The sequence below is a fragment of the Triturus cristatus genome, chromosome 9 (assembly GCF_964204655.1).
Source record: "Triturus cristatus chromosome 9, aTriCri1.1, whole genome shotgun sequence".
In the NCBI taxonomy this organism is placed as follows: Eukaryota; Metazoa; Chordata; class Amphibia; order Caudata; family Salamandridae; genus Triturus; species Triturus cristatus.
The window spans coordinates 985,295,618-985,367,706 of record NC_140592.1 but is presented as its reverse complement, the minus strand read 5'-3'; positions in this window follow the sequence as shown (position 1 = coordinate 985,367,706).

Sequence of the window (72,089 nt, the reverse complement as noted above, 5' to 3'; positions counted from 1 at the left end):
CAGTGATGCGAAGTCTTGCGCTGAAGACAAACCAAGCAGAAGTCCTGATGCATAGTCTGGAGAGGTGATGCATCACACGGCAGCTCCGATGTAGAGTTTTTTGGCCGGCGATGCATTGTTCGGTTGCTCCGATGTGTCGATTGTGGTGGGACCACAGTTGAGCTGTCATAGCATCTTCAGGTCCACTTCCAAGGGTCCTGAACTGTGGTGGCACCATTTTGAAAGGTAGTACTCACAGCAGGCAGAGTCCAGTTGCTGAGTTCAAGGTGGTTGTAGCCTTCTTTCCCTGAGGCTCTGGTCAGGAAGCCAGGCAACCAGCCCTTGGAGTCACTCTGGTTGTCCTGGGTTCAAGAAGCAGGTCCAGTCCTTCACTCAGGCAGTAGGCAGAATGGCATCAGGGCAGCAGAGTGGTAGTCCTTCTTGCAGAACAGCGTAGCATTCCTCCTTCCGAGTTTCCCCACAGGTTCAGATGTGTACTGAAGAGCTGGGTTTAATATTTATATCTGGTGCCCACTCTGAAGTAGAGGAAGCTTCTAGAGGTTTCCACCCCGAGAGGTGTCAGGCATTTCTTCCTCCTTGTCTGGCCCAGCCTGTCTGGGGTCACAATTGACCAGTGTCCAACCCTTTATGAGAGTACTCCGGCAGAGCCTTTGTGATATGAAAATGTGATAAGTGACAGCTCCTCCCCTTTATGAAATCAGAGCGGCCCATCCTGCCAACACCTATTTTCACTTTGTCTCACTGCCTGTGAGCAATACACAAAGACAAACTGATAGCCACACTTAGTCATGTGACGCAGGAACAGCCTGCAGGCACCAAATGGTTAGGACAAGAAATGCCACATTTCTAAAAGTGGCATTTTAAAAATTGTGATTAAAAATTTGACTTTGTCATTAAGGAGGGCTTTTAACTACAATTTGTCAGACACCAAACTTGACCTGTCTACCTGCTCTCTATTGAAAGTTATCACTTGTTAGTTGTAATGAGGTAGCCCAATGTTATCCCATGGGAGAGGTAGGCCTTGCAGTAGTGATAAATGCATTTCTGAGTTTTTCACTACCAGGACATGTAAAACTTAAAAGTATATGTCCAATTTTTTTAAATACACAGAATCCTGCCACCTGGGCTGTTTGGGCCTACTCTAGGAATGACATATGTATTAAATGGAAGGTTTGGGCTGGGCAAAAGGTTTACTTTAGCAAACACAAGATAATGGAAGGAAGTGATAAAACTTGCTTCCCATTGTAACAGTCCAGCCCAAACTGCCAGGTCCTCCCTGGACTGGAAACAAGCATCCTTGGACCGGTTTCGGGGATTCACCCCTCATCAGCCAGGCTTGCTGTGCCACTGGATTTAAGCTAGCCTAGCTGATGAGGTGTGATACCCTGATACCCTGATATTAGTCTCAGGATGCTTGTTTGCGGTCCAGGGAGGACCTGACGTGAGGAGCAGGGCCAAGACTGATTTGCATATGACTGGTTCCAAACTGGAGTGGTATAGTGAGCAAAATAATGATGGATTAAACCCACATCTCTTGACTGAGGGTAAGTGGTTGAAAAGTTTCAGTACTCCGTCCATCATCTTGTTGTGTTTGCTGTGTTCATCCTAAGTGGTTAAGGGTATGACCAGATGTGGGTTCCTTGCTCGCTGTTCCACTGTATTCAATCTAACCTGGCTGATGGGGGGTGATACCCTAAACCAGTCCCAGGAGGCTTGTTTGTAGTCCAGGGACAACCTGGCCTGGCGGTTTGGGCTGGACTGTTCCCATAAAGAGCAGGTTCAAGGCTGATTTGCATATGACCGGCTCCAAACTGGGGTGGCATAGTGAGTAAAAGAATGATGGATTAAACCCAGATATCTTGACTGGAGGTGAGGGGTTGAAAGGTTGTTAGTACTCTGTCCATCATCTTGTTGTGTTTGCAAAGGTTTATTTTGCTAGGTCGAAATGGCAGTTTTTACTGCACACACAGGCTGCAATGACAGGCCTGAGAAATGTGTAAAGGGCTACTTAAGTGGGTGGCACAATCAGTGCTGTGGGTCCACTAGTAGCATTTAATTTACATGCCCTGGGTACATACAATACTATTTTACTAGGGACTTAGAAGTAAATAAAATGTGCCAATTGGGTGTCAGCCAATGTTACAGGAGAGAGCAGAAGCACTTTAGCACTGATTAGCAGTAAAGCTCACAGAGGCCTAAAGTCAGCAAAACAGGAGGTTAGAAGGCAAAATGTTGGAGGAAACCCAAACCAAGGATGTCAGGTCCAACACAATGCAAATGTAATTTGTGCTGAGTCACTGATGAGATAATACTAAGCAGAGCATGCACATAAGAAAAAAATCCTCTTGAGTTACCAGTATGATAACTATTCATAATACTACCAGAACAATCTGTTGCAAATTAGACCCTCACATGCAAAATGCATGAGTTACTGAGGGAGCATGGCTTCTGAGTACTCATGAGAAACCATTAAGCAAGGTACGTACACAAGATATTTGCACCAACTAACAGGCATGAAAGAAATGTACAAGTAGAACTCAGTGATTATATGCTCCCCTGGAAATTTTATAAACTCCTACACTGTTTGTGATATAACCCAAACACAACATTCCATATATGCATTCACTACACTACAAAAAAATGCATCATCGATATCTGCTATCAAGACGTCTACATCTCAGACACAAAGGAAGAACAGGACAGTTTCACATATGAATCACAAAGAAGAAGAATACCTTGGCAAAACGACACACACATATCTAACTGCAATCAGATCAACAGAATCAGTAACATAGCAAATATATCACACTCAGGCTGTCCCCCAACCCCTCAAATATAGGCATCTTAACTCACAAATAAACGATTCAGCATTTTGTATAGTCTTCTCAACAAACCACCCTGGCACCAAAACCATACACCCTGTGCTCTTTGAATAAGACACTATCCCCAACCTAGATATGGACCGGAACACAACATAGCAAACAAATCAGCAGAAGCAGGCTCAGACTTCTGGTCATGATGAGTTGCAGCTTTTACAGTGATCTATTTCCCCTATGCTGTTTCCTGTGGTACGTGGAGGGACAATGTGAATGATAATTTCACAAAGCAATGAATGAAGAGGGCTGATCTATTCCCCTCTTTGTATCTATATATGAATACATCTCAATTCTGAAATACACGAGGATTGTAAATAGCTAAAGCTGTCTCAAGGCAAGACCTAGAATTCATAAAAAATGTTACTCTCACAGATACATGGAAAAACTCTTTGGACCTGATTCAGAAAGGTAAACTTACACCTTTGTCTAAGTTTATGATTGTTTGCTATTTACAAAGTTATGTTACTTGTAGTATCTTTACGACTGCGAAGCCTCTGCACATAAAAAGATAGGATTCTGCTATATTTTTTTGTGAGGAGACTTCACAGTTGTAACCGTGTTGCTAGTAAAATACACAATCGTAAATAGATGCAAAAGAATAAGTTTACCTTTGTGAATCAGGCCCCTTATGTGAAATGTTTCTTTGATTGTTTTTAAATTTAAAGGGATTTGTGCTGCAAATAAACATCTCTTATGTTTTGTTCTTTCACACAACATTTACCTGCCTCAAGGATATATATATTTATTTTTTAAACCTCAAGATATTTTTAATGGACGTATTTGAAATGTGGCAAACGTCTCTCAAATTTTTCTGAAACCGAACACCGGTCCAATCCATCTTACCTTTCTGCTGTTCTCCAGAGGTTCTAAGAATAACACAGACAGTTTTCCCAAATTTTTAAAAGCTCAAAATCACAAAAAAATCAAGAAAACCTAATGTTGCCTTAACTGATTATTTCAGAAGTACTCATAGGTTTTTTTTTAGGATCAACTCTTTTTATTAACACAGCCCATATATGACAGTATACAGAATGCCGCCTACGACCCAACTGGGCAGGCCGCATTCACTCAATGTTCTGGATTGCTGTCTTTGCCATTAGGATACATTGCAAAACAAGCCTGAGTTTGGATATGTTAAAGAAAACAAAACAAGAAAGTAAAAGAAAAGAACATACTCTACCCTCTGCCCCCACCCCCTTCCTTCCAACCTACTGCTATAGGGGAAGTCATATGTGGTCAACTGGCCCGCATCCTGTGGCCCCATCCATTCTGCCTGCAATAGCACCAATCAGCACTCGGCAGGGTGCTGGGGGGAGTCCCCGGGAACATTTGTAGGATGCGAAGATAGGGTGGGCAGGACAATTCCCTAAATTCCCTAGAGCAGAGGTCTTCAAACTTTTTTGCTCTGAGCCTCCCCCCCAAGCAAAATGTTTTCAGGTCAGGCCCCCCTCCAAAACTTTATGTATAGATTATTGGAGTGGGAGGGAAATGGCTGCGTGCAGGGGGCAGGGCCCCCCACAAACAATCAATCACATAGCTAAATAAACCATATTTACATATACTTGTGCCTCAGTAGGTACTGGTACTCTTAATAGAATTGAAACATATTACCGACATATTGCTCGTATTCTACATGATTATATTAGCATTTATTTAGCTATATTACAGTATATTCTTCCTGAAATTATACGCATTAACAGTTATGTAAGTTAGGTTAGCATCTCTGCCACCAATTTAGCTCTTGAAGCCGCCATTTTGTATTATAATCGAAACTGATATTTGATCATTTACGAGAAATGGTCCTTCGTAAGTTCCGTTGCTCAATTGCTGAATCTTGCTCATTAACGCATGCCTTTTCTGTTACATAGAGGCCTTCTCCCACCTGTCTAGAAGGAAGGATAAGCCAGACGACCTTGGACAGTAGATAGCTTGTGCCAGGCTGCAGAATCGAAACCTATATTCTATACCCACATTGTATTACGACAGCTACCAGTGTTTTTCCATAGTAGGCGGGTCTTTGTGGGCACTGCAACATACATAATGTAACTTTATGCTTGTTAGAGTCAGTCCCTCATCAGCCATCATAAGAGGCTGGTCAGACTGGACTCCACTGCAGTGTACTTTGTGAATAAACTAGTTTGCTTGTATTCTCTACTGCGTCATTGACTCTTCATTCAGTGGAAGGCTAGAGGAGGTCAAGAGTGACCCGGGTGTCCCTATTTATTTTATTTTATTTGAAAAGTTTTATATAGCGCTGGCTAGACCTGGAGGTATCAGAGTGTTTTACATGAGATAGGACATTGTTTCAGAACATTGTTACATAGTTACATCAGTTACAGTTTACAGTTACAGTTGCAGTTGCCAGTATATGCTTAGGAGAAAAAAACGTGAGCTTACACAATAATATAAGATAATTAGTGCATAGCATATCCAAGACACACGTGATATGGGGAATGGAAGGTAGTGGGGAAAGGTAAACAGGGGAGAGGAAAGCAGACAGAGTCAGGTAGATCTGAGGGGGGAAAGTACTCCAGGGGCAACAAAGCAGTCAAAGCAGTTGAGGGGAGAGACAGATAAAACCGTGAAAAACCATGACAAATAATGTCCGATTTCCGGCTGGGTAGGTGACAGCCGAGGGGGTGACCCAGAGCCAGACTCCGCTATAGCTGCATTGGACAGCTCCACTGGGCAGCGGCCAAGGGTACTCGGGTTCCGCGGTAAGTACAAACAGTTACAGTTTCAGCCCGTGGGGCATCGTAATAGTTCCATAGAAGGCATCAGTCCCGGTGTTACTGGGAGGCGCCGTCTTTCTCGTCCTCCATCTCGGGGTGAGTGCAGGCGAGGTATGGATGGGGAAATTGCGGCCACCATTTTAGAGCCAGGCAGGTACATGCGGCATTTCTGGACCAAATGCCATGAATGGCGGGTACAGTGCAACTGTCAGCAAACAAATGGTGCCCCTGGTGTTCCATTCGGAGTAAGCCTGTGGATCATCTCACCAATGTGGGAGTTGTAACTCATCGTGGTAAAGGACCACTGTGGCGGCCATCTTGGGGTCAGACAAGAGATTCTGCCTCTGGTGTTCCATTCGGCCAGTCCCCTTTTTCCTTTATCCTTTGTACTCTCAGGGGCCCCTAGGGTATTCCCGCCGCTTCTTCAGGCCCTCTCAAGGTCAGGCAGTTCGGGTAGGCAGGCCTGAGATTGCAGAGTCCTCCATCTTTCTAGCAATCAAACCCTTTTGCTGGGGGATAGGCTGAAGAGGAATTATGCAGAGGAACCTTCCCGTGGTCAGACCCTACAGCCTCCTACAGTGGCGCTAAAAGCTCTTCCCGGGCGTCATGTTAAAGTCAGGCAAGACCTGGCCGGGCCATTGATATCTCAGCCTCACTATGTCCCAGGACGAAGAGCTGCTTATGAGGGGAACCCCTGCTATGTCGCGACTGGCTAATTATGGTGATCCCGGTGACTCGCTCACCTCCTGCTCTCGTCAACAATGTCGGGCTGCTCAAAGTATAGCAGTCTCCGTGGAGAGGGGCCAAGGGATGGCAGCGTGTCTTCTATCCACCTCTCGCATGCACTCCCACTCCAAAGCTGCACAGGTGGATGGTATTTTGCGGGACAGCCACCCTCACGAGGCGCTGCGCAGCGCCACAAACTCACCGGCTTACTGAAGGCGGGTGGTCTCAGGAAGTCTCAGCTGCCAGTGCCACTCACTAGGATGGGTCAGGGTAAGGGGCCCAAGAGGCGGAGTGCACAGCGCCTCGCTGTATGGCTCCTCAGCTGCACGGCCACTGAATTTGCGTGAGGATACTCCAGCAAAACAGCGGCCACTCCCTCTCATCATCTGTTTAATGGCCCCAGGGCATCCGAACACATCTCCGCTCATACCCTATGATGTAGAGAAGCTCCGCATCCCCACTCCCAGCTGCGGGCAAACTCCCGCTGATGCACCACTCCAAGTCAAGCCAGCCAGCTCCTCGCATCCAAAATGGCGGGCGCTGTTTGAAGTTACCTTATCAAAGTCCCCGTATGGCGACTCTCAGCAGTATGCGCCACCGCAGCCCCAGGCACCGTCAGCAAAGTTGTGGCAGGCCGCGGCAGGGCTCTCCATGCCACTGTGAGCCCCGGGGACTCAGGGGGCCTTCCTGAGGAATATGGCAGTCTACCGCTCGTCGCCCTCCCTTCGGCCCTAGTTGGGTCACTACCTTCACTCTAACAAAAAAATGGCACTCCCAGGTACCATTAAGAAAAAAACATTCAAATACTCAAAGAGAATATTTGCCACCTCATGCAATTAATGCTGGCCACACTGAGTTATTAATATATCCACTATATGTGTTCATGAAAATAATTATAAATTTCCTTAGTACACAATTACAGACACATGAAATACTCGATTCACTGAACATAATAAAATATTAGTTATGTCCCCACTGAAACAGAACCACAAGGAAAAGAAAACAAAATCTTTTGATGGCGGCATCTTTAAAAAGCAAACTAACAATGTGGGGACATTGAAACTAACAGCATGGGGTCATTAAAAGGCCAGTAGACTACTAAAGATGAATACTTGTAGTTGTTCATTGTGATAAACACACATGTACTGGAGTATGCCGCATGGAAATCTATCCGTATTCTCCCAAACATTCATTCATTTATTCTCCTGTAGCCCTCCTAGGGTACATCGAACATACCTACCCGACCGTCTCATATTTCTGATTTCCATAACCTCTTGTAATTTTGTATTTGCCTTTTCCGCCATAGCATGTTCAATTCCTCTTACTAGTCTACCTCACGCCTCATCTTTTTCCACATAAATCTCTGTCCACCCCCTGTCTTCATTCCCTCCACCCCTCAACTTCTTAATGCCCCAACTAATTCTAATAATATAGAATTGTGAGCACTCTTTCCCTTAAATAATCACTCCACTACAAACTCCAAAAAATCAATAACAAACATTACAATTCATGATGCCAATAGCTTTAACTTTTACAAATGAGAGACCTATTGCATTGCAAACACTTGTTCAATTAAGCTTTTAGTGCATTATTTTATACCCACTTATATGACTGCGGAAACACAAAACACTTACCTTTTTCTTTTTAAGCAACCTCCTTGACCCTGCCAGCACATTTACTGACCCCGCCCTCACTGTTCTCCAGAATAAATTAAGACTGCCTGGAAATGGGGCAAATAAATATCACCGCACCTCCAGGCCATCTTCATTTACATGCACTTGCAGAGGCATTTGTGCTCCCCTGGGAACCCATCCTCCCCCCTCTAGGGAGGGTCAAACTCCAGTTTGAAGACCTCTGCCCTAGAGGGTATCAAAATAAAGGGAGCCCACAAATCTGAGTAAGAGGAACCCCCAGGAGTGACCGCCAAGGACAGCTTCTCCATTCTCAATAGGAACCACAATTTATGTAATCATGCTGTATGGTCCAGTGCCTGTCAGTGCCCCATAGTGAGAGAATTACCTGGAGGGCTGCGTTTAGTGCTAGGGCCCTCTGTGCCTCCCAAAGAGAACGTAAAGGAAACGTTAATGCTTTGGGGAGCCCTAGTATAGCGTATGCTGGGAATCTTGGGATGGTTGTTTTAAAAGCAAGATCACTATTGTCCAGGACTTGCTCCCAGCACCTAGTGAGTTTTGGGCAGTGCAAAAAAAGTTGAAGTAGGGTACCAGCCCCCCACAGCCCCTCCAGCAGTCACCCAAGCTGTCCAGATTCCACTTCTGGATGTGACTAGGAGTGTAATACCAATAGGAGGCTATTTTGTAGACCGTTTCAGTGTTTATCATTGTGTGCTGCATGGTGAACTCCATAAAATATATCCTTCCACTCCTTGTCCAAGAGGATCTACCATGTTCAGTCTCCCACCGCCTCTAGCCCGGGGTGGGGGACTGTCCTGCCTAGATAAACATAAGTCTCTGAGATCAGGCATTTATTGACTGCTTTAAGAAAGAACCATTTTTCGAATGGAGTCATTGGGCGACCCGCCCCAGGATGTGTTGCAGAACGTAATACCCAGTGGCGGAGCTGCAAAAACAAAAACAGGTCCGCCTCCATCAGGGAGTAGCCAAGCTTGAGTTGATCAAAGGAAATGAGACCATCCAGATCAAATAAGCAGCCGAGGCATTTACAGCCCACTTCTACCGTGTGAAAGCGGCCCTGCTATTTCCCGGAAGGGAATTTTGGGTTAGCAGAAAGACATGTCATAGGGGAAGTAAAAGTTGTTAGGCCTGCTTTGACTGCTACTATGTCCCAGACCTTTAGAGCCGAGTATGTCACAGGCGAAGAGTAGAGACCCCAAGCCCTATCTTGACGAGGAAGCCACATCTCCCTCCATATCTGAGAGCCAGTTACCGTCTGTTCCATGAGGACCCAATGTTTCTCGGAAAGGGGCCTGTTCCATTCAATGAGGTAGAGGAGCTGGGCGGTTTGGTAATAGCGCAACAGCAAGGGCATCGCCAGTCCCCCCTCCTTCTTTCTCGATACAAGAGGTGTTTCTGAAGTACAGGTTTCTTGCTCCCCATATAAAAATTATTGATAACAAGAGAGAGATCAAGGCACGTCGACAGGTGGTGTCAGCGGCAGTGTTTGGAAAATATAAAGGTCCCGAGGGAGGATGGACGTTTTTACCACTGGACACCAGCCTAACCATCACAGTAAATAATCAGTGTCATATCGCTAGGTCTTTGACAATCTGGGCGGCTAGGAATGCGTAATTTACAGCCACCGTCCTAAGGAGCGTTCGGGCCAGGGAGAGGCCAAGATCGGGAAGGTCCTCGGTCCCCCATGAGTAAATCGCGCTGAAAACGCTCTCCATTTCCTGGGAGGCTGTAAGATTCAAGATCTGGAACTTCTGTAAATTGACCCGAAAGACTGAAACTGAGCCAAAAAGCCAGAGGTCTGCATCAGTGGCCGTGAGCGAAGTCAAGGGTTCTGTGACCGAAAAGATGATGTCAGCGTATAGTCTGACAAAGTGGCGTTCAGTGCCAAACAGGAACCCAGTGGCTGCTGGGTTGTCTTGCAACCTCTGCGCTAAGGGATCCATGTAAAGGGAAAAAAGGAGCGGGGAGAATGGGCAGCCCTGGTGGGTGCCCCGATAGATGGGGAAGTTCCGGGCCTAGACTCCAGTAACCCCTACCGATGCTCACGGAGTACTGTAAATACATCCAAACCCACCTCCCGAACCTCTAGCCGATGTCAAACCGCTTCAAGGTTTCAAAAAGATAGGGCCAGTGCACCTCGTCAAAACACCTTCTCTGCAAGAGTGCTTCTTTGCACGACTGGTGCACCTTATTTATAAGATGGCAGTTGTGTTTGGTATTGTCTCCACATTGATAAAAAAAGGAATAAAACCCGATTGGTCTGGATCAATAAGCACAGGCATGAGGGAGTTGAGACAGTGTGCCAGGATGCCTGCGAAGAGTTTTGCGTCAATGTTCAGCAGCGAGATGGGTGCATAAGACCCACATTGGGTCGGGTGCTTGCCAGGATCGGGGATCACCGAGATGGAGACCTCTAACATAGACTCTGTCAGAGTGCCCAAGTCAGAGAAGGAATTAAATAGTCACATAAGTAAAGGCACTAGCTCAGAGCAAAATGTTTTGCAGAACGCGGCACTGAAGCCATCCAGGCCAGGGGATTTCAGGGGTTTCAGTCTAGCAATAGCTGCAATCACCTCCTCTACGTGAATAGGCCTGTCTAATGCGTCAGACTCAGTGAAGGTAAGGGACGTGAGGATGGCACTATTAAAGTAATCCAGGCAGTCAGCGGACAGGCTGTGAGCCATAGAGTACAGTGAGGAATAATATTCCTGGAAGGTCATTGAAATAATAATAATAATAATAATGATAACGTAATTCATAAAGCGCCTGAATACACCGAACGGTGCGTCTCCCTGCTGGACTCTGAGGATTAGAAGGAATAGAGCAGAGAACTAAGGAGATACTAAAGAGAGAGACCTAACTTCGCCTATGTTAAAATACCTTCGGGATCACTGAACTCACCATCACTATCTGTAGTAATAGCCCTTACCGAGCCCAAAAATTGCTTACTATGAAGACAGTGTATTACATGTGGCCCCCTCGATTGTTGGTCAGATAGAAGCAATGCCTAAGGCGCAGCCTAGCATATTCCGTTCAATCTAGGTCTAGATGCCGTAGTTGCAAACACTAGTTCTCTAGCTCCCTCCACACCCTGTGGGCACCTAATCACCTCTGGATGGCCTCTAGTTCAGAGACTCTCCTTTCAAGGAGTTTTATCGCATCACCTATGATTCTCGGCTGCTGCTTGAGCAATAAACTCCCTATGAATGGCCAGATTCTAAGACTCCCAAACCGAATGTAGAGGCGTCGCTCCGGTATCATTAAGGGCCAGATATTCCATAAGCACCCCACAGATTGTGTCCACCATGGTGGGGGCCTAAAGCCTAGTATCCCTAAGTCACCAAACCGGTGGTTGAGAGGCCGGGGGACGCATCCAGAGCATCAGTGTGATAGGCATGTGGTCCAAGAGGGAGCGGGGTTCGATAGTAGTGTCGGCCACCCATCTCCAGCACATCATGGGAAGCCAAAAAGTGATCAATACAAGCATACGTCTCGTGCTCTTCAGACATTTTTTTATTGTTCCTGTCCCCAGGGTGATACCAGCACCATAGATCTCTCAAACCACAGTCAGCAAGCTAGCGAAGGCCCTCGGGTGAGAAAGCTCCGGTTTGGCCGGATCTCTGACCAGAGCGGTCCTGACCAGTATCCATCACCAAGTTCAGATCTCCCCCCCACCCCAGACGCATCCAGAAACTGAAGGACATTGGCCAAGGAATCAATCAGGAACCCTTCCTGACGCTCATTTTGCACATAGATAGAGGCAAGAGTGAAACGGTAAGTGCCCACACACACACCAAGGCCCAAGAGGCGTCCCTTTAGTGGAACCTGTAGAGCAATATTGCTACTGCAATCTCTTGTATTGCATCCAATGGAAATCTTTAGATAGCAAATAAGTCACCTACAGTAGGCAAATGTCCCCCTCTGCATTTTCAAGGAGTGAAAGGATGGTTGTACGTTTTGTGGGATTTTTTAAGCCTCAATCATTGAGGCTTAGCAATTTAAGCTCTATAAGGGATACGTAGAGAAAATGTTCTATGATCATGCCACCCCTCTAGACAAGTTAGGGGCCATGGATCAATGTGCAAGCATTTAGAGATGGGCAGGGACCCCCAAATCAGGTACCTCCCGCAGATCTAAGTGTACAGAGGAAGGAAGGAACCCCATTAAGCCAAACATCCTCAGCAATAACAAAATAGCCAAAGAGTGTAGGAAAGCAGCCCATCAAACATGGAAAAACAGAGATGGGGATGGCACCTTAGGGACATCCATCAGCAATATCCAACTAAACCCCGCCGTCCGCCCCCACCCTCTACAGCCCACCCACTGCATTCAGGCCTAACTATGTCTTTCTAGAGTCAAGACTCAGCATTATCCACTCCATCGCCGGATAGGGAGTGAAGGACAGCCACATACTCCGGGGCAACGTTGTCTGAGTTGGGGTGAAGACCCTCTGGGTCAGACTTATGACGTGCCATTCGCTGGTCGAAATCAATGATTAGAACCTTACAGGCCTCTGCAAACGATCGAAGTTGGTGAGTCTTGCTCTCCACATGAATGATCAGGTGGAAGGGATGGCCCCAAGAATAGGGAGTGCTGCTATTCCTTTGATGAGCTGTGACTATGCAAAAGTCCCTCCTTCTTTGTAGAGTGATCGTTGCTAAGCCCTGAAACAACTGGGGGGTTTGCCCCAGAAACTGCAATGGTTGGGCATCCAGAGCTTTATGTAGGATAGCTTCTTTTGTTTTGAAGTTGTGGATACAGACTAGGATGTTGGCTGGAGGTTGCTTCGCTGCTCTGTGTGGCCCTATCCGGTGGCAACTATCAAATTTAATTTCTTCTTCCGAAGGGGTACCTAGAACCGAATGGAACAACGCTTGAGCATATTGCTTCCGATGCAGTCAGGACACCCCGTATGTGAATGTTGTTCCTCCTGCACCTGTTTTCAAGGTCATCTGCATGTGCCTGTAGGTCGATCTGCTGCCTGTGAAGGCGAATTACTTGCTGCTGGAGACTCTCTATCTCCTCGTCCCTGGCAGTGGCACCATTCTGCAGGGCAGCCATCCTTTCCCCCACCTCATCTAAGCCTCTGCGCACTTCTTTCAGAATCAAGGAGAGGTCCTTCTTCACTGCCTGTAAGTCCTCGCACAGAGGAGCAAATAGGGACTCCAAAAATTAATGGGTAATGGGAACCTCAGAGGCTTCCCCACCACCCCCGGGACAGGGATCTGGTGCCCCGACTTCTCACCAGTGGGCTTTCCAGGAGCTTTAAGGAGCATGTCCAGGGGACGTCGCTCAAAGCCAGGGGGAAGGCCAAGCCAGATGTCGCAGGAACACCACAGGGTCCCAGACACAAGCCCCCAGGAGGAGGTCAATGCAGGTGCCAACGCTAGCAATCCAATGCCACCCAGGGATCCCTCAGGTTATCCAGGTCTCTGCCACAGGTGCAGGGGCCCAGTTCTGCTGGCAGTATGTCGAAACTCCAGGCAGCGCGGAGACACTCACCTCTGCAAGCCCCTCTGCGAATTTCAAATGGTTGCCAATCGCCGATATCTCTCCATAACTCGGGTAGAGTGCAAGACTATCTGGCCGCTGCCTTCCTTCAGGCCCCAAATCGCTACCGGAGGGCCGACGAGCTCCACCACACCGCACCACTCACTACTCCACCGGGCAGTGCAGAAGCCCCTGGCCCCACCATGACAGGAGGCCCGACAGCCCCCTTCTCAGGCCTGCAAGTCCTTGTTGCAACAGGTCCAGCTCCCGGTGGGAAAGCCACCAGTTTGACAGCATTACAGGGATATCAGATCCAAGTTGGTTCAAGCAGGCCCCACCAGCGGGCTATGTTTGTTGCAGTTTGTGCCTACTATGTGAAGTTCACCGCCTCTTTTCGACAGCCAGGCAAGGGGTGGGCATCTAAGTATAGTCACAGGCACCACAGATTCCCACAAGAGAGAAGGGCCCCTGAGCCACCATCAGAAGGCGGAGGGTCCGGGTGTGAATCCCACTTGGAGCAGGAGGGGGGAACAGGAATCCAGTCAGGGGGAAGGCCTCCTTCACAGCAGTGCTGGACCCCGGCCCTGGGCCCCTGCGTCACAACCCTCTATGGGTACATTCCTCTACGCAAGGCCCGAAGGCTCATGGACCCAGCTTCCGGCCACTGGATGGAGCTCTGTGCAGCCGATCCCAAGGTCCTTCTGTTCGCCCCTGTCTGTGGTCGCATTCACCTCCAGCGTCTGGCTCGTAGTACAGGTGGTGGCCCAGGTCTTCAGTCAGGCCCCCACTGTGACTCGCGGGCCTCTTATCCTGTCGGGCAAGCCGTCATCAGGATCTGGACTCCCCATACTCAGGGGCCCAGGCAGCCCCATCTCTCACCGAGGCTGCAGTGCAAGGCAGTGCGTGCAGGCAACAGCCCGCCAATCTCGTTCTCTGTGAGGACGTCCGGCCCATCTAACCGGCCTCCACCAGGGCCCACAGGTATCCCATGGCACCTGGGCAACCCGTCCATAGTCCCGGGCTGCTCCCAAGGCTACGAGTGCGGGTGGATGAGACCCATACAGTGACAGGGAAACACGTCCGTTCAAGCTGCCATCTTGGCCACGCCCCTCCTACGTTATTTTAAAAAAAACAGTTTCAGAAGTTTGCAGTGCATCGACTTTATCCACCCTTCAGCTCTTTGTCTAATAACTAAACCCAATGTAAAAACATATTTCATTTCCCAGTCATGCTAGATTGTTTCCTGTATGCATCTGATGATTTCAGCACCTTGTGAAAACCTTTGCTGCCACCCAATCGTTGAAATACTAACCTGCCTCCTCGATCTGGAGACAGAGGACGCATGCTTATAAACAGGCATGATTGCCAATATTCATGATGCAAAATTAGATTTACAAGTCCAGACCTCTGCAAGGTCGATTCAGGGTTTCCTTGGTTCTCAGTTACTGTGTTCTCCAACTCAGTCTGCCACTGAATTATGATAAGTGACTCTGAACCTGACGCATTTGAGTGACAGCCAACAAAGCAGGTGTGATTTACTGTGGAGTGTCGCTGATGAAATTATCAGGCTTTCGAGCAGATGGCCTGTCAGTATCAAATGAAGGGTTCCTCTGAGCTGGTACGTGGCATAATATCCATCACCGAAAATTCAATGAGGTGATAATAAATAGCTGGATAAAGGACACAGTATATTCAAAGAGAGTTTTGAGAAGTGTGCATTTCACCCCTGACAAGAGAAGGATCGTTGGCAATTAGTACTTTGGGCATTTTAGTAATCCCTTAGGTGAGTGTAAACAGTTATGGGCCTAAATAGGCAGCGTACCATTAAACGATATTGTAAGAATGTTGTGTTTTTTGCATCTTGCTTGCATTACTATTCCAAGTAATTGCTTAGTATTTAGTTATGCCAGCAGTGACGATGAGTGGTATTCTACTTGCTCCCTGCAAAAAAAATCATCAGGTTACTGAAATGTGTATTGGAAACAAGGGTGTGCTGTGTATAAAGTTTTTGCAAGGTTTATCCTTTGGGTATCGGTGACAGCTCATGAGTTTTCATCATAACAAACGTTGCTGCAAGAGTTGATTTGATGTATTAAGATTCTCAATCAAATTCAATTTAAGAAGTTTTTGCTTTCCAGTAAAAATCAAATATTATGTACTTGTTTTATTGGAATGAATACAGAAGGCACACATTTGTTGACATGTGCATGATTAGCATGTTAATTATCATAATGCTAACACAAATGACTAGGGTGAACGTTAGAGGCTTTTATGAAGCTCTTTAAAGAAAAAGAACCTGGCTATTCACTAAGAGCTATTGTAAATGTTATGCTGTTTTTTAAGGATTAAGATGAACTTTAAGCTGAATTACTATTGCAGGTGAGCTGTAGTGTTGTGCCTTGATTCTAGATTGTTGGGGAGGTGCGCTGGAAAGTTGGGATTCCTTGCTGGTCTGCTAGTTGTGTTGTATTGAGCTTGAATAAATTGATATGAAGAAACCTACCTGGAGCCCCAGGCACATTCTTTCATTGGCAACGAGCTGGGTCTTTGTACCTGCAAATCATTGATGTTCCCTGGATCTCTTTGGTTGTGGCGACTGGTGGTACCATCAATAGCATAAGCTCCGAGCCTGTGGATCTACATAATCAGTTTCTGGGCAACTAAAATCCACTGTGTGGGGATTCGGTGCTCTGTGTGCTTCATCATGTCAACGAAGTGTGGTGGCACCTTTAGGTATCCTGTAACTGCATCACATATGTGTACGTAAACCAGGAGCATTGTTTAGTGGTTCAGTTTCCTGAATTTCCACAGTGATGTCACCGCATCTTTACAGGCGCCATTTGGAAGTAGCTGTGTTGCCTATGTAGCCGCCATCTTAGGCACATTGGTAAAAGGTTATGTTTCCTGATTTTCAATGGTGATGTCACCACATCTTTGAGTCCACCATCTTGAATGCTCAGTGATCTGCACTTCTTGTGCACACACAATCTTAGGCTTTCAGTCTCACACATGCATCTATTTAAGAACACTCTGTTTTGTAATGCGGTGATTTACATACCTGTGCACAAGTCTACACTCTGCAAGTGCCTAGTGTTCACGATGACTTGCACACTTGTTTACTAATTCTGCAAGAGTTTAAACTTTGAAAGTCCATAGTGTTCACAGTTACTTGAACTTGTATTACTGATTCTGTGAGTCTCTGTTGTACACAGTCATTCAAACACCTTTTGTCATTCTGGTACAGTGACAGTTTTAGGGATTGGTAACTTTCACCTATAAAGCAGGGAGATTACAGATACTAACCTAACATTTAGTAATCGGGTGGTTCTGAAGCGTTAGCATGCTACAAAACATAATACCACCTGTTGACTTTTTAGTTACCCCTGGACATCCTTAAATTGAACGGGAACAATGGAAAGAAGGATTTGAGGTGTATATGGAGGCAATGGAAGGTGAGATCTTTACGCAGAAGAAAAAGTATGCTTTATTGCATCATTCATTAGGTCCTGAAGAGAATAATATTTTGAAACATCTACCAATGTCAGGTGTTATGGGTAAAGGAGATGTCATGGATGAATTTGCCTCTGCTATTAAAATGCTAGATTCCCGACTTGTAAAAAAAAGAAAATAGTGCCATTATGGAGCTCCATGAAGTACGTTGTGTGCCTATATTGATGCATGGGGAGCTGAAAAAAGAAGTGGAAAGCTTGTGTGAGCATGGGGTAATGGAACCCATCGAGAGTGGTTGTCCCTGGTGGTATTGGCCAAGAAACACAATGGGTCTTTGAGCATGTGCATTGATTTGAGGAATCTTAATGGGAGAATTTGAGTTGACACGCACCCATTACTAAACATTTCTGAAATGCTTACCTTTCTGGAGGATGCTAAGGTTTTTCCCACCTTCTACATTACTTTGGCATACCATCAAATAGTTTTTCATCGTGAATCACATAATTTGACATATTTTGTCACTCCTGAAGGGGTGTATAGGTTAGGTCTAGACTAGGCCTGGGTGGTAAATTCCGTTCCGTTCGCGGAATTTGCGGAATTTGGGTAATTTCGCGTTCCGCGGAGAACGCGAAATTCCTCATAAATCTACGTTCCGCGTCTTCGCGAAATTTTTTGCTTGTTCGCGTTCTCAATATGCGTGTTCGCGAGATATTTCACCCCGAGCACGCAAACAGCGATCGCGAACAGGAAAAAAGTATCGCGAACAAGCAATTCCGCGTGTTCGCGGAATTTCTGCGTGTTCGCGGAGATTTTTTACCGTTTCGCGGAGATTTGCGTAACGCGATTACACAAATTCCGCCCACCCCTAGTCTAGACACATGCCTTTTGGATTGGCATCAGCATTTTCTGCATTTCAATGTGTTGTTGAGGAACTATCCAAAGATATTCTGAATGTTAATTGTTTTCAAGATGGCATTCTGGTGTTTGGAAAAGATGTGGATCCTCATGATAGGTCTTTGGTCAGTGTTTTATCCATTTTGAAAGCAGAGGGGTAATACTGAAAGTGAGCAAGTGTAAAATTGTGTGGACAATGTGAATTATTTGGGAAATATATGTTGTCTGCTAAGGGAGTTGAACCCAAGGAAAGTTTGGTGGAAACTATTGCAGGGTTTCATACACCTGTGGATAAAGATTAGTTACGATCGATTTTTGGGATGTTGGAGTTTTATTCTCGGTTTATTCCAAAGTTTGCAGAGAATACTCCTAATTTACATTATTTACTTGTGAAGAATGTAAAATGTGTGTGGTCTAAGGGAGTTAAGGAGGAGTTTGGACTTATCAAGAAGGAGAATGCCAATTCTATTCCACTTAAACCGTTTGATACACATGATCCTTGTGTGGTGGTTACTGATGCCAGCCAGTATGGTTATGGGGTAGTTTTGCTCCAGACAGGTGGTGGAAAAGGTGGGTGCATTTTCTTCTCCTGTCCTAAGAGGTGCTGAGGGTACCTATTCCATTATAGAGTTTAAGGATTTAGAATGCTGGTGGTGGTGGGGGGGGGGGGTAGGTCATTTTTAGGACTATTTGTAGGGTATGGAGTTCACCATTCATATGGATCACAAGCCATTGATCAGTTTATTTACTACTAAGAGGGCTGGAAAAGCCATGCCTAGAATTTCTAAATGGCAGTATAGATTGCAGGAATTTCAATATTGACTGGAGTATATTCCTGGTGCAAAGAATATTTTGGTGTATTACCTGTCCAGGTTACAGTCGGCTAGATCACAACTGAAGCAGAAGGTGCAGGATGAGAACTATTACATTATTGGTCTCACTTGTGACTCATAGGAGAGTGAAGTCACAGAAGTGGAATGGAAATCTGCTGTGTGAAGTGATGCATTAATACAAGAGGTTATGAGGCTTGTTAGCAAAGGATGGTCTACTGGTGGCAAGAATCTTTAGCTGGATGCTTATAAACATATATTTGATGTGCTGAATATGGGTGATGGCATTCTGAAAATCTAATTTTGTGGTGGTGCCTTGTGACTTATGTGAATACATTTGAAATTGGGACATGAAGTGCACATTGGTATGAGAGCAATGCAAGGTAGATTAAGGGACATGTTTGGTGGCTATATTTGCATAAGGAAGTTGAACATTATGTGAGGGACGGTGTGGCTTGCACTATGAGTGGCAAATCTCAAGTCGCAGTTTCTGGTCCTGTGAAAGTTGTTCCAGTCTCAGAGATACCTTGGATCAAGTTGGTATTGGATGTTATTAGCCTCATAACTGTAGTGAGAGAGAGTTTCAGGTATGGCATAGTGGTGGTGGATTACTATTCAAGGTGTCCGAAAGATGATTTTGTGAGAAATGCTGGTACAACTGAGGTAATTAAATTTCTTTAAAATTTATTTTTGCAGAAGGTTGCTCCAAATGAATTGGTTACTGAAAATGTAGTACAATTTTCCTCCCAAGATTTTGGTAAATTTGTGGCACATTGGGCTATCAAACATGAGACCACAAATTGTACCATCCATGTAGCAATAGTTTGATTGAGAGATGAATCTGCGGGATAAAGGATAAAGATACTGTCCATTGCTAACGGTTTGGATTAGAGGAAGGAATTGAATAATTTATTGTGGTTCATTGCATGACTTCCAGTGCTGTCACAGATTTGTCTCTGTTTTATCTCCTGAAAGGACGTGTACCTTCCACCAAATTGGTGTGATCATGGCTGGGTGAGAAAGGTGGCTTGGAGGATAAACTGTCAGCAGTCAAACGTAAATGGTAAGTGGCATGAAGGAAATATGCAAGTATAGATGAGAGCTGTGATATTTGTCAATTGAAAGCTAAAGTGGGTGATTGGGTCAAGATCAAAATACCAGGTTTTATTCCTAAGGGACATGCTGAGTTTTCTGTTCCCATGAGAGTGGTGTAAATCAAAGACTGTGTGATAAAGTTAGAAGATCGAAAATGGTGGAACAAAGTGAAACTGTCAGTACAAAGCCAAGTCCTGGTACTAAAGAGCCATGGTATGTTTCACAGAGAACACAACAGAGAACACATGGAGAGTAAATGTTCGACATCCCCAGCTGATAGGAAACCTCCTAAGAGGCTAAGGGATTTTGCTTGAGAGTGAGCCACTCTTCATGTCTTCTCTATGTAATGTGCTTGGAGTTGTTGTCACTTTTAGTATCTGTTTTTATCATGTGAGTGTCTATGTTATGTGTTGAAGTTTATGTTTGGGGGTTCATGTGAGGCAGAAGATGTGTTGGTTATTGGTTCTCGATTGCTGGTCGATGTCCGCTGGGAAGGTTGGAATGTTGTGTTTTAAAAATGAGTCAGCAGTTGATGATTACTTTGCTGCTCTACTGGTCGTGTTGTTTTGCGCTTGAATACATTTAAATGAATAAAACTACCTGGATTCCATGGTACATCGTTTCATGTTTATTAATGTACTATATGTTACTGCACATATTTTAAGATTTGCTTTATAGCAAAACTGTCTGCCAGACCATTTGTTTCTAGTCTTTAAAAGAAATACACATTCAATGGCTTCAGAGGAGCAACCATCTCTTTCATCATGCTATCATCTGTAAAGTGTATCAGTCTGCCTCCTGTGGAGTGGTTCTATTGCAATGCATGCCGGACAAATTGTTATCGCATTCAATCCTTTATCACACACAAGCATATTTTTCATTGTTGTAGGCATCCATTTAATGCATTTTCCAGGACTGAAGTGCATGCCTTACGCTATATTATCTGCCTAGTTGGATTTGCTTTGCATATTGGGATGGATTGATCCCAAGATTACCTACCAAAGTTTTGCAAGATCAGATTCCTCCACCTTGCTTTAGAAAAGAGGACTTCGGACCTCCTCTTTCACCCTTTCAATTGTACCCATCACCCTTGATTCCCCCTCCCTTCAAAATAGACATTTCCTTTCCTGCATCACATCCTTCAATCTTCTTCATCCTGAACTTTCTGCTTTCTTTGCTTCAACATGTTACACATGACTTATGTAGTGACACTAATCACAGCATCTTACAATGAATCCTTGTACATAAACTTTCATCTGAATTAGATTCCCTTCATTCTTGCATTCCTCTACATTAAGACAGCTAGACTGTCACACCATTCCAGCCACCCGATGTGTCTGTGTTCAGCACATATCATTTTCACCTGCTCATTCTATTTCAATTTTGGAGCCTAAATTGGAGTTTTCATCTCTCATTGTTTCTTCCACGAATAGAGGCTACATTACTGGAAGGCATGTGAAGTGAATTGGTGATTTCAGTTTAGCAGCATAAAATCTCATAAAGAAACACCTTGGTAAGATTTTATCTTTTTGCTTTTAACATGTATCTCTGCCTCATGTATGTAGTTCCACAACACACCCTGATCTTATTGCAGATTTACTAATATTTGAAGCGAAACACAGCACAGCAACCAAAGTTATCACACTGCGTTGCATGAGAGGGAGCGAGCAGGACAGCATCATATCTACTGAGATATGGTGCTGCTGCTCTCTTCCCAAACACTAATGCACAGGTTGACTGCCTTCCACCACGCACACACCTTTGTATCACAGTACAAAATACTATGCCTAATCAAAGTTTAAAATCTTTACCAAGTTCAATAAGTGCCCTCATACAGTGGTGAAAAGGTTTGGAAAAAAAACGCTACTTCTACTTCCTGTTTGCCTCAAGGAAGTATATGTTTTGGTGCAAACTTCTGTGAAAACCATTGCAGCAAAGTAGTGCAAAATAATTTTTGCACTGGAAATCAAATAAAAAGATCAACACTTTGATAGTTTTGTGCCTCATTTGGTGACTTTGAACCACGCAACGTGTTGATAAATCTGGTCTCCTGTCATTTGTTACTTCATTATACTGGAGCTCTTCACATAGCTTAATTGGAACAAATATTATTAGATGGTGTTGAATCGACACAGCATATTAAGTAAGACAAAGTATAATTGCAAAAGACAATGTGATAAACGATGTTAGAAATTGCGTTGTTTCCTGTGGTTTACCAGGGTATGAGCCCGAGACAGGCAGCAACCACAATCCTACTCAGGGTAAGAATCACGCAAACCTAAATTAACCTGTACTCACCCTCTGGTAGCTTGGCGCAGAGCAGTCAGGATTAATATTGAAGGCAATGCATAAAGTATTTGTGCAACACTTCAAACAGTAAAACAGTGAAAACACCCCACACAGAGATTCCACATTAGGTTAAAAAAATAATCTAATTTAATAAACAAAAAAAAAACCAAAATGACAAATATCCAATAAATAGAACTTGAGATGTAAGTTTTTTAAAGAATAAACTGTATAATTGTGCTTCGCTTCAATAAGCGCTTCCTTGGGATATCTCGTCGTGCCGGATCGGGACAAAGTCAAAAGTTCAGACAGAACGCGATAGGGCATAGGCTGAATACCTTAATCCGGGATGAGTTGATGTTGAAGATGCAGGCTGCAGCAGAAGCAATGCATTGGTGACGATCCATGTAGTGGAGGTGATAGCGCTGGTCCTGATTCACGCAGCAGCGATGATGCGTCGGCTCCAATGAGCGATGATTTGCGATGTGGAGATTCAGCATTATCGGTGTGCAGTGGCAATTCTGAAGGTGATGCATTGGGGTCAACCAATGAACCAGAGGCAAAGAGCTGGTTCTGGTCACTCAAAAGGATAAAATTATCTGGTTCTGATCCATGCTACAGGAGCGATGCACTGGTTCCAATCACGCAACAGGGGGTATCCACACAATGGCACTGATGCTCCGTTTTGACAGAGGATGTGTGGGTTTTGCTGGAAAAAGCACTTTAGACTACATTTCCAAGGGTCCAGGACTGGGGTGACACCAACGTGGTAGGGCAGACTCACAGATAGCAGAGTCCAGGTGCAGAAGCAGGTAAGTTAAAACTCTTTTATATCTCTGAAACTTCAAACCAGGAGGCGAGCCAGCTAGACAATGGAGTCACTATGGGTTCAAGTGATGCTGGTCCAGTTCTTCTCACCCAGGCAGGAGAACAGCAGGCATCAAGGTAGCACGGCAAGGCAAGAGTCCAGCAAAGAAACAGTCCAGCAGAGAGGCAGTTCTTTCTTTAGCACAGCAGTCCTCCTTCCTGGCAGAGTCTTTACAGGTCTAGAAGTGTACCGTAGTGGTAGTGCCAGAGGTCCAATACTTATACTCATTTCTGCCTTTGAAGTGGGGGAGACTTTAAAGACAGGTCATTGTAGTGCACCTAGGTTCTCCCTTCCTGCCCTGGCTCCAGACATATTACAGGGGTATATGCAGGCCTTTGTTTGGGGACAGAACACAGCCTATTCAGGTGTAAGTGAGGCTGGATCCAGTTCCTCCCTCTCATCCTGCCAGGATGGCCCATCAAATCACACTTAAGCTCTCATTGTGTGTGGTTGTCTAGGAGGAATACACAAAGCTCAGCTGTCACCCTTCCCAGATGTGTATCAGAAACAGGCACCAAATGGCTAAAGTAAGAAAATGCCAACTTTCTAAAAGTTGTATTTTCAGAATTTCAATTTAAAATTCGTCTTCACCATTAGTTGTGATTTTAAATTGTGTTGCCAGAGACACCAAACTTGAAAAGCCCATCTCTTCACAATTGGGAATTACACTTATAAAATGTAATAAGGTAACCCTAAAGTTATCCTGTGAGAGAGATAGGCATTGCAGTAATGAAAAACAATTTTGAGTGTTTTTTACCAGCAGTACATGTAAAATGTTAAAGTTCCCACTTTTTAAATACATTGCACCCTGCCATCAGGGTTGTCCAGGGCCTACTTTAGGGGTGACTTATATTTATAAAATGGGAAGGTTTGGGCCTGGAGGTATATTTTGCCAGGTCGATATACCAGTGTACATTTCACTCACAAGCTCTGCAATGGCAGGCCTGAGACACTGATAGATGGTTATTTAAGTGAGTGGCACCATTAGTGCTGCAGGCCAATAAGTATAATTTAATTTATAGGCCCTGGGCACATGTAGTGCATTTTAATAGACACTAATAAGTAAAATAAATATGCCAATTGGGGATGAACCAATATTACCATGCTTAGAGGAGAGAGCACAAGCACTTTAGATGTGGTTACCAGCGGTAAAGTGCACAGACTCCTAAAGGCTGGAAAAACAAGTTCAGAAAAGTGGAGGAGGTAGGCAAAAAGTTGGGGGAAGACCATCCAAAGGCTGTCAGGTCTAACAAATGAAATCTGAATACTCTGGATATACTCCACTAATTAGTTTCTTGCAACTCTACATACATGGTTTTAAGGTGTTCAAGCAAATGCAGAATCCGCTTTTTGAAGGCAAAAAATATAGAGGCATATTTGTCAAGGAGTTGGGCACCCTTGCTCCACGCAATGCCCTGAGTGACTTGATAAATGTAGAGTAACGTAACGCAGTGCCAAATTGCTGCGTTGCATTACTCTGCCTCAAAAAGGCGTTACATGGGAGGCGCTTGGGTGTTCCCAGCCATTCACCCATGGACTTTAGTACATTTCCAGATTTACCATTACTGGAAGACCTGGGAATGTGTCAAAATGCTATGCCTTTTTGAGGCATAGCGAGGAGAAATATCATTATTTCTCCTAATTTTTTACTCTGTGCTGTGTGTTGCATTCTGCCGCACACATAGGAAGAGAAAACTGCCTCTGAGGATTATTTTTATGCAGGAAGATGTCCCATCCTACAGAAAAACAATCCTGCCTGCAATGCAGGCATCCTTGCACCAAGGTGCGTGTTTTGGCATTAGGCAGCACAGCGGCGAGGAATGGAAAGGAATGTGAGATATAATGTTAAATATGGCACATTCCGCGCCCTTGACCTCTCACGCAGTGCAGAAAGGTGGCTTGCTGGATTGCTCTGCATGACTTCTTGATAAATATGTCCCTTAGTTTTTTGCTGAGGTTCTACTTTGGAGGGCCAAAAATGATTTGTGACTCCCTCAACATCAATAATGTAAGGCTGCATTATGGACAATCTGTGACTGATTTCACCAATTCTCCATCGAAGAAGGTCTTGTCTCCTGCAGCTGTTCTGTGCACCGTCTGCAAACCAGCTTGTAACATTTGACAAACAATATGAATTTAAATACATTTTGCCTTTCAAATTTACATTGTTGCAGAGGTGGGTGAAATAATAACTAAAACACAGGATCCCAGGAGTAACAACATTTAAAGCAAAAGAAGCAACAGAAAACAATAATCAATAATGTGTCAGATTCTATTACAGGAGATCCCAGCTAACAAAAACTATTCTTTTCCCCATGGGAATCATGTTACAAGGACCTGATATGTGTTTGCTTTTTTTATTGTCAACATAAATGTTATGCATTCTTGAGGACTGTGCCTTGGCATCACTATTCCTGTTGTAATAGACATGCAGAAATCAAAACACAATAACCCGGAGGCAGCAGACATATAATATTTTGTTTTTATTCAGCATTTTTGCCATTTCTCATTTCCTTTCTTTTTCGTGCCTCCAATACCCCTTTAAAGTTGAATCAATTCTGATGGAATCTTGTATACAGTCCCCGGGGGTGCAACAAGCCCTTGGGGTATTGTTGTATATCAGGAGGGGCAGCAGATGTTTGTGTGCTCTTTCATTAATACAGATAGCACCAGCACACATTTTGTACTCGGCTATCTCAAGGGGGCATTCCCTCATTTGCATGGAGGTGTGGCAGCATGCAAAGGAGAGACACACTTTGCCTCTATGCCTGCACCCTATTATGGGTGTAGGTGAAGAGGCAACAAGACTGTCAGTAGGTGTACCGGCCGCGTGCCACAAAACGGTGGCGTGCAGTCAGCCCGCCTCCTGAGGGCAGCCTTCTGGAAAGAAAATGGGTCCTATGAACCCCTGAGACTTTCCCTTGTAGGTGAAGGTGCCACTCTCTGCTCCCACCTGCAGGGAGACCGTTGTTCCCCCGCCATCATGATGATAGATGTAGTGGCTGCGTCAAGCTGCTGCTTTGTCTTGCACAAATGCTTTCCCCCCAGTAAGTTGACCGCTGCCCACGAGGCAGCACATTGATTGTAATAGAGCACAGTGTCCAAGTTTGCACACCTTTTAAAAGAGTGTCATCGTGAAACAGGGACAGTACACCTGTTACATAATACACGCTCAGGTGTGCATTCAAACCTGGCAGTCTTTTGCTAAGAAGATGCTTTTGTAAATGTACATGAAAAGGGGAGTTTCTTCCATTTCCAAGTTATGTGTTTTTTAGATGCAGACCACAATTAGGTGCTGCATCACAAACATTTCCAAACTCAAACCACATTTACTTCATATACATTTAGTACGCTATTACTCAACCAAACTTAAATAATGCCCTACATCAATTGCTTCACCTGGCAAAAGCAATGATATTCACAAATGTAACCGAGAGGTAGAAAGTTTCACACACATAGTTACTCATACATCTTAGTATAAATCTTCACCTAAATATATAAAGGCAACATCGGGCAGAATTTTACGCCTTATAGCTGGAGCACATGTCTTCACCCCTTGCATGAGGGGTGTAGATAAGTACAAATCAAAATGCAATCAGACAGCCACTACTGGTAACTTCATGGGGTTATTTTATGCACGAATCTGCCAAATGTAGTTCTAAATAGTGCAGGAAGAGATGTACACCCATGCTACGTAGAATGTATTGAGGGAATTCCTATACACCTGATACACATTGTTAACAAGTAGCACATAAATACTGCCCACTCTCTGGACTCCACCATCGTCCCCAGTGCTGCAAAACATTGTGGAGGCTAAGCATCACATACTGTTGTAGTCTGTTTGTGTATTTTGTATAGGCACTGGTATAGTTTACAATTATTTTAAATGTTTTTATTTATTTTACCTGTTTAAAGATTTATACAATGTGATGTATATAGTTATTTGCTAGGTCTAAAAATACATGACCCCTCTTATTTTCTATTTTTTGTTAGGTGTTGCACTTTGTGCTGGCAGTGTTAATCCATGCGTCTATAGGTTTCCATGTGATTCACTTGAAGTACCTCTGAGTAGTCATAGGAGGCGTGTGATTTACTACTAGGTTCGACTGGAGTAGTTTTGAGCATCTGGCTAGTACTACTCGAGTAGATGTATGTGTAGAGTTTGGTAATTGCAACTGAGTTACACTTCTGTTGAGTGGCTTTGAATTTTCATGCCCCTTCCTATGTACTTCTTCATATATTATGGTGATCCAAATTCTTTTGTATATTTTAAGATTTATTAGAGTACCCTTGGTCACTAAAGACATATGTTTAAACTTCAAAGAGGCAGAGCCATTCATTCATATCTTCCAGCTCATGAACCGATGTGTACCAATGAAGAGGGAATTATAGGGAATGTAGGGATACCACATTCCTGGTAATCCCCGCCAGCTTTCGTGTGTACGAATGGGCTGGAAAGGGGGGAACTATTCTGGGAATCTCCCCTCTTCTCAAAAGGGAATCATCAGGGGAAAACTGAGAACCCTGCAGAGTTCCCACTTACCAAAATTATTGATACTTTGGTGTCTGTAAATTCTAGTATGTGAAACTGATACGGTACTCCTGTGCTCCTTCTAAAGGCACCCCGAGTTGGGCAATAATAACAAAGAACATTTAAATTGAAATAAGCATTTTATGTAGAGAGTGCACTATATCATTAACAAATTATACAATTATACGTTTCAATATACCATGTAAACTATTAACATGAGATAAAGCTTGCTTTTATAACTTTTCCCTGCCTCCCTCTAACCATATACACATGGAGCAACATTTTGAAATAGGTTTTCAGAACACACTCCAGTCTGGTTGTGAAGAAGAGTCTTTGACATGAGACACACATCTTGGGGCATATTTACAATCATTTCAGGCAATTCAGCACAGCAAGGTAACCTGTTACATAGTGGTGTGTGAAGCAGAAATGCCAAAATATGGAGCATATCTGCTTTCTCCTTGCACTGGCTCACCATGTATTGAAAAGCGCCAACGCAGGAACCTTTGCACCATAGTGCAAGGGTGAGTGCATTACAGGCAGTATTGTTGTCGTGTAGAAAGGAATGCCTTCCTGCACAAAAATAATCTGTAGAGGCATATTCGTTTTTAGGTCTCGCCTAGTGACGCAGCGCATACGCCGCACGCCTTGGCCGGATCTATTGTCGTCGGTTTCTGTTCGGAAGGGGGACAGGAGATGTGCATGTGTGTCTCTTTTGCTCGCGTTAGCACAAGAGACAGCAGATGTGCGTGTATGGAGGACAGGAGATGTGCACGAGTACGGCGCTGCTTCCCACATACCATCAACATTGATCACGTCACTTAAGTTTAATACGCTTAGATTCCTCCAAGAAGTGTTTGTAGCTCAATGCATGGCGGCTGCAGCGAAATTCAAGTTCAACAAGAGAGTAGTTCGTCCACAATTCTTTCATATTTCAGTATTTGAGGCTAAGTAAAGCAGGTGTTTGTGAAATAATGAGCCGGAGAAAGGAAACACTCTAGTTCTGAAGTTTATATTTTTAAAAAGTGAAATCAATCCCTTGCATGCTGATTAATTTTTGTTATTAATAACCCAAGTCATACTGCTGAAAGGAAGAGAAATCATGGAAAGAGATCCAGCATCTTGGTTTTATCACTTTAAAAGGAAATGTACTGAGCTGTAACATTAGTCACAAAAAAGTCTGCAACAGCTTTCAGTGTGGATTTTTATTTGTGAAAACCGAGGACACTGTGAAGAGACAGGAACGGGAAAGTGGTGTGTGCTAGAGATTAGGGGTTATTCTGCAATCATGTGCCATCAAAGTGGTCTCAGTGGTCATTGCTGCATTGTCTATGGAAAAGGTCCAGATTATGCTACTAAAGGCAAAGTGACAAAATGGTATAGATTGCTCTGTGTAAATAAACATTTGCAATGCAATAGGTTTCGCATTTGTGAAATTTTAAGCTATTGGCATTGCAAATCACAATGCCTTTTATTTATCTGTTTTCAAAACCAACACATAAATACAAGGTTTGGTATTTACAATGCCAGTAGCTCAAAGTATCGCAAATGCAAGACCTATTACATTGCAAATGCTTGTTCTATATGTGCTGCAGACAGGGCCGGACTGGCCGTAGCGGGCACCGAGCAATCCCCCGGTGCGCCGCTAGGGTGGGTGCCGGTTTTGGGTCCCTGGGGTCCGTTTTTGTTACAGGGCCGTTTTTGCAGCATAGCTGCAAAATCGGCCCTGTAACAAAATCGGCCGAAAACCGGCCCTGGCAAAGAGCTCGGCGCCCGGGCGGCCTACGAGCACTTTGCCAGGGCCGGTTTTGGTTCCCAGTCCTGCCCTGGCTTCAGAATGGAGATACCATGGAAAGAAGAAGTAACAAAGAGAAATAAAGTTATTTCTCTTTAAACACTCCTGGTGGGTAGGCACCCCATTTTGGTTCACACCCAGATTTTCAAGTCTTTTTAAATCGGGATTTGTGTCAAAATACATGGGTGGATGTATAAGAATGCTCATTCTCGACCCATGTAACGCCTATCCGATGCAGAGTAACACAAGGCAACACTATGCACTGCATTCCGTTACTTTGTATTTCATAAAGTACATGGAGTCCCACAAAGTGTTTTTTTTGTGACTTAGTAAATGCCAAAAAAGATTTTGTGTTGGGGCTGTGTCCCAAATGTGACACAAGCTTGATGCAAAATCATAGTACATCTGGGCTTTTAGACATGTGATTTGTCCTTTCTCATGCAACTCTGTCCTTGTCTCGACTAGCTATCCACTTGTTTTGATATGAAACGTGTACAAGGTTAGATTGTCAGTGTCTCAGTGTGCTACATTTAACCCTCAGTTCCGTCAACAATCTAAAAGTTGAGAAGACATTAAAGGCTTTCTACAAAACCAATGGAATATTAGATCCCGCCATCTAAGCTTAATTATCTATCCCTCGGAAGATTCCCAAAGCCTGGACAAATGTAGAATAATATTAGGCGGTAACAATGGTTAGCTTTCATTGGGATTTTTAAAAAATGTGGTTGAGGAATTTAAGTGTGACTCAAGGAGTAAACAATTGAAAACAGTACCTTACAGTTTACTAGTAGTTGAGTATGGTACTATTTATTTTTCTTGGGCAATACAGATGGGGGAATGTGACAGTCACTGAAGAAGTTCAGTTCCTAAAATCTGTAGGTTTGGGATGATACTGTACGTTTGCTTAATCCTCTTACTTGGAACAATGGTCTGTTTTGCCATCTTCGGATTTTGTCATTACTGTGCCTATGCTGTACGTTGATAATATAAATATCAAATCGATTTGGCTTGTTTTTCAAGCTGAAGACCAAGCTTGCAGTCTAGTTTTGTACTAGGGTACTATGTACCCTGATCAGACTTTCAAATTGAAATTACTATGTGGAATAAGATGCAAAAACTGCTTCACACACCGAAGGATACATTCTAATACATTCCAGATTTACATTAGGGACTGTGAGGTGGAAAAAACAAATTAACAAAGACATAATGGAGGGAAAAAAATCTTTCTTACACACACCGATATGCAAAGGAAAATGTATGTTTCCTGCGAGAACACGGCCAGCATGACCCCATCTGCAGGCGTTTGTAGTCTGCGCTTCCAGGGTCTCAAGAAATGTATTCACAATCAGGGCAAACACACTGCAGCAGGAAAGCTGGTAGTGCGCGCAATCTTTAAATAAAGCCTCCGTCCCTAATGCAATCCTGGAGCCGCTCAGCCATCTATTAACAGGCACTGTTTCATTGCCAGCGGCTTGCTTCAAATGGAGCTTGATAATAGTTATACATACAGTGATGGAGTGAAAAACACAATTATAGGATGAGAAAGGAGACATAAATTGAATTTTACCTTGGGGTTACATCTTGGTTCCCATCAGTAAATTAAAACGCAGGCGATTTCTTGACTGACACGCGGATGTCTTTTTGCATACGTTTCCTCTAATGGATATAATCAGATATTGGTTTATCTGTTAGGCTGGGGGGTAAGCAGCAGAAGGCGTTTACAATTCGCCGGTGCACGTTTTGGATAGCAGTGAAGCGTGCAAACAGAGACAAATATGTATGTTACCTGGTAAGTGGACAAGTAGAGCTTTTGCGCAGATGGTTTAGGCCTAGAGCTACAAGAATCCATGGGCCCAATTCACAGAGGTTTACATTTGAGCTTTTGTTCAGATAGGTCTGGAAATTGTTTGTTTTCCTTAGCACGAATTGAAAACCTGGTAAGTACTGATTGTGCGCCATTTGGTAGTTACTGGTTCCATAAATTGTACAAATTCTGCTTTCTGTATTTCAAAATGGTGACTAATGTGCTCACATTGAATGCTATTTTTTATTCCAGGGTGCATAAATGGAGCATGTGCTCTGCTTGCCCATTCAATTTGTGGCAGATTTGAAGTTGCAAAATTTGGTGTAGGTAGGGATTGCATGATGATCAGTTGCGCACAAATGTGAGGAAGCACCTAATTTGGTTATAGCACAGCAGATAGGCTCAGGACTTTATTTGCTAACTCAAAATGCTTGAATACCTCTTGGGGGTCCCCTATACATTTTCCACATAAATAGATGATGGTAGGTATTGGATCATGGATCATAGTTTACACTGGAACCAATTGTGTCAATAGCTTCTCATATCCCAGAACCTGATCTATTTTGAACCACATCTGAATACCAAACATTCCTTTAGCAACTGATTCTGAGAGCAGCGTTGTTGAGTGATCAAAGAACTATTACGGGAGGTGGTGTGGAATTAGAAACTCAAAAATCAATGTAACGCTAAAAACAAGAAACAAATCAATGCCCAATTAAATGTTTGTCTTAAAAAGAGAAGGAACTTTATACTACTAACAGCCAATTACTGTGCATTCAGTGTCATAGATGTAGGTATTTTAACAATTTATAAGTAGTCTGTGGCTACTGATAGCTGTTGAATCCCAATTTGTTACAGATGGGGGTCCGCTTGCATCGAAACAGCCTCGATGCAAGCGGACCCCCATCTGTTTTCTGAAGACTAACGTCAGAATACTCTCAGCTGTGCTGAACTGCAAACACAGCCATTCTCTAAAAGCACATGACAGCGCAGTGCTTCATTAGGCTGCCTTCGATTCAGACGGACCACATTTGGCATTCTGAGGACTAACGACAGAAAACAATAAAACGATGGCAGGATTGACTCCCGCAATAATACGATCTGGCAGTTGCTGATGCCAAGCTCCACATGTGTAAATACCCACATGATTTTAAACAAAGTTACGTGAGAACGCTACTGAGACCTCTAAGAGTCCTTGTTTAAGCAATCATTGTCCTGAAGATGGTCTGACGGATTGACAACACCCAAGACCGAAACGTCGACTTTACCATCTAATTCCAGTTTACATGTTATGTACAGTAGATTGTATGCTCAGAAAGAGTTTCATCTCTGTTCAAACCGATCAGGAATAGATGTGTATATTTAGATGAAATGAGGACTTAATTCCGTCCCCAGTTTTCATGATATATTGCTCTAATTTATATCTCTTTTGTACTCTTTTTACTTTGGATAAAACTATAAAAATTATTGTGTTTAAATCACAAAAGAAACCCCCGTGTGCGTTGTCATCATTATATATTTATGATGTCCAGTTCATTTAATTGATTTCACATTGATGTTAATTTATCTTAACATGCCTATTGATTCAAATCTTTGAAATTCACAACTAACTGATCACTTTAAAACAAATCCCTTGTTGGCACATTGACCTTTTCGTATCTATCTGCCCAAGCCCTCAAGGGTATATTGGGTTTGACCCCTATCTAATATTATAACACTCAGATATAGGCCTCAAGTTTACCAAGAGACACAGTCTGGCAGCACATTCATAGGATGTGGCAAACATACCTACCTCACCACAGCACAGCTCCTTTTCCTTATCTCGTTCAATAGATTTCAATTCTGGTTTCTGTCTTTCTCACACAGCTTCTTGTCTCATTTGGGAAATTGTACTATAGATTACTCTAGTCCACTTCTCACTGTTGAGATACCTCATGTCCCTTCACTTCTCCGTGATAGCTTCAGTGGCAGCTGCTCTGCAATGGCGGAGGAGCATCTCCCCACCGCAGAATAAAATATAAAATGATAATAAAACAATGTTCTTATTGTTTTATTTTTCACTGACAGCCAATGCAGAGTCTGGGGCCGGGCCAGGAAATCATCTCTTGACACTAGCTAGGGACTGGGAGGAGGAGTGGATGGCACTTGTAAGTGCGCATGTTAGTTTGGCCGGCGGTCCTAGGCCAGCCAAACAGACATGCACACTTAGAAATTCTCCACCCAGCTGTACTGTACAGCTGAGTGGAGAAATAGCACAGGCTCCCAGTCCCTTCTTGAGTGTGTAACCAGGTCACTCAGAATAATACAGGTGCTGCTCTCACAGCATAAGAGCAGTGTCTGCATTGGGTGGGGAGTCTGAGAGCATGTGCTGGCCCAGGGACATACGGAAAAAAACTGAGGCGGACGGCAGCGGGAGAAGCAGGTAAGTGCAGTTTTTAAGTATTTGCCCTCGTGCTCCCCCACCACTTTATTTCGGCAGCAGCAGCTGCTGGATAGCTTTCTCCTTCAGGCATCTATCCTTAGCCTGTACCATTAGACACCAGTCCTGGAAGTTAGATACATTCTTTAGTCCACCTCTTGGACACCAATCAGCGAACAATATTGGATCATTGATCTGTTGATGCCATATTTATATCAAGACAACAGGCTATTTTGGGGGAGTGGATCCCAGGTCACACCTACTCAGCCACAGGTCATTGTTATGTTAATGTTTTGAGAAAGCCGTTGAATCCAGGAATGTTCCAACAGGAACATGCACGACAAATAGCACAAAAGCTGCTGGGCGTCCCTCATCTGGCTCATACACAAACCTCTGTGGAAGAACGGTGCAGAAAGGATGAAGAGAGGGCCCTTATATTTCCAAGGAGATCCTGTTCCCCCTCCTTTTCCCATCAGCCTTGTCTATTGCAATGACCTTTAGGCATATTTACGGACTTCTGGCACTCTGCATTCCCGGTCTGGAAGACTCTTGCTTTCATTTTGGGATCTATTCTTACGAAACTCTCTATAAAACCATACATGGATTAATGTGTCACAGCAGTCTCTCTCTGTCTCTGTGTGTCTCTCTCTCTCACACACACACACACCCCCACAAGCAAATTACTGCAGTGAAGTGACCGTCAGGCCCGTTCTTTTAATAGGAGAGGCGAATAGGCGAGTCTCCCCATGTAAGGTGCAGGAAAAAGGCCTGCACCCACTGCTACTTTTAATTGCTGCCACCGCTGCAGTATTTCTCAGTCCTTGGATGCACTGTGGTCACTACTGATTAAAAAGGGTGCACTAAGCATGCCCATCCTAGACCACAGAGCCAGAGAAGTTTTAAGGCATGGGCAAAGTGGGCTCTGGCCCAGGGCCCCGGCCTTTCAGGGGGCCCCTGATAGAGACGGCTCTGTTTTGCAGAGAGTCTTACACTGATGACCTTTAATAATTCTTATATAGATTGTTTTAAATACCTTTTTCCTTTAATTTATTTTTAATGTGGGTGATGTGTAAGAGTCTATTGCAGGCATTTTTGCAGATAGATATGTGTGTTATGTGTTTAAAAACAGTTTCTTTCACATCAAAACAGGACCTCACATATGAGAAATGAAAGGGTGTCACAGAGATTATTTGCAGTAATATTAGTGAGTTGCTGCTGTTTTGCACAATTGAAAACACGTCACTATCCCTAAATATTACCTGTAAACACATCTAGAATCTGGACGAGTGTGCCTGTCACTGTTAGTGACCTGGCCAAAGAGGGCACAAAAGATCTGGAATTTGATCATAAATTCAAAGCTGTTCTGAACAGGGCCCCCAAAATACGTTTGGCTCAGGGCCCCCCAAATCCTTAAAATGTCCCTGCACAGAGCCCAAATCTAGGTCCCACATCATAACACAGGCTTTCAGTGTACCCACGTGATTCTCGTGTGCCCTGAAGCAGAAAAAGAGTACAAAAAGCACAAAGACTTGCTAAGGGGAACAAAGTGAAGAGGGCACACTCCTCTGAGACATGCAGGGGGCATTCTATTTTCAATCTTCCAGCTTTCTATTAGTGGTGCTGTAACTTACTGGTCTGATGTCCTGTGGGGCCATTTTTGTGCTTCAGAAAATCAGAATAGATAACTTAGGCAATCAAATCTCATGTAGTGAGGGAGCCTGTTTTCAAGACCTGTTTGACTATATAAGCCACTATAGTTTGCGAGTGGTAATCAAATCTTCATTTCGTTTCATTGATCACTCTTCTGACTCTCCCCTGGCGTATACCAAGCATTGAAAACCAAGTCCAAATGTTCCTGTTCATTATGTATGCATAACATATACAGATGTACATACATAAGGCCTTCTTACACTAGTACATTAAACAAAATATAATGCAGCCATGATTTATGGACTCTTAAAATATTTTTTCTGTATCTCTACTGAAGATAAATATGCATTGTAAAAAACTCCTTGTTAGTGAAAGCATACACTTTGGCATTCCCTTCACGTCCCCGCAATATAATAAAAACATCCATAGGCATGCTACGAGACAACGCTGACTCAGCTTCACCCAATCCTACCGCAAATTATTAGAGAAGTGGGAAATGGTTCACTGAAAAAGTGCTGTTATGATTAGGTTTACTGACTCCTTGCTCCGCAAAAATATAGGGGCTTATTTACAAGCCCCTTACGCCGCCGATACTTTACTTTTTGTGACGCCCCAGCGGCTAGTGTGCTGCCCCAAATTTACATGTACACATGCATGGCTTTTTGTGTCCTTGTAAATACGGCGCCTTTTCACACAGCACTTTTCGTGAAAGGGGCGTTTCTTGGGTTATGCTGTGGGTGTTCCCATGAAACACCCATGTAACCTGACACATTCTCCAGTATCCGAGAAATTGTAAACCTGGGAATTCGTCAGAATGCTATGCCTCCCCAGGGGAGGGTAGGGTGACACAACGAGGAGAAATTTTTTCTGTTCTCCTTGCTTTTTCCTCTTTCTATTGCAGCACACATAGAAAGAGGAAAACACCTCTTGTGATTATTGTTGTGCAGGAAGGTGTCCCTTCCTACACAAAAACAGTCTTCCCACAACGCAGGCACCCTTGCACCTATGTGCAAGGGTGCTTGTGTCTGCACATGGCAGCCAATTGTGCTGTAGCACCGGGTCGGGGGGGGGGGGGCACAGGGTGTAGATATGACGCATCCCTGTGCCTTGAAAGTGACTCAGTGCGGCGCAGCCAAATGCGCTGAGTCACTTTCTTGTAAATTGTGCCCATGATATTTTGGGTTAGTGCCTGCAAAAGAAAAAGAAGCAAACTGTAGGACAAAAGAGGATCAAACAGTGGAATTTTAATCAAGAGACAGAAAACATCCTATTTTTGATATTGTAGGAAAAATAACAGAAGAGGAGAGGGTGAAGGGGTAGAAAAGACGAAGGAAAGAAACTTGATGAAACTCATTGTCCAGGACAAAATGACAAAGGGAGCATAATGTGGAGGGAGATGACTGGAATGCCATTTTTTCGAGAAGGAAATACCACTCCTACAGTGGGACAGAGGAAATTAAGCATGCAATATGAACATGATATTGCAGCAGAAGAGCAATCCGAGGTCACATAGAAAGAAACATTTGATATTGCAGGCCAGGGACCAAAAGAAAGTCTGAAAAATGCTCTACAGTCTACAATATGCAAACAAGGTTTCTCGCTCTCTGCTCAGTCTTTCTGATTCTCATCTTAGCATGTTGAATTCAGGGCTATAGTTTATTTGTTGCCTTATAAAGTGCAGACTCCACCCTACCAGGAATCAGGCGCTGTGCAGTGGAGGGGTGAAGGGGAACATCCATGCATTCACTATGGAAACCCAGCCAAACTCACATAGTGCCACCGTTCGGCACACAATATTGACACTCTTCACACTGTCAACATCACACGGTGCATAGTCGGTGAAATGGAAACCTTGCATGCAAATTGGGTTTTCCAGTTACCTCTGGATGCTAGGACAAGTTTATTTCTTATGACCAAGTTTTAATACCACTCCAGATATAGGAGTCAAAGTTTTGGGGGAAGCTAGGAGAGGCTACCTTCACCGTGGGGCACAAATCCCAACGGCCTTTCCATGGGGCCAAAAAGCATTATGCAGGTATCTTTTTTGCAATGCGACAAGAGGTGAATTAAGTCCCTACACTAAACAACATATGGAACAGCTTATTAAGACTGAGTTTTAAGCTGAACAAGGCAACAGTAAAAGATTCCAAAAGATTGCTTTTTCAGAAAAGGAAAATAGACTCTACTTTTTAGGATACTAAGTAGATGTAGAATGTATAGATGTTAAGGAGACAAGGTGAAAATATCTTGGAGAGAGAGATTTAGCAAGCCAATTCTGAGATGTAGCATGGGAGAGTGAGAGGTATCCGAAATTGTAAATATGTATGGTTGCTTCTGAATTCTGACCCCCAGGATCACAAAGACAAAGTCAGCTAAGTTTCCCCTAGGACTTTTTCGTTCTAACCGTCGGTATTGCTTCACCAAAATTCCATGACATCATGAACCCTTTAATCCCATGTTACATCAAAAGATAGACATCTTGTCCCTCTATCACCGATCGACAGCCTTTTAAATGCTACTCTGTTTCTAAGTTAAATGCAATGGATGGAAATCACAGATGTTAAAAAGTAATTGAAAGTGGTAATCGGGTGTGCTTACCTTTACATGCAAGTCCCACCGAGTGGTATTGCTAAGGCTTGTTTATATTACTTTTCAATGTTCCCTTAGGATCGATGTTGTAGCTTCTACATTTCTGCTGCAGTCGTTCCAGTGACTGCTACGTGGCACTGAAACACAGCAAACTGATGTCATTAAAGCATGACTCTTACAAGAGGAGTGTTCTTAGCAGGGAGAAACAACGAATCTGCTGACTGGGAAACCAAAAGGGTGAGTCAGACATACAAAGAGAAAAACCACAAACAAGAGACTAAAGCAATCTTGAACAAGGATTGGCTCTGTGGAGTAATGTATAAAACGCTGTCTTGAAGAGGCAACAGGAGCTGCGGTCTAAAGCAGGACCATAAAAATGGCTGTTAGAGCTCTACTTACTTTCTGTTTCTGCCACTACTATCAATCCCCTACAGAACTGCGGTAGCAAAAGCAGCACAAAGTTGTATCAAAGGATAAATGAAGGACTACAGCTGTTACTGCTGGTCTCTGCTAACAGACATCCATTGACAGCATTCTTCATTGTATCTAGTGCTCTCTGGCAACAATACGTTCAAGAAAAAGGTTTGGCAGCATTTCTACAATTATCCAGTTTTCATTCTCTCAAAGGATTTAACAGAATAATAACAACCTTAATTGACGTTAACTTGTAAGAAATACATTGCAACCTTTAGGCCACTTTGACAAAAACGCCTACTTTTCATTTCATTCCCCCGCACCCCCACCCTTCCCGACTAGCTGTAGGTGACACTCGAAGGTCCTTTTTCATCTATTAAAAGAGCAAGTACTCCTAATCAGTCACAATATTATCGGGTGGTTGCATCACATAACTTACATTTCTCTAAAATAGTACAGAAGGCACATTGCTTGAAGTGCAGTTGGTGCAGCTGCGTCCGAGGCACAGCCCTAATGAAGTTACATCTCGTACAAAAATGTACTAGCCATGCTGCCTATACACAGTGTGCACAATGCTGTTGGCTAGGTGAAACGCCCTCCTAAAAAAAGTCATGGCTAGTCATTGAGCAGCTGCATAAGTAAACATCTCTGTGACTGCCCACCAGTCACTGTAACTAGTTTCAAGTTATATTCAACAATTTAAATCATCGTCAAAAGTAAAAATGTATTTTTAAGGAACATTACATGCAGTCTGGGAAATTGGGTGTCGATGTTGCATCATGGTGGGAGTAACGTTTGAGTAGTAGGTAAGTTTAGTTTTGAGTGGGCAATGAAAGTTTCAAGAGTGATATTGAAGATAATCGATACATGGGGGAATGTGGGGGGAGTCGGATGAGGTTTGTGGGAAAGGATGAGATGGCCGTTTTTGCCTTATATGGCCCTGAACCCAACTGCTATAACAATTTTGAGGGTTCACCCAGCTAGTAGAGAAAGCGATGGGATAGTGTGTGTGTGTGTGTGTTATTGCGCGCAAGCACATGCCTATCTTGCCATAAGGTTGAACTGTGCAGCTGTGGTGCCTAGCGATTTTCTACATCATGTTGGTCTTACACATGGTCTACCTGTCGAGCAACCATGGTTAGGATTTTTCCGCATCATACACAGTTTTCCATTTTTTTGGAAAGCTTTGTTTTTCAGGGGGTCATGTAGTGAGAAGGTGATTAGACATTGGTGGTTTTTCCAGCATGTTATTGGTTTTATGATTGCTTGGTCCCTGCTACACTACTGCGCTCACAAGGTGGAAGCATGTTGTGGAGGTGGGTATCCGCGATGAAGATATTTGAGAGTCTATAGATGTCAAACAAATACAAATAGGGTCTGAGGGAAAATATTTAGAGACCTTCGAGGTTGCCTAATCCCCCTTTCCAAATGTTCAAATACAGAAAGAAATCCGAGGTCTACATCGCAACCCTTGATACAATTCAAGAAAGTTGCCACTTAGCAATTGCTCCAACAGTAAATTTAAGAAGTAAGCATGTGGAAAAACAGATACAAACGAAGTGAAGACAAAAAAGAGGTAAGAGAAGAAGGAACTTGATCTAAGGATAATCAGCATCCCATCATTACACTCTGAAAGTGCCCAGTGTCATCATCTGGGGTACCAAACAACTCTTCTCAACAACCTCTTATGACATCGAGGTGATATGAATGAGTTGTATCCTCTTACCAAGCATTCATCAAAGAAAAGAGGAAAAAGTATTTAGAGTTTAGTGCAAACATTTTTAGGAAAATTTTATGTGTTTTTTAAGGTGTTTTTAAAATAGAATAAGCAATTGACGAACACCGAGTATAGAATTCTGACTTGTGTCCCATCAATCGCGTTCCTATCTAAAAGCAGTGTATGAAAAGGAAAAATCAAAAAGAAGAAGCAGTTGAAGACGTTTACTGCTCCTTTGTACTGGTCGACATGTTTCAGCCTTCGGGAAGACTATCCCTGGCTTTCCTCAGGACCTCATAATCAAAGCTGCTAATCGTAGGCTTCGCAAAGAAAAATGGGTTATTACTATACCCTTATAGCTGTTTCCAATTCCTCACAGTGATTATTGATATATTGTGACATCTAGAAACAACAGAAAGATGTACGTTAAGATTTTGATTTATACAAATAATCACATAATATTTTATGCTTACATCTTTTATCTCCACTTCTCAAAGTATTTACAGAGAATAATAATAATCATGCTTACCAATAAACATTGAGGAAAAAACCCCACCTCACTTGGCACCAGCTCAAGTCAAGAAAGAGGCCCCGCTCTGAAAACAAACGTGAGCCAATAAGAAGACAAGCAAAGGAAAATGCGGTCTCTTTAACTAAAAAACAGTAAAATACTAAGAAAGGGCAAACAAACCGCTTGACCATGTCCCTTACTATTTAAGTATTAGAGGCAGGAGCTTGTCAGCGAAGCAGCAATTGGCATATTAAAAACAAAGAAAGAGGTATGGCATGAGAATGATGCAACAGATCTCCATACTCGAAAGAACACCTAAAATAACTAAACCCATCTGGCTTTAAATGTGAAGACAAACCAGCGACTAACAGGCTCGTAATTTTTAGGCTCGTAATTTTTAACTAGAGTCCAACATTGTAAGCACTATATTGGTGTAAAGCCAAGATAGAACAGTAACTAAGCTAGTGAAAGAGTATGACATGGTTCTAAAAACCAAATTAAACAGCGTATACACGGGCACGGCTTTAACTTTGCAGCTGACAAAAGAGAAAAAGCCGCAGCCAGTGAGCCAGTCATTTGTAAAGTTGTAAATCCATACCTGTCCGTCGGTACCTCCGGCAGGGACTCGCGCTGGGATGGAGGTACCGAACGTGACCAGACGGCTAAATTTTATACCGTATGTTTAACAAACAACAGCTGTCAGCAATCAGCAAACAAACGCCGTAAGAACTTCCGGCGCTTGAAGGATGACGTATGTAAGAACTACAAAACGGCATCTTGATGGCCGGTAGTTGTAGTTCCCAGTAGCAAATGCTTGTTTTTACGGCGAGATATCTATAAGCAGTTTTTGTTGTGATAGTATTAGCACAATAACACTTAGCGACACGCGTCCTCTCTGTGGTTGATTATAGGACTGAGTGCAAACAATAATCAACATGTTTAGACTTGAAAGTCAATGTCATCTATTCCTCACGTGCGCTAAATTAAGTGCTAAAAACGTTATAGATCGCAGCAAGTGCCTATAACAGGATCGATCTTCGCGTCACCTATCAAATGGTAAAAAAATGTCAATAGATAGAGAGAGCTACGAAGGGGCCCTATGTCAGTTTGTAATTACTTAGTGAGATCTGTAGATGTTCTCAATTGTGCATAGGCCTTGGTACGAGTTTATCAGAAAAAACACAAATATCAGTAGATAGAAGATCAAAGGAACCTTCTATCAATTTGTGATTACTTCATGAGGTATGATGGTGTACTCAGTGGTGTATTGAAATTCATGTTTAGTTTAGAAAAAATATTTGAAAAATATTTCTACATAAACAGATGCTAGAGTTATGATGCAATTAAATCAACTCTTATTTCTTACTGAGAGACATCCATGGTATTGCGTCATTTAGACCGCGTACATCACTGGACAATTTAAATATCCATCTCTGCTCTCGTAGAAACAAAAAATTGGACACATCACTGACATGTGGTGGAATATAAGGTTTTTCAAGCACAGTCCAATAAAAATCGCCTGCATTGTGACCCTTTTCAAAAAAGTGTTTGGTAAGTTTTGTCATGGTCTTTTTGCATCTAAATGTGCTTTTATGTTCCTGCATCCGTAATTTGACTTTCCTCGTTGTCATGCCAATATACTGGAGAGGGCATGGGCATGTAATGAGATATACCAAGTTTTCACTATTACAGTTCGTGAAACTCTTTTGTACCCATGGTTTGGTAGTACCAATGTCAACAGTGTTAGACGCTTGGGTTTGTGGGCAAACGGCACAGGAGCCACATGGATAGTGACCCTGGACCGGAGGTAAGCCCCATAGGGTAGTATCTGCTGTATATAGATGTCGTCAATAAATTGTCCATGCCTCACATGTCTGCCCAAAAAGTCACCCAATTAAAGCAACACATCCGATACTAATCTCCAGGTGTTTTAAGGATATTTCATGTAAAGTAGCCCATAACATTGGATATGGAGAAACCTTTATTTGCATGACTCTCGACTCTATAAAAATGAATTCTACCTGGTGCGAAATTTGTGACAACTCAATGTGCGCACGCACATCTGGTTACTGTGACCCCATTTTTATTAATTTTAGTGGTGTGCTGGAAACATTTTGCATATGGCCTACCAAACTGGACCACAGGATACCCTGGCACCAAGCAACGAGGTTGATAGAGCGTCATGTTATTCTGAAATTTGTAGGGGTGCATCATAATCACTGTTAGTCCTCACCCATATATTTAGTGGAATTGTATTAACGTGTAATTTAGAAATGTTATACTAAAAGTCGCTTATAATAGTGCAATTAGAAAAGTAATCATGTCATTTATGAAGCTCAATGTAGTGTTAAATCGAAAATGTATTTCAGGCAATGCATAATGATTGGTTCCCGTATAATGTGATGCATTAGATTAAAACGTGCACCATATTAAAGTTTACACGTGTAGTTTTGCTTACTCATATATGAAGTGTAATGACACCAATGCTTATAGAATGATTTTAGAAATGTGTGTTTAAATGTGTAAAGGCCTATTCGCATATACGTTAAGAGAAAGGCCTGTTTGTTTCTTATGTTAGCTAAATATTGTAGGCCGAAAATGGATTCCCTTGGTAAGGCTTTGGGTTTCAGAGATGTTAGAAAGTCTCAGAGGAGTGGAAAGTTTCTCGTTCCCATGTTTCTGTTGCAGGTGCAAGGACACCTAGCTCGTTAGTGAACTAACCCTTTGTTTCAGGAGTTAGGATGGCATGAGAAGCCAACATGGGACTACACTGGAATGCAGGGATGATACTTTCGGCGGAGAAGGTGCCTGGGACCCAAGGACGAGCAAACCGTCGTTGGATGGGATACAAGTTTCAGTGGAAAAATACTGGATGAAAACTTGTTTGGAAAGGGAGCCGGTGGGAATGTTCTACGGTTTGGGGATTTTGAATTAGGGACAGTGCCCCATGGGTTGAGCAGTTGAGGTTTAGATGGGAAGCTAGAAGGAGCATCTTAAAACGAGCTCTGACAAAGGGAGTGTACTTCTAAGGAAGTCTTCACTTCTGACACCTTTTACCCTCTTGCCTGGGAAAATGCTAAGTAGGGATGTCACCCTAGAGATAGAGTAGAGATAGACTAACTGATTTTCTTTTAGGTTAATGACTTCTAATATAGAGATTGGAGCCGGTATTGCCTGTCCAATGCTTTTGGAACTGACTATTCTCCTTATTCTAAGTCGGATGAGACTCCTGCATAGACTTTCCTTTGTATTAGTGCCAATTTATTTTCTTAACCTCGTGCTGAGGTGCTTGCATGTGCAATTATTTTTGGCTTTGTAATAAACCCCTAAAATTTGAGATCTGGAGTTAGTGGTCCTTTCGAGTTTAAATTCGATACTGTTGGACCCGGCCTCGTAGAACGGCCCTACGTGCCCCCGCACCACCGAAACCTGGCACCTGCAGCCCAAGCACACGGCCCAGCCGACCCTCCCCACCAGGACACACGCACCGACCCAGACATCCCCGTCCATGGCCTCTCCCCTTTCGGCCACCCCGGGCCCGCGTGCCCACTTCATGCACCAAGATGGCCGCCCGGCCCCAGCGCGACCCGGGCCTAGAGGCGCCACTCCGGCTGGAGGACATCACGCTTCCAGGGGATGAGAGAGGGAGGAGCAGTTTCTATCGCACCTCTGAACTCCCCTGGGACGATGGGTTTCGATCGGCCCTCCGGCCTCCCTGAGGGCTGGCTCCGTGCCTGCTGGGTGTCTGGGACTCCTCCCGACCCGGCCCTGAAAGGATCAAAAGACAATAGCAGGAAATCCCGACAAGCGACCCCCAGGTGACAAGACCCCTGCCTGCACAGACTCGGGACATCAAAGAGGGGTCGACCTATAAAAAGAGGTGCTCTGGGTCTGTCCGGCAGATTCGACGCTGGAACAACAAGAGCCTGCCGACATGGTCGCGGCTCCTGGAACTTGGACCCTCCTGAGCCCTGCTGAGTGACTCGCGGCTCCCTGAAGATCGTAAGACCTCCGAACTTGTACCTGAGCCTGCTGAGTGACTCGCGGCTCCCTGAAGATCGTAAGACCTCCGAACTTGTACCTGAGCCTGCTGAGTGACTCGCGGCTCCCTGAAGATCGTAAGACCTCCGAACTTGTGCCTGAGCCTGCTGAGTGACTCGCGGCTCCTTGAAGCTCGTAAGATCTCCGAACCTGTACCTGAGCCCGCTGAGTGACTCGCGGCTCCAACAGACTCTCATTGTCCCGCCGGACCCCGACTACAACAACGAATCCCCCAGCTCGAGGATTGTGAGCTGTGCGCCGGATACGTCCCTGCCTTGAACCTTTACCAGAGACTGTCCCGCTACCCCCTACCCCTTCCGAGACTCATTGAGCCCGTGCTCACCTTGTACATATTTGCAGTGATAACCTACTTGATAAAGATTGATTTCTAAGAATACCCGGTGTGGTCACTCTGTGTCGTGTGGTGCCAGAAGTACGATCCTAGATACGAGATTCCTCCCCCTGGGGAGTTTCCCGCCAGTGCCCGGCTACGATACTTCGAGGGTGGGTCTTAGGGTAGTCAGGACCCCTTCCAGGCTCCTCTGAGGTCGCCGTCTAACATTGGTGGCAAGCGACGGGATTCGGGCCCATCACCTAGAGATCGTACCGTGAACGACGGAAGCACTACCGACAAAGATGGCAGAAGGAAGCGCCGTGAGCCCCGCAGAAACCAACGCCAACAAGGTGTTCCAGGTGGAGCATCTAGAAGAATACACACACAAAGAGCTAAAGCAATTTTGCAAAGAACTTAAAATCGCTACCACTGGTCTTAACACTAAAGAAGATTTGCAGAAAGCACTGAAAACTTGGGTGGAGACCGGGGCCTCCCGCCCGGAAGGCACGGGGGAGCGCCCCGACGAAGCCGAACCCCCCCAAAGTGAAAGCAGCAGCAATAAGGTGCGAGGCATCGTACCAGACGGGGGCCTATCCCCGGAAGAGCTCGCGGACAGAGAGAGAAGTCGCAATCATTAACTCGAGTTAGCCAAACTCAAAATCGAGGGCGAATTGAAGTTAGCGGAAAAAAAGCTAGCAGTAGAGCAAATGTGTGTACAAGGCGAACTAGAAGAAAAGAAGCTCCAACGGGAGCACGAAGGAAGGAAGCTCCAACTGGAGCACGAACGCAGCTTGAAGGAACTCGAGCTCAAGGCCAGAAACGAGGAAGGGAGGCCCCCGGGAAACCGAGAGACGGCCTCCCCAGCGGAACAGAAGGTCCACATCCCCAAGGATGTGGTCAAGGAATATTATAAAAACGATGACATTCAGCAATGGTTCAGGGCCTACGAGGTCGCCATGACCTCCCATCGGATCCCGCAGAAGGACTGGGGGGCGGGGTTGTGGGGGCGGTTTCTGAGCGAAGGAAGGGACACCCTGCTCGACCTACCCCTCTCCCTGCAGACCTCCTACAGCCACATGAAAGAGGCTCTACTCACAAGATACGGCCTCACCCCAGAAATGTACCGTCAGCGATTCCGGGACTGCAGGAAGATCCCGGGCACCACCTGGGTGGAGTATGTAAACTTTTTCAGTCGGGCCTTCGATGGATGGATCAAGGGCAGCAAAGTCACCACCCTTGCCGAACTCACTGACCTCATGTTGTGGGAACACCTGGCTGCGAACTGCTTCATAGAACTACGTCAGCATCTGCTTGACAGCAAGCTCACAGATCCCCGGAAGCTGGCTGTGGAGGCCGACCGCTGGACCAACACCCGGGTCTCCCGGGGCATGGTAGGAGAGTACCCCCGAGCCAGTCAGGGACCACCCCGCCAGAGAGGGGGAGGGAACCAGGGAGGGCCGAGAGAGTCCCAGCCTAGCCCTCCGAAGACGCAACCTCCACCTTTCCCAGCGCCCCCCCCACCAGTGACAGGGCCCCCTGGGAGACGGGGACACCGGGTGACCGTCACATGTTTCCGTTGCCAGAAACCCGGGCACTACGCCAATGACCCAGAGTGCCCCATGGCCACCCAAGTCTCCCCTACCACCCCTGCGAGACAGATAGCCAACGTAGCCCTGGGGGAGGAGGGTGAGGAAGCCGAGGAGTGGGAACCCGCAGCGATGGCCCTAGTATCCCTGGGAGATAGGGAGATGATCCCTGGTAGCCTCCTACCCTCCAACACACAGAAATACGGGCAGCTCGTCAAAATCAATGGCCACCAAGTAGAGGCCCTGCGGGACACCGGGGCCAGTATCACCGGTGTCCTCAGGCACCTAGTCCCCGAGGAGCAGATCCTCCCCAACGTCTTTTGCCCCGTAATATCCGCCGACAATAGAGAAAGTATGTGTCAGGTAGCCCTGGTGCCGTTTGAGTGGGGAGGGGTGATAGGTAAACTCAAGGTGGCCGTAAGAACCTCCCAGCCTGTCGACTGCCTCTTAGGGAGCGACCTGGAGAGTTCTCCCTGGAAGCACGTCGAGCGCAAGGCCCACCTAGGAATGATGGGACTCACCGAGTGGGTGTGCGCCACCACCCGATCTATGTCAGCGCGACTCACTCCCCGGAGAGAAGTCGAAAGCACCCCGATCGAAGAGATCAGAACAGTCCCCGCCGAGGGTCCTCCCGTCCCCCCATCAGAAGGGTCCGTCGCCCGCGACGAACCCGCACCATCCGACCCCGCCCCGGTCCCCGAGTTGGGAGATCTACCCGAGTTGGCCCATTGGCGCCACGAGGGCGGGCCCACCCGGGAAGAATTTTGCCGGGAGCAAGCCACTTGTCCTTCCCTGGTCGGGCTGCGGCGCCAGGCCGAGGGCCAAGCCGCAGGTGACCAGACCGGGACGCACCGAATCTATTGGGAAAATAACATCTTGTACAGTGAGCAGAAGTCGGTGGAGCTGGGATCCGGACGGGTACTGGTGGTACCCCTCCGCTTCCGAGACTTCCTCCTGGGTTTAGCCCACGACGTCCCCCTCGCCGGCCACCTGGGTCAGGACAAGACCTACAGCCGTCTTGTGACCCATTTTTACTGGCCTAGAATGAGAGCAGCGGTAGAAGCCCACTGCAAGTCCTGCCCCACGTGCCAGGCTAGTGGGAAGAGTGGGGGGAAGCGCAAGGCTCCCCTCCAACCCTTCCCGGTCGTCAGTACCCCTTTTGAACGAGTCAGAATCGACGTCGTGGGACCACTGGACCCCCCCACCTCCCAAGGTCACCGTTTCATCTTGGTCCTAGTGGACCACGCCACCCGCTATCCAGAGGCTATTCCCCTACGCACCATTACGGCCCCCGTGGTGGGCCGGGCCCTGATGGGGATCTTTTCCAGGGTGGGTTTTCCCCGCGAGGTCGTGAGCGATCGCGGAACTAATTTTATCTCAAAATATATGACGTCCCTGTGGCAACAATGTGGGGTGTCCTATAAGTTCACCACCCCGTACCATCCCCAAGGGAACGGCCTAGTAGAAAGGTTTAATAGGACTTTGAAAGGGATGATTGCTGGCCTAGAAGAGCCCCTCCGGCGTAAGTGGGACGTCCTGCTCCCCTGCCTCTTGTTCGCTTACCGGGATGTCCCCCAGAAGTCCTTAGGGTTCAGCCCGTTTGAATTACTCTATGGGCACCCCGTCCGAGGTCCCCTCAGTTTGGTTAAGGAAGGGTGGGAGGCAGCACCCCAGACCACCCCCCGAGATGTGTTCCAGTACGTCCTGGCCCTCCGGAACCAGACCAGGAAGTTCCCAGAACTGGCCGAGGCCAACCTGGAGGCAAGTCAAGAAGAGATGAAGCGCTGGTACGACCAGAATGCCACTCTGGTTGAGTTCCAGCCGGGCCAGCAGGTGTGGGTCATGGCCCCCGTGAAGCCTGGCGCCCTCCAGGACCGATGGACTGGGCCCTACAAAGTGGTTGAGCGGAAGAGTCAAGTCACCTACTTGGTGGACGTCCAGTCGCCTCGGGATCCCCTCCGGGTCCTGCACGTGAACCGCCTCAAGCCTCACTTTGTGCGGACAGAACTGAGCCTCCTGCTGGCCACCGATGACGGGGCCGAAGATGAGTCGGATCCCCTCCCGAACCTCCTGTGTGTCAAGGAGCAGGATGGCTCCGTGGAAGGAGTGAACCTCTCCCCAGCCCTCACTGCCCAGCAACAAGCGGACTGCCGCCAGCTCCTAAGACAATTTTCCGACCTCTTCTCCCTGACCCCCCGGGTCACCAACTGGTGTGTTCATGACGTGGACACCGGGGACAGCCCGCCGGTGAGACACCGAGCCTACCGGGTTCCTGACCGGGTCCGGTCCTGCATTCAAGCTGAAGTCTCGAAGATGTTGACCCTGGGGGTGATCGAGCCTTCTGACAGTCCCTGGGCCAGCCCCGTGGTCCTGGTCCCGAAGGCAGCGGCCCCCGGTGTCGCCCCCGAGCTCCGATTCTGCGTGGACTACCGGGGACTCAATGACGTTACCCGAGCCGATGCCCACCCCATTCCACGAGCCGACGAACTCATTGACCGACTAGGGGCAGCCCGGTTCCTCAGCACATTCGACCTCACCTGCGGATACTGGCAGATTGCGCTCACCGAAGGGGCCAAGGAGCGGTCCGCTTTCTCCACCCCCGATGGGCACTACCGCTTCCGCGTAATGCCCTTCGGGATGAAAAACGCCCCGGCCACTTTCCAGCGACTGGTGAATAGGGTCCTGGCCCGGCTAGAGCAGTTCAGCGCGGCATATCTGGACGACATCGCTGTTTTCAGTTCAGAATGGAGTGAGCACCTCCAGCACCTCCGGAGGGTGCTAACCGCCCTGCGCCAGGCAGGCCTCACAGTAAAAGCCAGCAAGTGCCAGATCGGGCAAGGATCCGTAGTCTACCTGGGGCACCAGGTCGGGAGCGGCCAGGTCGCCCCTCTACAGCCAAAGATCGACGCCATCCTGGCCTGGGAACCACCCATCACCCAAACGGAGGTCCGAGCCTTTCTGGGACTCACTGGCTACTACCGAAGATTCATTCGGGAGTATGGCAGCCTTGTCGGCCCTCTCACAGAACTCACGTCTAAAAGACAGCCAAAGAAAGTGCAGTGGACGGCTGCCTGCCAGGAAGCTTTCGATGCCCTAAAAAAGGCCATGTGTACTGCCCCCGTCCTCCGGGCTCCCGACTACGCCAAGGAGTTCATAGTCCAGACCGATGCCTCCGAGCATGGCATTGGGGCCGTCCTGTCCCAAGTGAATGACCAAGGCCTAGACCAGCCCGTCGCCTTCCTCAGTCGGCGGCTGTTGCCCCGAGAACAGAGATGGAGCACCATAGAGCGCGAAGCCTTTGCCATGGTCTGGGCACTCAAAAAGCTACGACCCTACCTGTTCGGCACCCATTTCAGAGTCCAAACTGACCATCGGCCCTTGCGATGGCTCATGCAGATGCGAGGAGAAAACCCCAAGCTACTGCGGTGGTCAATCTCCCTCCAGGGGATGGATTTCACCGTAGAACACCGCCCTGGTACGGACCATGCCAACGCTGACGGCCTCTCCCGGTTCTTCCGCCTCAGCGAAGAGAACCCCCCAAGATGATGGGCAGTTCTCTCCGGCTTTCAGCTGGGGGGGACGCGTGTTGGACCCGGCCTCGTAGAACGGCCCTACGTGCCCCCGCACCACCGAAACCTGGTACCTGCAGCCCAAGCACACGGCCCAGCCGACCCTCCCCACCAGGACACACGCACCGACCCGGACATCCCCGTCCATGGCCTCTCCCCTTTCGGCCACCCCGGGCCCGCATGCCCACTTCATGCACCAAGATGGCCGCCCGGCCCCAGCGCGACCCGGGCCTAGAGGCGCCACTCCGGCTGGAGGACATCACGCTTCCAGAGGATGAGAGAGGGAGGAGCAGTTTCTATCGCACCTCTGAACTCCCCTGGGACGATGGGTTTCGATCGGCCCTCCGGCCTCCCTGAGGGCTGGCTCCGTGCCTGCTGGGTGTCTGGGACTCCTCCCGACCCGGCCCTGAAAGGATCAAAAGACAATAGCAGGAAATCCCGACAAGCGACCCCCAGGTGACAAGACCCCTGCCTGCACAGACTCCGGACATCAAAGAGGGGTCGACCTATAACAAGGGGTGCTCTGGGTCTGTCCGGCAGATTCGACGCTGGAACAACAAGAGCCTGCCGACGTGGTCGCGGCTCCTGGAACTTGGACCCTCCTGAGCCCTGCTGAGTGACTCGCGGCTCCCTGAAGATCGTAAGACCTCCGAACTTGTACCTGAGCCTGCTGAGTGACTCGCGGCTCCCTGAAGATCGTAAGACCTCCGAACTTGTACCTGAGCCTGCTGAGTGACTCGCGGCTCCCTGAAGATCGTAAGACCTCCGAACTTGTGCCTGAGCCCGCTGAGTGACTCGCGGCTCCAACAGACTCTCACGGTCCCGCCGGACCCCGACTACAACAACGTATCCCCCAGCTCGAGGATTGTGAGCTGTGCGCCGGATACGTCCCTGCCTTGAACCTTTACCAGAGACTGTCCCGCTACCCCCTACCCCTTCCGAGACTCATTGAGCCCGTGCTCATTTGCAGTGATAACCTACTTGATAAAGATTGATTTCTAAGAATACCCGGTGTGGTCACTCTGTGTCGTGTGGTGCCAGAAGTACGATCCTAGATACGAGATTCCTCCCCCTGGGGAGTCTCCCGCCAGTGCCCGGCTACGATACTTCGAGGGTGGGTCTCAGGGTAGTCAGGACCCCTTCCAGGCTCCTCTGAGGTCGCCGTCTAACAGATACGATTGGTTATGTGTTGAAATTTGATTTCCTCCACTCTACACTATTTAGCAGATAAAAAGATCTTGGCAACCTGAGAGGATTCTTGGTGATGATAAGACAGATAAGAATCCGGCTTTAACAAGGTCAATAAGCAAACAATATTGCCAAAGATTATCGACCCTAGTAGCTCAAAAAGTGCTTGCATGTCTTCCACAAACAGTGTTTTGATGTAAGCTAATGTTTGCAAATTAAGAAACACTAGTACAATAATTACCCTTGTTAGTTATTAAACACTAAGGGCCACATTTATCATTATTTCACGTAACGCAGCAAGACACCATGCTGCACTGTGTGAAAGAAAGAGGGTAGGAATGGGCCATATCTATCAAGATATGTGACATTCCTGCTCTCTGCCTGCACTAGCTCACAAACTGCTGCCTAATGACAAAGCAGGCACCCTTGCACCATGAAGCAAGGGTGTCTGCGTTAGAGGCAGGATGGCTTTTGTGCAGGGGGGATATCTTCCTACACAAGAACAATCATCTGAGGCTTTTTCTTCTTTCTACGTGTCCTGCAGAATGTAGCACATGTAAAAAGAGGAAAAGTTAGGAGAGAGGAGAAATAAAGATATGTTTTCACGTTACACCTCCTCTGGGAAGGTGTAGCATTCTGACGCACTCCCAGGTCTACCAGTATTAGTACATCTTTAAATGCTTCAGAATCCATGGGAGGAAGCATGGGAACATAACTCTCCACCCATGGATTGCCTCCCTGGGAGAGAGTAATACAAGGCAGCGACTTGCGCTACCTTGCATTACTCTAGATTTACCAAGCCACAAAAGGCCACACAAGGTGGCCTTGTGTGGCTTGGTAAATCTCATTGTAGGTTTTGTGTCACCCTGTGCCCCCTTGCGTGGTACAAAGGCGACACAAAAGGCTTGAAAAATATGCCTGAAAATCAGCTTTGTTTATAAACTTACACACTGCTCTTTACTCTGGAATGTCATTTGCAACTTCCAGGTCATAATGTAGGGCACACAGGGATGACCTGAAAAGACCATGCAACAGGGTGGACATGGGAGAAGATTAGGATGAATTGACCACAGTCCACTACTGAGGTATGTCTTTGACATTTAAACAGGGGGAGGGGTGGAACTTGCAGAGTTTCACTTCGAGGAATTAGGAGGAGTTCTGCAAATTGGCAGAAATATGCATGTTGCATTCACTGCTCATGCTGCAATTTAGCAGCAGTAATGTAACCAGCACAGAAAAATCAGTGTGAATGGCACCATGCTGTGTGTGAGAGCGTGCAGCCATGCAAGTTCATTTTGCTGCAGCTCGAACAGAAAATCTACTGGAGTGGCAGCAAATCTACCTGAGACGCAGCCCTCTGACCGTGACCGCTAGCGACTGGCCACGACTGCCCACTTTAGAAAATGGCTCTAGGGGACACTAAATTTCACTCACAGAAGCATTTCTGGTGCCTCGCAGGAAAACACTCCACCACGAGGCGATTGGTGGAATTGGGCCGGAAGTCTGTGTTACAAGAGTAACACGGAGTAACCAAATTCTGCCAATTTCATGGGCGGAATGAAACATTTCGGCCACCCCTACATTTAAACCAGTAGAGTTTAGTGTTCTCGGGCTTTTTAAGATTCTGCCAGGTGTCGTTTCCCTTGAATCAACCCTAGTGCTCAGAATTGTCTGCATCATCCCGCACAAGAGATCTGTGTACCCTCTCCTAAATGTGCACAGGAGGCAAGCAGCCAGCAGGCATCAGTGACAACTCCACACTTTCTGTCTTCCTTTCCTTGTCCTTAATACTGTCCAAAGGAGTTAGGAAGCGCTATTTGTATTGTAATTTATTTCACGTGAGCCTATTTGTAGAGCTTGTAAAAATACCATAAATCCTGAAAACATCGTAAAAAGAGCTCATAAAAACTCCCGAAGTCTGCCAAGAAATCAAACTCCCAGGGAGAGACATGATGTAGAGGTGAGTTATTGTTAAAGGGGGGGCCTGGGCGAATTCGTCCAGATGACAGAAAACAGCTGTTAATGCTCTCGTTTCTTATCCTCCTCAAGATATTAATTTAAAACTCAGCAAAACAATTTAAAAATTGCAAAGGAGTTATTCTTTCTAGCACTATTTATTAAAACACTCTCGAGCTTACAGAAAGAGTTAGAAGAGGAAAACTGTACTAAAGGGAGAGTAAAATAAAAGTATAGCTTTTGAGGCACACATCGACCTTACTATCAATCTGTATATCCCTGAGTTTGCTACGGTCTCTCTGATACACTAACATTTCTCCTTAAACCACGTTAGACGCAGGCAACACATTTGGAAAAACTCGGGCATATTTACAAGGGCCATAGCTCCGCTTTTGTTGGCTTCTAAAGCCAAAAAAGCGGAGATAAAAATATCGCCCTATTTACAAGAGGGTGCTAACATGTATTAGCGCATGTTAGCACCCTTTTACTTCACGCCTCCCTTTGCATCTCTAATGAGATGCAAAGTGGGCGTCACTGGGCAGTACAACCTTGTAAATATCGCTGATGTACACATCGCGATATTTACAAGGCTGCCCACGCATTTTAGCAGACGTTAGTTTTTGAAGAAAACAGCTGTTTTCTCCAAAAACTAACGTCTGCTAAAAAGCAGACTTAGCTATCCTTACCATTGGGGGTGGATTATGCTGATACGACCACAGGGTCGTATCAGCAAGGTTATCGCCGTTTTCCATGGAACATCGCTGGAAAACCAGTGATGTCCCATGGAAAACACCCCTATCGCTGGGAAATTATCGCCATTGTGCTATGCGTTGTTAATATAACGCTAGCATGGCGATAATTTCCTGCGATAGCCAGCGATAACATTTTTCTCGCTAAGAGCGGCCAGCGATAATTATCGCTGCCGCTTGTTAATATGCCCCTCAGAACATTTTGAATACTAGGAAAATTCATCATGGTTCCTGAACATTCTATTTTTTTCTATTCATTTACGAGAAATAATTGTAGGAAAGACGGTGCCAGGGATTTCAACAATCAATGCCCAAAAAGGCCTTGGAAGTAGATATCTTTGAATGTGAAGATGGAGCAATGGGTGAATTAAGGTGCCTGGAAGAGCAGCAGTTTGCTCGACCTCCGCGTTACTACAGTTTTTGATGATACTTTTTAGGTCTTAACTACACCCTTGCCCAATTACTTCACACCCTCCCTTGTTCTTGCAGCTCGGTAGTATTTATTCCCCCCCCCATACTTCCCATACCCTTCCCCAATGTTTCCTGCTTTCTTTCAACAGATAATATTGTTTTTGAGACCTCAAAAATTGCAATTAGCTGCTGGGCCAATCCTTCCTTAAAATTCTCTTTCCCATAAATATTCTTTTTAGCCTAATATACAATTCCAGGCAGAGGCGCAACTAGAGTCAAATTTCGGGGGCAGCTAAGAAAAAATTTCGGGGGGGCTGAATCTTTAAGCAATAGGCAGAGTGGAGCTGATTTCGGGGGGGGGGGGGGGGTTGGGCCAGGCGGGCAACTAAAGCCAAATTTCGGGGGGGGGCTGAAAAAATTTCGAGGGGGGCTAAGTCTTCCAGCCATAGGCAGAGCGGCTGTAAAAAGGGGTGAAAATACAACAAAAGCCTCATTAACGAGTAAATAGTCTTTTTAAAGACCCGTGAAGTACTCTGGAGCGGCTGCAATTAGACGGACGCCAGCCCGCGAGGCTGTCTCAGCCGGGCTGACACACATGACGGGGGGGGCTGAAGCCCGGTGAGCCCAATGGGTGTTGCGCGCCTGGGTTGGGCGGAATCTTTAAGCAGTAGGCAGAGTGGAGCTGCAGCGGCTCTAGACGGGGTGAAACAACAGCAAGGCCTCATTAACATGCAAATGGTCTTTTAAAGACCTGTGAAGTGCTCGGGCGCGGCTGTGTGTGTGCCCGGAAGCTGTCTCATCCCGGGCTGCCACACACGGGCGGGGGGGAAGCTGAAGCCCTTGAGTCCAATGGGTGTTGAGCGCCTGGTTCCAGGATGGGTGTCTGCCATCTTGAAATATTGTATTGAAAAAAAGGTACATTTGACATTTGCGTCATGGCAAATGTGTAAGCACTTATAATGAAGCATAAATGCATACATCTAAATGCACATGTGGACGGGTCGTGACACATGAGAGAGCATGAATTGCGCTGTGTGTGGGCATCATGCTGAAATCTATTCCAAGATTTCCAGACATACCCACGCATGCCTCTTGACACGTGTTTGCCTGCTGGTGCAAAAAAGCATTGACAAAGCCACTAGCTTGACAAATACTGAGACATAATGACTTTGCTAATCCACGTTGCACTTGGCCAGTAGAGCCTTTCTGTTTCAGACAGTTGGGAAGACCCTAAAAGCAACAACCTTAAAGCAACATTGTGATAAATATTTGGCCTTTGACTCTACCAAGATATTCAGGCCTCCTTTACCAGATAAATCCACCACAATAGTGCACAGTGCACTGTCAGACTTCACACTACTTTGAAGATATTGTAAAAATGAAACAAACCAAAAAGAAATGCCCACACCCGCCCTCTAAACTGTTACTTCGATCTACTGTGCATCACTATTATATCCTTCATTGCACTACCTGTTTTAGATACTTTTCTGTGAAACTACCTCATACTAATCCTTTATACATGTCACCACTAAATCAAACACAATGCTTCATTACACTGGTCCACATTAGTCCTCCACACTTCTCAACCACAAGACTCCACAGGCCATATTATCAAGAACGGCGCAAACATTATGTTTCTTGCCGCTAAAGCAGCGATAACGTTTGCGCCGTTCTTGATAATATGGCCCCACTAGTAGCGGCTCACACAGGTAAGACCGGTGGGTGAGGTGGGGGTGGTGGAAATCGCCAGACTACAGGTTAGGTAATAATAAATAAATAAAAACACTTACCTTGCGCTCGCTGCATCACCAACTCGGCGATGTGGCGAGCGCTAGGTAAGTGGTTTTATTTATTTAATATTACTGAAACTGTCGTCTATCGATTTCCACCATCCCCCACACCGCCCCGCATCACCGCTCTTACCTGCGCGAGCCGCCACTGGACTCCACCACGTGCCATTGCTATTCTACACTGCTGACTCTCGTGATTGTCAGACATTCTCTTACACACCACTCTATTGGATGTTTTTATTATTGCCAATTACATAGCACACACTACGAAATTAATCCTGTTATAGTAAATTTGTTAACAGGTGCTATTTTTAACAACTTAAGGGTACTTGATTTTTCACACACAGTTCACTGGGAAAACATTGCTTATTGAGCAGTAGCTAAGGCTTTTCCCCAGAGAAAAAGGTGATGATTTTGCGCAATACTGAGCAACTTCAAAGCCTCCACAATACAAACAGCACATTTTCACACCAACTTAGAAAAACAAAAAATATTAATTTTGAATGATAATATATTATTATTATTATTATTATTATTAATATTATTATGATAATCAAAAAGAAATAAAAATGGTTAAACTCAAACTTCGGGATCTAATGATGTGATTTTTTTAAATTGTAAGATAAAAAGCTCCAGGAAGATATAAGGTGCCAAATCCTCGTGGGAGAGGTCTCCAAAATGAAATCCGGTCAGTCTGTGTGGCAGACACCTTTTAAGTGCTGTTGAATGCTCAGCAGGCGATGATATTGAATTAGCCTGTTTCACATTCTCCTTTGCTTTGCGGCAAGGAACCCCCAAGGTGGGAGTTTTCTTACTACATCATGAGCATTTGTTAATGGAAAAACACTGACAGTCATGCACCTTATATATGGTGGAGCTGCTGCCACTGGGATGTGGTGGCCCACTGGAGGGCAGGTCCTCGGGTCAAGGGTTTCCAGTGGTGAAGTGTGTGGCTGAAACCTAGCAGTTCCTACATTTCTAAATGGGGCAGAGGTAATGCAATTTTGTTGTGGTGACAGAGTTGAAAAGAACAGTGATAGTGGTTATTTTCAATGTACAGAGATGACCACTGGGCCTGCAGCCAACCCTAAATCTGGTGGATGGTAGTCCCTCAGGATGGTGGTTGTAATGTCCTCCACCACACTGGGGGACAGAGTAACATTCATCAAATACTAAATAAGGCCCTTAGTCTTGTTTTCACTTCTCAGATGCCTCCAGCAGGATCAAAAGTCAGCAGGCTGCAGTTTATGAGGGTTCTGCAGGCTCAATGTATTTCTTTTCAGTTGCCCCACAACAAACACCAACTTTCCTAGTAAATGTTTGGAGCAAGACAAAGCAGCTAGTTCGCCGGTGTCTCTAGTAGCCTTGTTGCTTTAGACTGGCCCTCCTAAGAACAAAAAAATCAAAATGCCACTCCAGAACTCTCCATCATCTAGAGAAGCCTCATAGAGTCCGAGGCTCTCCATAGCCAAGGATGCTAAAGTATCTAGTGCAGTTCAACCCCAAAATAGCATCTGCTTTTCCCTCAGGGAACGGAGCCCTTCGTCAGGCTTTTTAGTCCGTTGGGCAATACTGAAAATCGGCCAGATGACCCCTGTAGAGCACTTTTCAGACTCTAGGCTCAAGTGGGGAGCAGGGGATACTTCCGGTGTATTCAGTGACATGTCCGGCAGAATATTCCATCTGCTTATGAGTCTTCAAGTTCAAGAGTATTTAAATTAGTAGTTGCATGATGCAGTTCTATCCAGCGGTCCAGTCAGTGATTGGATAGATTCCCTATTCTAGGCTCTGTAGAAGTCCAATACACCTCCATCATACCTTTGCAGTACTTCTTGTTTTGTTTGCAGCAAAATGTCTCAGATGCTTTTGTCCAAGATGGTGGGAATCAGGTTCCAGATCACCTAGTCCCCTCTCTTGCCCATCCGTATAAAAAGAGGAAGCACCTCATCTTCCTGATCTGTGACCTCTTTTCCAACACTGCACTTCATTGATTGCCTTCCCCCATGGCTGTAGCAAAGGGGGGGGGGGGTGGAGGTTCCTTTCCCACCGCCATATTTTTGAGTGAGGGGGACGTGGGGGACAGACACGGTACTAAGCAATCAGCCATGTTTCACATGATTTCTTTTTGCTGCATCATAAACCTAAGAAAATATAGATTCTTGTCTCTGGTAGGCTACATTCTATTCAGGAGTATCTTGGGGCAGACAGAAAAAAGGTGACCTTATGCTTGTGTGTTAGACCACTGTCGTCAGAGGAGCACAGACAGTCGTAATTGCCTAGTAAAAACATGGCAACACCATTGCCTTCCACCTTATATGTAAATTGAAAGATTATTTGAATGTTCAAGCATTTATTTACATGAGTTATTTTTCAGCATTTCTTATCACAGTCCATCCTGTCAGGATAAAGACACTTGCTTTTCGTTTTAAAGAACTTCAGAGCATGTCTGTAAAATGAGTAGAATATTAGAGGTTGTGACTACTAAGAGAAGCATAAAAACAAATTGAATTTGACCAAATGCATTATGCCTACTATTTGCTACTAGAATATTCAGATATTGTACCCGAAATTTTAAGACTTCACTGTTTTGTGATTCTTGAGACAGAACATTAATATCAAGAGGGAAGCCCATGTAAGAAGCGGGATGCACTCCTTGTAGCTCTTTGTAGGTTGCACCATTGCATACTTCAGAGCCAGATAAAATAGGTTCAAATCCTGACTTTCCTACTTGGAAAAGTATTGTGATCTTTGGCAAATGATCTTCTGACGCTTTCTTTGTTGGCTTAGCTGCCAGACATTGCAGAGTTTTATAAGACATTCAACGTGTGGTATGCATTTTTCAAGGAAAACATATTTTTTGACATTGAAGCAATCACAAACTTTCCCACAGATCTCCAGTGGTCCCACTCCGGTAATTAATGGATTGTATATAATAAAAAATTACTCATTTTATATAGGACATCACTCATCAAGCAACAATTTCAAAGTAGAATAAACAACAGTTGTTCGTGTTACCCAATTTAATGACACTTAATCTACAGGCCCAGGAACCATGGCAGGCTGAGTTAGCTGTGCTGGCATTTGAACCCAAGACCTGCAGATCACTGCAGGTTTATGTAGTTTTTTTATAGATATAATACACTTCAAAGCCTATGATCTCTTATCCAATTTAAGTAAAAAGGCTGTTGTAAAATGTCCTTCTTAGCACAAGGTCTTGAACATTTTTCAGGGAGGAACTCTCAAGCCGCCAAAATGGTGCTTGGTTTCTTCTCGTAGTATAAGGCATTTTATGGCCCACGCCCACCACTTTCAAAGACCAACTATTAGGCTATGATTACTGGGATTGGTGCAGTACTGTATTGCTATGTTTACGGCCTTGCAGACTTCTGGTGCAATAAACTATGCAAAAGAGCATAATTGGGTAATATACCAAAGGATCATGGTCTGTCAGCATTTTAAGTCGCATCTTAGGTAAATAATAGTCATGTCATCAGCAGCAGCACTGAGCAGTTCGAATAACTGGAATTGTGTCATAGAAATTATGCAGCTCATTCCAAATTTGTTTTACAAGGATTAATACTGATAATTTGTTTCTTAGCAACGGCCAGGAGAGTGCCTTTGACAGAGTAGGGTAGAGTGGCACAATATTAGCGGGGAATGGAGACTTCGGGGAAGAAGCAGATGAAGAAAAGGCCCTATCTGGTTTATCTCAGTATTCACAAAAGATAAACTCAGGATACATGGATTTTGGTGTAGAAACACCAAATATAAATCTTTATTCCCCATCTTGATCAGTAACATTTTCATGGGAGTTAACGGAGATATGCAAATTTATCGTGCTCAACAAATACTGTTCGGAATGTTGTGGTATTTATCAGGGATGATAATTAACATATCCGTCATTAAACCCCTTATAGTGAGGGCAATAGTCTGGTAACTAAGGGCCATATTAGCAAGAAACTGCGAAAAATATCGCAGAGCGCGCTTAGCGTGAACATTTTCATCGTCAGCTATCGCTGGAATATATCGCCACGCTCACGCTGTATTAGCAAAAATTAGCGCTATGGTGATATATATTCCAGCGATAGCGGGAGGGAAGTGCCAACATCGCGACAAAACCGGCGATATTGCATGGGGAAGGGGGAAAACCTTGCTGATATGACCCTGTGGTCGTATCAGCATAATCCACCCCCCATGTTAGGTATTGCTAAGTCATGAAATTAGCAGGTGTTAAAAAACCAGCAATGACCCTGGTTAGCGCAACTTTTTACATCGCTAACCGGGGCCACGGCCTCCTTGCTAATAGGCGACAGGCCTGTTAGCGGCTGTTTATCAGGTCTGTTGGTCAGGAATGCCTACTTTGCATGTCATTAGCGATAAATATCGTTGACATGCAAAGCGGCACCCAAACCGGTCGCTTTCGTCAGAAAGCTGTCGCTAACTTCTGTTAGCGACAGCTTGCTGATAGGGCGATAAAAAATCACGGCTTTTGCGGCAAAAAGTGCCGCTAAAGCGGCGATAGGGCCCTTGGTAATATGACCCTCAGTTCACTTCTACTTCTGAATATTATTCCAAAAATAATATGTGCTAACTATTGTCTGACAAGTACCGTCCCATTATGTTTAGATTTCTTTTTCATTCAGTGGGCCAATATTTTAGTAAAGAATATTTAGGACATGATATTTCTGTCGGGCGGTATTTTGGTTATGCTCAGGATTGGATTGGGATCAAAAATAGACCTTAGCACCCAAAACAAATAGTGGCCCACATTTGTGGATTGTGCCTTGTCGCAAAAAACTGCTTCAGTGTTTTCCGTATTATGAAAAATAGGAGTGGGGCGTCTCTAAAAGAGGCATGTTTTCTTAACTTCAATGAGAAAAAGATAAAAATGCTGCCAGGACTCTTTGTGCACGGAGTCCACACCTGCATATAAGTGAGGCCACTTCTGCTCCGGCCTCCTGCCCCTGCTCAATCTGCATACATTCATGGGCTGGCCCAGGGAGATACTGGGAATGGCACCCCGGCCCCATTCGTAAAAGTAAGGTAATAGAAGCCTATCTGCCTCTGGAAAGGCCACCCAAGCCCCCAGTGGGCTACAGGCTGCATCTGTAACAACATAGACACAGTTCAAGTCAGCCACCACCCTGGTCAAAACAGCAGCCCACAGAGCAAACTCATATACCAGCACATTGACCGAAGGCCCACCTTACCAATCCGACCCCGGATACTATTCGGTAAATATTTAATTACCGATACTATTTTTGATGCAGTAAAATATATTGAGAATAACTCAGTAAAATAAGAGGCAGAATCCGTGGTATTAGAGGTTCTGAAAGGGCTTTATTCCTTTACAGTTCGAACTGCAGGCACCATATTCCATCACCACGGGGGTTCAGGAAGTGAAGGCAATACATTATTGACAGGTAATCATTTTTATAGAAAAGGCATTCAATGAAACAGATGCAGGAGGCGTAACAGCTGATAAAATAGATAAAGATATGCATGCGTAACTAGAAATAGGCGTAACTAGGCGTAACTAGAAAACGTCATTATACATGATGTCACAAATGGGTGGATCCATGAAAGAATCCTGCAATGTCAGCAGAAATACTTGGCAGAGATGCGCGCGCAGCCGCATGACGTGTGATTGACGTGCAACTAGGGGGTGAAGGGGACTTGACATCTAGCTCTACATGTGGAGACAGAAGTCTGGGGGGTCAAGTCAACCTAATCCCAAATCATATCTAACATCCTATGTTTAAAGAACTATGTTATCCAAAAGGAAAGGTCTCTCGAACGAAATCTATTCTATACTGACTGTGAGTGCGTGTACAAGCGTCTAAGTGTCTACATGAGATGCGAGGGGGCAGAAATCTTCCATAGTAACAGGGCTATGAATTACTTGCATGAAGACAGAGAAGCCGGGCCCCTTGCTCGGTAGCTGGAAGGATGTTTACTTAAACTACTAGACAGGAATGCATTGGATGAGGAGCGGAGCAGATAATCTTGAAGGTGAAATACAGTTTTTGGCAGGCAGACAGGCCGAGTCAGGCACCGTTAGCCGCGCAGGGAGTAGGACAAAGTTCATGGGTACAGATGCGAGCTCAAACTGGAGCTGTCGAAGGTAAAAAGGCTTGATGGCAGAATTCAGGGCCTACTCGCCTGAACTGTAAAATGGAGTAAATGAGCCATATAAAGTCGGTGGCCTTTCATACTTAGGAATGGAATATCCGGCCCATTCATGGCGGATCTGAAAGAGGACATGTTGACGGTGGACGCACATGTGTTTGCGTCTTCATAACTGGAACTGGAGGGAACATACATGTACTTGTAGCATATACATGGAGCCGTTGGGGTCTAAGATAGGGGACATAACTGATCACAAAATTCATATTTCCTCATTCCCTCCTTGTCCCCTACGGACCCTCAGGAGATATCAATCTTCATCAATCCATCGATCTGTTCATATAGCATCATTTGTTCTTCTTTCTTCATCCGGGATTTTGAACGAAAACTTGGATGTGGAATACACGATGTGGCACACAGACCACAAATCGCTGGCCCACATTGTAGACATAAGCAGCAACTGAATAGTATGAGAAAGCCAATACCTAGGAAGGATAGGATCCTCCATCCCCAGGCTGGCAACACGCTCCAGAACCAACCGGACCAAGTCCAGGTGCCTGGATTCTGGTGTATCTGGCTTACAATCTTGTGGAGACGAGTTATGGCTTTATATACAGATGGCGAATTTTCTGGGATGAATACGCAGCAACTTGATCCGATGACCCTACAAGCTCCGCCCCTATCGGCCAGGATGACGTCAAGGACAAGACGATTTTGAAGAACAACAATCCGCATCGCAGACTGCTCCTCTGTTAAGTTGCCTAAGGCGGAAGTAGTTTCATTTACTACTGCTTCAAGGGTTCTAGTTAATCTACGTATCAGTTTACTATTGGTGACTGTACCTATATAAGGAAAGAGACCTTTATTGAAATCTGTATATTTTTCCCATGCCGTCTCAGTGTAATCGACAATTGGGAGATCTCTCCGTTCTCTATTGTGTACTAAATGGGTATTTCTGTGATAATCAGGAGGGGCTAGGAAAACAGGTGGCAAGAGGAATGCGATGTAACAGGTACCATCCCAATCTAAAGGCAGACGTATATATGCAGTCTGACCACATACGAAGTAGGAATGGCGGGAAGCTCTAAAAGTAGACTTCCCTTGATCACTGAATTCTATTACAGTGGTGCATTTACTATGGCCCATATGTATTGAACCATTCTTTCTTACACATAATTCTCCTTTAACTGGAAATACTGACATAGCGGGCAAAATTGGTGCAGCTTCGGATTCAACATTCAGGATCATGAGGTTAAGCGTAAAATTACCTAATCCATATACTTCATTTTCTAAATCAGTTCCTGTTCTCTTGGGAAGTCCCTCCTTGTTAGGGTAGCAGACTTTGAGTAAAACTAGGTTCAGGTTTCCCCATACCCAATTATCTTGATAAACTACTGAATTTGAATCTAAGGAATTAATTAAACTAAACCATGCTCCACAGGAGCCATTGTGTGTGAACGGATACGGAAAGAGAGGCAGAACTCCCTTATAGTTCTGATAGGGAGGGAGTCGGCCACATATCCAACAATTGGTAGCATTGCTGGTCTGATGGGAATGATGTAACATACTAATAAAAGTGTTGTTGCGCAGCGCAAATCTATAGGAAAACTCATGCGGGGGTAATTCACTAAAAGAATGTTCAGCAGTAATATTGTAAGCACGTTTAGAAATAGGGTAATATATGTGCAACAATATACTTGCAACGATGATCAGAAGACTTAAGAAAAACATAATTAATAAGGTTACTATGCAACGACTACGAAGTGATTTACAATACACGTGCTTTTTCAGCTGCATCTGTCGATTTCTTTCTCTACTCAGGTCTAGAGGATACATGTCAGAGACAAATTCAACCGATTCACCTTGGAGAGGACTTAAACAATCAAATTGTCTGACTTGCTAGACCTTAATTTCAGTTTGTACAGTTCAGTTTCTTTAGGCTCAACCAAGGGGAGCTTTGAATCAATCGGTGAAGAAATGCAAGGCGTAATGTTCACATCGGATAGTAGTCCATGAAATTTCTTGATATGACTCGAATGTAACCACCCTTTACGACCTTCGATCTTCACGGCTGTCCTTGTTGTTAGCAGAACGAGTTGAGGCGATTTCTACCTGGGATCCAGCTGAGTCTTCCGGTCAAAATTCCGTACCAGCACCAGGTCCCCGGGAACTACATCATGGGGTTTTACCTCGGTGTTATCGGGAAAGGCTGCAGCTACCTGTGAACGACAAGATTGTAGTGCAGACATCAAGGAAGCCAGGTAATCTGTCAGCATATTACAGTCAACATCGGTTATTTTACGGGGTATAGGCGTCCCCCACATATTTGGTGGTCTACCAAAGATCACCTCATACGGGGATAGCCCTGTTCGAGAATGTGCTACCATTCTCATGTAAAAGAGTGCAACTGGTAAGGCTACTACCCAATCAACACCTTTCTCCCTACATATTTTGGACAATCTAATTTTCAGAGTTTGATTGTGGCGTTCCACGAGACCTGCTGCCTCGGGGTGTCGGACACAGTGGAATTTCCATTGGTAACCTAACAAAAGTGAAACGTGTTTCATCAGTTCGGATGAGAACGGCTGGCCATTATCTGAGTAGACAACACGTGGTAAACCATACCGTGGGAAGAATTCTCGAACTAACTGTTTGGCAGTAGTAGGGGCAGTGTAATCTGAAACCGGGTAGGCTTCGGTCCAACGGGAAAGAGCACAGACAACTACGAGAACATATTTGAATCCTCGACATCGTTCCATCTGGATATAATCCACCTGGAGGACTTCAAAAGGGTGATCAGGAGGCTGAAATCCACCCTGTTCTACGGGAATGCTTTTACCTGGGTTAAACTGACAACAGATCATACAGGTACGGACTTTTTGTTTAGCCGCTGCTCGTAAATGTTTGTTGAACCAAATGTGTTGAAAGCTGTCTAGCATAGCTTTCTCTCCTAGGTGCGCTGGACTATGTATTGTGTTAATGATGACTTGAACCATGGAGTCAGGAAGAAACCATATAGATTTTTCCTTCGTCATCCATCCTTGATCCGTTTGGATCCCTCCTAATTCAGTCCATTTCTTTATTTCATCTGGTGTAGCATGTGTCTGTATGTCAATTACGTCAAGAGCGGGATCCTTAACCGTCATGCAATGTGTTGGTGTCGGAACTATTGTCTTTGTCACGTCAGTTGTGTGAGTTTGAGCAGTTTGTTTAGCTGTTCTGTCAGCTAGGTCATTACCCTGAGAAATGATATCGGTAACTTTCATATGAGCTTTGCATTTCATAATCGATATAGCAGTGGGTAGATAAATTGCGTCTAATAGAGCATGAATGAGGGATCCGTGCTGAATGTGGGCACCGTGAGAAGTTAAATAACCTCTCTCTCGCCATAGCACGCCGAAGTCATGTACAACTCCGAATGCATAACGTGAATCAGTGTATATGTTTACTTTCTTATTTTTAGCTTGAATACAGGCTTGTGTCAGAGCGATGAGCTCTGCTGCTTGAGCTGATAAGGTGTTAATACAATTGGTTTCAAGGACTTCAGTGTCTGTTGTGACTGCATACGCGGCCACTAACTCTCCTGTACTTGTTCTCATGCATGAACCATCTACATACAACGTCAGGTCTGGATCTAACAATGGGACATCCGTCAAGTCTTGTCTGGGTTTCGTCGTGATAGTAATAACTTCAATACAATCATGTGCTAGTGGGTCTGTTCCATTTACTGGCAAAAGTGTGGCAGGATTCAATGTACTACAACGTCTGATTTCTATGTGTGGCTGAAACAATGTTAATTCATAACCGGTAAGTCTTGCTATAGTCAAGTGTTGTGTTTGCGTTCGGTTCACAAGAACCTCTACTGCATGTGGTACTTGTACTGTCAATGGATGTCCTAACACTATGGCATCGCTTTGTCTGATTGCTAAAGCTGTTGCTGCCACTGATTTCAGGCACGCAGGAAGAGCCTGAGCTACGGGACCTAATGTACTAGAGAAATAGGCACATGGTTTGTGTGCTCCTGCTTGTTCCTGAGTGAGTACTGACAAGGCAGTACCTTCGCGTTCTGTAACAAAGAGTGTAAAATGTTTATTGTAACATGGTGTTGCTAAAACAGGTGCTTGACATAAAGCTTTCTTTAAGCTTTCAAAGGCTTGTGTATGTTCCTGAGTCCAAGGGAGGACAGTCGATGTGGCTGCCTCCTGTGTTGTCAACTGAATGAGTGGTTTTGCTAGAAATGCATATTGAGGGATCCACTGCCTACAGTATGAAGTGAGGCCTATAAAAGCCCGCACCTCCTTTTGTGTCTTGGGTATTGGCATGTTAGCAATTAACTGGATGCGATCAGGTGTAAGCTGTCTTCCCTCCTTGGACAGCGAGTGCCCAAGATAAACAACTTGCTGGACACAAAATTGCAGCTTAGAAGGGGACACCTTGTGCCCCTTTTCGGCCAGAAATTGTAAAACCGTCAGTGATGCTTTTTCACATTCAGGTTCGCTTCGAGCGGTGATCAGCAGATCATCGACATATTGAAGCAAGGCAGTGTTAACTGGCATGTGGATACTGTCAAGTTCTCGTTTCAGTGCTTGGCTATAGATGCTGGGGCTTTCTGTGAATCCTTGAGGTGCGCGTGTGAATTTAAAACTTCGTCCATTTAAACTGAATCCGAACAAGTATTGGCTTTCCGGATCTATTGGGACACTGAAAAAGGCATTCTTGAGATCAATTACAGTAAAGAATGTTGCTTCGGAGTCAATGGCTGTCAGTAATGAAGAAATGTCTGGGACCACGGGGTATTGTGGTGCAATGCATTTATTTAATTCGCGCAGATCAATAACCAATCGATATACTGGCGGGGCCTTCGGATCAGTTCGTTTAAGAATCGGAATTATCGGGGAATTACATACATTGGAGTTAGTTTCCACAACCACTCCTTGGGAAATAAGCTCGTCAATGATTCGCAGTAAAGCCACTACAGCATCTGGTGGTAATTTGTATTGTCGCATTCGCGGTAGTACCACTCCTGCTTTTAGTGTGACTCGATATGGTGTAATGTTCATGCAACCAACATCCGTGGGGCCTTGTGCCCATAAATGTGTAGGTAAATTCTGCAGTCTGTGATCCATGTCTCTGGACACATAGTGCCCTTTGAAATCACGTAAAAATAATCTTACTCCTTCCGGAGAGCAACATATTATAGCTCCTAGAGCTTTCAATGTTTTTATACCTAACAGGTTTTCTGGACATGATTTAGTAAGCTATAAGTCTGTAGTCCGTGTCAACGGACCGACCGTGAGTGGAAGAGGTTGTGACACTTCATTAATGATAGGTTTTCCTGAAAAACCAAGGGAAATATTCTGTGAGCCTGAGAGGGGTGCCCCTGGAACTTCACTGCGTCGTATCGTTGTTCTGCTTGCCCCTGTATCAAGTAAAAACTTTCTATCTTGGCCTAATAGTTCACTATGTACATAAGGTCCCTCTTGATCTACAGGAACCTCGATAAGGGGTAAGCCAACTTCCCTCTCTAGGCTGTTTCATACGTATCGCTGATAATCGGGATAGTCAGTTTGTGCATACTGGTACATCTGTTGCGTTGTTGCTTGTGTGGCAGCAATAGGCTGCTGCTGTGATGTGACTACGTTCCGTTGTGGAGCTGGCACGGACTGTTGTGGAGCTGGCATGGACTGTGCATGCTGCGGGACTCCTTGTTGGTTCTGATCCTGTCTAGGTGGCCGTGGTCTTTCCTGTGTTTTACCTGTGGCGATATTATGTTTTAAAACTGGACAATCATGTATATAATGACCTAGCTGTTTACAATAGTTGCATGTCCCTTTCACAGGACCTGCTGAATCACTGGACGGTGTCATACCCTTTTTATGACTGTCTACTGGAACTGACTGGGCAACGAGCATTTTCATTTTCGTGTCTTTCATGCGTCTTTGTTCATGTTCTTGTTCCTCTCTAATTCTATTGTGATGATATTGTAACATTTGTAACATTTGTGACGGAGTGTTACCTTGCCAGGTACTCTCGAATTTCAATACTCTATTCTTAACTTGGGGCAGGGAATTTTCAACTAATTTTGTTACAAACAGATGTGGATATGATTCGCTACTTGCTTTTATGCCACTATTTATACCAAAACATTTTTCGAATCGAGAATAGAAATCACTAGTGTCTTCATCTTGCTTTTGTTTACAGGCTGAGATTGCACCCCAGTCTTCCTTTTTCGTACTTAATAAACGTGGCAGTACCTGTACTAGTAAACCTGGTAGTGTTTTAGTCTTTTCCCCAAGCCCTGAACCTGCAGCTCGGGCCTTTTCTTCGTTTTCTAATGCTGTCCAATCTATCTTTTGGTCTCCCACCTCCCAATCTTTTTCTTTGAGTTTTTCGTAAATGCCAGCAGGCATTAATACTTTCAATATTTTCATAATGTCGGGGTAGGTATATTCTCCCATGAGTAACATGTCTTTAATCTCACGGTGGAAACCCGCTGGGTCTTTGTCATGACTGGGTACCACTTTCTTCATTTCTAATAATTCCATTTTAGATATGGGTGTGTATACAAATACGCGTTTAAACTGGTTGTCATCACCTTTTATTGGGTGCACTTCGCGTAAGGGATTCTGTCTATCCATATAATACGTCGTTCTTTCCTTGATGGGCAGTGAGACATGTTCTGGGCACACAAAAAGAATATACTGGTTTCTGAATTCTAGTATTTCTCTAATTAAATCAGTACCTGAACCTCTCCATTTATTCGTGAGTAATTCAGTCAATATATCAGGTAAGGGACCAGGATCGGAGTGTTGGCTTTTATATAATATAAGGAGTTGTTGAATCATGTATATACCAGCTAAACGCTGTTCATCTGGGGTAAGGTTCAAAAACGTGTGTGCTAGTGCATCATCACCGTATTTTCCGGGACTGTCAGCCCATAGTACTGCTGATCTAGCTAATTCTTGTTCGTCCATTGAATCAAGTATATGATATCCCCTTCGTTCTCGGAGTAAGTTGTCAGCGGCTTGGAATAAGTGTTCGGGAGATCTTATATTTATTATAGGGGTTTGGAAATTTCTATTATTTTCTGGACGTATCGGGCGTACCGAATCATTAAAGCATCTAGTATTATTAGAAGATCTTCCTCTACCTACATAAGCCATCGTGTCCAATTGTCCTGTTGGCATTCCTGATTCCTCCCCCTCCTCTCTGTCTTGTTCAGGCTCGTCTATCTCTAATCTTTCTTCGTGTATTCGTTCTACTTCTTTGCGGATCTTTCGGTACATAGCTACTATACATAATTGTTTATCATGTTTCCCTTCTGATATATTCTCGCCCCAAGTGACAAGTTTTTGCATTTCTTCCGGATTTACCCCAGGCCGGTCTTGATTTCTGATTACACAGTTTATGAGGAAACGTAACAGTTGCCCCTGTACCTCCGCTTTCTGGTACTCCATGGCTCTGCTAATACTTTCAGGACCTCGCCCTGATTGGACAAAGTGATATATATTTTCTAAATGTGTCGTCATTCCTGGTAGCATCGCTAAATATATTGTAGCTCGTCGGATACGTAATGATGACAGCAGCATTTCGTCCCGCTTACCGGGCACAGGATCATATCTACAATCTACTAGAAGTTCCTTAAGCATGTCGGGAGTTGCTAGTTTAGGCGTACGTTGGTGTGCTAATTCTCTAAGGGAAAGTTTATTTCCTCTGGGTGGCGTAGAAAAAATGTCTGTCGTACCTCCTGTAGCACCGTCTGAGGTGCTGGGCGTGAAAGGATTTGTTGGATGTAAGACAGAAACCGTAGATGCGGGAAAAGCGGTAGAAACAGATGTGCTTGTCGGAATGTGTGTCGGAGTTTGTTGTTGCGGAGGTACAGACGGAGGGTCTTGGCGTTGAGCACCATCGGCAAGTGGTCTATGTGGTGCGGTGTTAACATACTCGGGGGCTGCGTCATCTAAATAAGAGGAAAGGAAAACATCCTCTGCTGTTTTGGGATGTCCTTTGGGGTGTACCTTTATCGGAAACAATGGAGGTGGCAAATCTTTGGGTATTTCCGGGGTAGCCTTAGGTAACCCCTCGGTCAGAAGAGGATACATACCATTCATAAGGGCGTTTCTTTGTCTATCTACTTGTTCTGATTTCACTCGGGTGCCTTCTTCAATTAATAGATTTTCTCGGGCTTTATTTGAATTCTCCTTACCTTTCTCTTCCTGTCTGAGTGCTTTTTCTGTACGCCTATAGGATTCTTTACGCCATAATTCAATGGCATCTTTCTGTGATTGTCTGGCTTTCTTTTTCCATAGTTCTTCTTCTACTCTCATGATGCAATCTGCATCCCAGGTCCCAGCTGCGGGCCACCTCTGACTTTCTGGTAATTCCTTGGTGTAGTCCACCCATAAATCAAGAAATAATACGGCGTCTAGGCCATGTTTATGATACATGAAGTACCCTGGAGTGTCCCTAGGAGGAATGGGAACAGCTTCTTCGAGTACCCCTTTTCTAGTTTTGATTTGTCTTAATCTCGAGAAGAGCGGCATTTTGAGATCTGGTTACTTAGTATGGAACACACTTAATACAATAAACACAATAAGGAACAGTCTTTCACACCACAATATGTAGAGAGTATTTAAACATTTAACATTTAACATTTAACGAACAATAATGGCTATAGGGAACTTGTCACTTAGCATAATACTTGACACTAACTAGGTGATACTGAATTATATACTAGACATACTAGATATACTGTTAAACAGTACAGATACACTGCTGAAACAGTGCAGACCGGATTTGTGTACCCAAACCCGTCTTGACCGGCACAAACTATGTGCACGTCTAAATGCCTCCCCGGCAATGGTACTCACCGGGTAGCTCGGAACGGAAGGCCTCGGAACTGAACTGAACTGGACTGGACCGGACTGGACTCGACTCGACACGGAACTTCGGAACCTGGTGGGCCTCTGTATACCTCGGATCTTGCTCTCTCAGCTAGGCTCTGGTCGAGATACTTCGCACTTCTCACCGCCTCGTCTGGGTGTTGATCGCAGCCTCAGTCACCCCCGCTTGGCAGGAGGGAGATACAGGAAATCCTGTGGGTACGCGTTGTTGTCCGTCCAGCTGTGACAGGAGACCGGGCCTGCAACGCACCTCCGGCGCGTGAGATGAGAAAGTGTCCCTGTTCGGGCGCCAATTTATGTGGTAAATATTTAATTACCGATACTATTTTTGATGCAGTAAAATATATTGAGAATAACTCAGTAAAATAAGAGGCAGAATCCGTGGTATTAGAGGTTCTGAAAGGGCTTTATTCCTTTACAGTTCGAACTGCAGGCACCATATTCCATCACCACGGGGGTTCAGGAAGTGAAGGCAATACATTATTGACAGGTAATCATTTTTATAGAAAAGGCATTCAATGAAACAGATGCAGGAGGCGTAACAGCTGATAAAATAGATAAAGATATGCATGCGTAACTAGAAATAGGCGTAACTAGGCGTAACTAGAAAACGTCATTATACATGATGTCACAAATGGGTGGATCCATGAAAGAATCCTGCAATGTCAGCAGAAATACTTGGCAGAGATGCGCGCGCAGCCGCATGACGTGTGATTGACGTGCAACTAGGGGGTGAAGGGGACTTGACATCTAGCTCTACATGTGGAGACAGAAGTCTGGGGGGTCAAGTCAACCTAATCCCAAATCATATCTAACGTCCTATGTTTAAAGAACTATGTTATCCAAAAGGAAAGGTCTCTCGAACGAAATCTATTCTATACTGACTGTGAGTGCGTGTACAAGCGTCTAAGTGTCTACATGAGATGCGAGGGGGCAGAAATCTTCCATAGTAACAGGGCTATGAATTACTTGCATGAAGACAGAGAAGCCGGGCCCCTTGCTCGGTAGCTGGAAGGATGTTTACTTAAACTACTAGACAGGAATACATTGGATGAGGAGCGGAGCAGATAATCTTGAAGGTGAAATACAGTTTTTGGCAGGCAGACA